At 44.2% G+C, this 71,632-nt stretch overlaps 4 protein-coding genes and 2 pseudogenes across 10 annotated transcripts in view; 4 read left to right on the top strand and 2 right to left on the bottom strand.

The window, feature by feature from the left end:
- Positions 1-7,319: 7,319 nt before the first annotated feature.
- Positions 7,320-7,458, bottom strand: LOC123163394 (uncharacterized; annotated as a pseudogene).
- A 12,270-nt stretch (positions 7,459-19,728) lies between these two features.
- LOC123155911 (putative disease resistance RPP13-like protein 1) lies at positions 19,729-23,853 on the top strand. Of its 7 annotated transcripts, none has more exons than XM_044574062.1 (5): positions 19,729-19,948; positions 20,124-21,191; positions 22,081-22,856; positions 22,984-23,147; positions 23,246-23,853. In XM_044574062.1, exons 2-4 carry the CDS (start codon positions 20,142-20,144, stop codon positions 22,994-22,996), a joined length of 1,839 nt encoding a protein of 612 aa, XP_044429997.1. In that variant the 5' UTR covers positions 19,729-19,948; positions 20,124-20,141; the 3' UTR covers positions 22,997-23,147; positions 23,246-23,853. The 7 variants fall into 7 exon arrangements, with proteins under 7 accessions (XP_044429997.1, XP_044429998.1, XP_044429995.1 ...); XM_044574063.1 differs by lacking the exon at positions 23,246-23,853 and having other exon boundaries at positions 22,081-22,615; positions 22,702-22,856; XM_044574060.1 differs by having other exon boundaries at positions 22,081-23,147.
- LOC123158848 (receptor-like protein EIX2) lies at positions 23,085-25,772 on the top strand. The gene is made up of 4 exons (XM_044576673.1): positions 23,085-23,371; positions 24,365-25,095; positions 25,171-25,463; positions 25,566-25,772. Exons 1-4 carry the CDS (start codon positions 23,085-23,087, stop codon positions 25,770-25,772), a joined length of 1,518 nt encoding a protein of 505 aa, XP_044432608.1.
- A 24,560-nt stretch (positions 25,773-50,332) lies between these two features.
- LOC123155910 (putative disease resistance protein RGA3) lies at positions 50,333-54,477 on the top strand. Its single transcript, XM_044574059.1, has 2 exons — positions 50,333-51,382; positions 52,797-54,477. The coding sequence occupies exons 1-2, from the start codon at positions 50,333-50,335 to the stop codon at positions 54,276-54,278; spliced, it is 2,532 nt and encodes an 843-aa protein (XP_044429994.1). The 3' UTR covers positions 54,279-54,477.
- Positions 54,478-57,896: 3,419 nt separating this feature from the next.
- On the bottom strand, positions 57,897-60,544 carry LOC123158847 (receptor-like protein EIX1; annotated as a pseudogene).
- An 8,525-nt stretch (positions 60,545-69,069) lies between these two features.
- Positions 69,070-71,632, top strand: part of LOC123155908 (putative disease resistance RPP13-like protein 1) — a 4,201-nt gene continuing 1,638 nt past the window's right edge. The window contains exons 1-3 of the mRNA XM_044574058.1: positions 69,070-69,283; positions 69,390-70,442; positions 71,259-71,632. The exon at positions 71,259-71,632 is cut by the window's right edge and continues 1,638 nt beyond it. Coding sequence (XP_044429993.1) covers positions 69,399-70,442; positions 71,259-71,632 — 1,418 coding nt within the window. The 5' untranslated portion in view covers positions 69,070-69,283; positions 69,390-69,398. The remainder of the gene's footprint in view (positions 69,284-69,389; positions 70,443-71,258) is intronic.

Raw genomic sequence — 71,632 nt, 5'->3', positions numbered from 1 at the left:
TGCATAATATAGTGATAGAGATGGAGGAGGAGGGTGCAGTCATGCTCAGCAATCAGGAGGAGAATTGCATCGAGCAAGTGAGCCAGTTATTAGACGAGGATGCTGTCAAGGTGAGGGATGTACTATCCAAGCACTTGGTCGATTCTCGAGGTAAAATAACACATTTCTTATCTGTTCATTTTATATTTCTTTCCCTCTCATTGATTCCATCTTTCAGCTACTTGTTTAGTCCACACATTCGCTACAGAGGAGGAACAAGAAGCATCCAGTCGAAGAGATGAAAACAATGAACAAGAAGCACACCAACTACAAACAACGAATCGAGGGAAATTATACACAAATAACAAATTGACAGCCCAAGCAAATGGTACGTGTTATACACAAGAAGTGGCAACTGCAAGTTAGATTCAAATATACGTTTGTTTCATTTTCTCATGCCTTTCATCCATTTATGCTGCTTGATGACTAAATATATTCCATTAAATTTTGTGGTTCACACAATTACGAGTTGTTTCAGATGACATAAAAACAAGGTTGTAATGGGCTTTCAACACAAATTGTATCCACATTGGTCGATGTACGTGTGGGTTGTTTTATGCATAGCTGCTCTCTGATTTGATTGCAACCCCTCGTCCTTCTTGTTACCCTGAGTATGAAAATCTAGAGTAATATAAAAAATCTGAGCATTGTAAATTAGAGCCTATGTATAACCACTATTTGCACTTCTCTTGCCATGCAGAAACTTTATCATCTTGTATGGTGGGCACACAAGGATTTGAGTCTTTGTACAAAATGAGAAGAAGTACCTTTAGTTACATCTGCAGCTTGGTGAAGGTGCCCCTTTCCGAAGATATGATGGTAAGACGTCACACCTTTGTTGACGAGAGAGTGCTGTCTTTCCATGATGGTGTCGCCATTGCTTTGAGAATGTTGAACTCCGATGAGACGCCGGAGATTGTGGGATCATCATTTGGTGTGGATGGGTCAACGGTTTCACTGTTAACTCAGAGGTTGTTAAGGCCATGGAAGGACGAGCAAGGCACCATGTCATGTTGCCTGGCTCCGCTCAAGTGGAGAAGATCAAGCACAAGTTTGACAAGATCCATGGCCTCCCAAACTGCTGCAGTGTTGTACATACAACTCACATGAAATTTGGATCGGAAAACCATGAGAATGAGGAAAATGATGGCGTGCTAATGCAAGCCATGGTAGATCCAGATATGAGGTTCACAGACATTTTACTGGGATCGCAACGAAACATGAACCAGTCAAGCATGTTGCACAACTCCGATCTCTTCAAGTACTGCGAGAGGGGTGCTTGGCTGAATGGTAGCAACCTGACGGTACCATCAGGTGGAGGATCGAAAGTCAAGGAATACATAATTGGTGATGCAGGATACCCTCTTCGTCCTTGGCTCCTCACTCCTTACCGGTTGGAGAATGGCTCTCACTCTCAGGCGCCAAAGTTGAGTTTAATAGGAGACATTCTGCCGCTACAGCCGTCGTGCTGAGGGCACTGGCAAGTTTAAAGGAGACATGGAAATGCCTGGAGGGAAAAGGGTGGCGTCCAAATAATCAACTTGAGGCGTACTGGACAGTCGACACTTGCTGTATATTGCATAACATAGTGATAGACATGGATGAGGATAAAGAGGAGGAGGAAAAGGTGGAGAATTGCATCAAGCAATTGCGGCAGTTAGCAGACGAGGACGCCATCAGGGTGAGGGACGCACTATCCCAGCACTTGATTGAATGTGGAGGTAAAATAACACACACAGACACTTTAATGGCCACATCTCTATATTTTGTTTGTACCTATTCTGCCAGTTTTACTTCAAGTATGAAAAATCTAGAGTAATATGTTACCTCTTGCCTTGTAAATTAGAGATTATGTAGCCAATGTTCTTTCAATGCAGGAACCTTATCATCTTCTATTGTGGATGCACAAGGGTTTGAATCTGTGTACAAAATGAGAAGAAGTACCTTCAGTTATATCTGCAGCTTGGTGAAGACCCCATTTTTGGAAGATATGATGGCAAGGGGTCACACCTTTGTTGACGGGAGAGTGTTTTCTTTGCAGGATGGAGTAGCCATCGCTATGAGAATCCTGAACTCTGGTGAATCACCCGTTGCCATAGGATCCTCTCTTGGTGTTGACGAGTCAACTGCCTCACCAGTAACTCAGAGTTTTGTTAAGGCTATGGCGGAGCGAGCATTGCCCCATTTGTGTTGGTCATACTCCTCCCAAAAAATGGAGAAGATGAAGCGCAAGTTTCACAAGGTCCATGGCATGCCCAACTGCTGTGGTGTAGTACACACACCTCGCATCACATTTGGATCACAAAACCGTGACAATGAAGAGAATGAAGGCATACTCATGCAAGCCGTCCTTGATTCTGATATGAGGTTCAGAGACATTTGCATGTGGCCGTGACAATGCCAATTGTCAACACATGGTGGCTTTGTGCAACTCTGATCTCTTCAATCGCTGCGAGAAGGGTACTTGGCTGAATGGTAGCAAGCTGAAGATATCATCAGGTGGTGGATCAGCAGTAAGGGAATACATAATTGGTAGTACAGCATACGCTCTTCTTCCTTGGCTCCTCACACCTTACCAGTTGGAGAATGGCCTCTCACTCTCAGACGCCAAAGTTGAGTTCAACAGGAGACATTCTGAAGCTGCAGCCATCGCGCTAATGGCGCTAGCAAGGTTAAAGGACACATGGAAGTGCCTACAGGGAGAAGGCTGGCGTCCAAATAATCAGCTTGAGGCGTATTGGACAGTCGACACGTGTTGTATATTGCATAACATAGTGATAGACATGGAGGAGGATGGTGTAGGCATGCCGAGTGATCGGGATCAAGCAAGTGTGGCATGTAGCAGATGAGGAGGAGGGTGTCAGGGCGAGGGATATACTGTCCCAGCACTTGATTGAATCTGGAGGTAAATTAAGACAACTCTCAACTGTGTTTGTTCGTACTCTAGCTTTGCGTATTTGCTTCTTCTTTTTTTTGTAATTACCTGCTGTTGATTCCATGATTCCATCTTAATTCCATCTTAACTGCGTTTGGCTGAAGAGGAGGAACAAGAAGCAGTAGTAGTTGCATCTGGCTTAGGAGACGAAAATAAGGAAGAAGAAGCAGTGGTAGCTATGATGAAGCGTATAACCCTTTGTCTCGGGCCGCAATGTATTTATATGACCGAAGCCTTGATGTACAAGTTGAGAGAGAGAGATCGATCGTGATCCTCTCGAGAGGTTACAGGAGATACGGGAGAGAAGAAGAGATAGATAGGGATACAAGTTTAAACCACTTTCCTATCCCTATACAACTTATATTCTAACACTCCCCCTCAATCTAAACCCTATTTGCCAAGGTTGAGATTGTACTTGAAATCATCTAACCTCCGCATTGTCAGAGGCTTTGTGAATCCATCAGCAAGTTGATCACCTGTTGGAATAAACCTTATATCAAGCAGTTTGCGTGTCACTCTTTCTCTGACAAAGTGAAAATCAACTTCAATATGTTTTGTCCGTGCATGAAAAACAGGATTAGCTGAAAGATAGGTTGCACCAATGTGATCACACCATAATCTTGCAGCCTGTGAAACTTTAATTCCAAGTTCATGTAGCAATGTCTGAATCCACATTACTTCAGCTGTTGCATTAGCTAAAGCTTTATACTCAGCCTCAGTGCTTGACCGTGAGGTTCATGTAGCAATGTATGAATCCACATTACTTCAGCTGTTGCATTAGCTAAAGCTTTATACTCAGCGTCAGTGCTTGACCGTGAGACTGTTGCCTGTTTTCTTGCACTCCATGACACAAGGTTTGTTCCCAGAAACACAACAAAGCCACCTGTTGACCTTCTATCATCAGCACACCCTGCCCAATCTGCATCAGAGTAAGCTGACACAAGCATAGAGGAAGACTTGACAATCTGAAGACCAAGTCCCTCTGTAAACTTGAGATACCTCAAAATCCTTTTTACTGTTGTCCAATGAACAGTAGTTGGAGCATGCAAATATTGACATACTTTGTTAACAGAATATGAAATATCAGGACGTGTAAGAGTCAAGTACTGTAATGCACCCACAACACTTCTGTAATTCGTTGCATCATATGACCCAAGTGCTTCTCCACTTTCAACAGTAAGTTTTTCTGAAGTAGAGATAGGTGTACTGACCGGCTTACACTTTTCCATACCTACCCTTCTGAGAATGTCAGTGGTATATTTCTCTTGTGTAAGAAGTATGCCATCTTTTACCTTCTTGACCTCAATTCCAAGAAAGTAATGTAGATCTCCCAAATCTTTGAGAGCAAACTCCAACTTCAAATCCTTAAGCAGACAAGTTGTAGCATCTAAGCTGGAACTAGCAACAATTATATCATCAACATAAACAAGAACAAATATAGTAACATTGCTCTTATGGTAAAAGAATAATGAGGTATCTGCCTTTGATGGTGCAAACCCAAGCTTTTGCAACTGCGTACTTAGCCTTGAGTACCAGGCTCTTGGGGGCTGTTTTAACCCATACAATGCTTTGTCCAACTTACAGACATAATGTGGTGTGTTCTTGTTTTCATATCCTGGTGGCTGCCGCATGAACACTTCTTCCTCAAGAACACCATGAAGAAACGTGTTCTGAACGTCTAACTGTCGTAGGCTCCAACCTCTGGAAATAGCAATAGACAATACAAGTCGAATAGTAGCTGATTTAATAACAGGACTAAAGGTATCCTCATAATATATACCAAACCTTTGCTTAAAACCTTTTGCAACTAGTCTGGCTTTGTATCTCTCTATATTTCCATCAGCTCTTTTCTTAATTTTGTATACCCATTTGCAGTCAGTCACATTAGCATCCCTCTTTGGTGGAACTAGCCGCCAAGTTTTGTTTTGAATTAGTGCATCATATTCGACATCCATAGCCTTCTTCCAATCCTTGTGTGCAAAAGCATCATGCAAATTTGTTGGTTCACCAGTACTTGCGAGAAACGCACGCTTAAGTTTATCATACCTGATTGTACCATCCGTATACGTCTTCTCCTTGACAATACCTGACTGAGATCGTGTATGACGGAGAGAAACTGAAGTTGCTGCAGTACTGGCCGCAGAAGATCCGTCCGGCCCAGAAACCGCAGAAGATCCGTCCGGCCTAGAGGCACACACGCTCCCCCCGTCGCCAGCAGCATCGGGACTCGTGGCGCAGGGCGAGGCGCTGCTGCGCGATCTAGTGGGCTCCATGCTGGTGGGCTCCACACCTGGCGGGCTGTCGGCCACCGGTCCAGAAGCGCTGGTTGGCTCCGCGCCTGGCGGGCTGTTGGCCATCCGACCGGGCGTCATGGGAGACACGTGGCGATCCACCTGGGATCCCGCACCCGTCAGACTGCGGCGCGGATCAGCCTCGGATCGCGCGGCTGCAGTGCCAGGCGAATCTTCCTGGGATCTGGCGTCTGGTCCTGTTTTGGCTGCATCTACACACATAAAATCATGTCTTGTGGCTGCACAATCAACATTAGATTCAGAATTTTCCATGGAATTTTCCACATGATCAGTTCTAATTAATTCACCCCCGTGATCAGGAGAAGATGGAGGATCGGAAACAAGTGAGATTTCAGCACGCAAAAGAGCTCCCGCATTAGGATGAAGTTTGGCAAATGGAAATAATGTTTCATCAAAAATAACATCACGAGAAATATAGATACGACCTGATGAGATTTCTAGACATTTGTATCCTTTATGAAGATTACTATAGACAAGAGACACGCATTGTGTGGACCGAAACTCAAGTTTATGGCGATTGTAGGGACGCAAATTTGGGTAGCAAGCACACCCAAAAATTTTGAGAGAGCTATAGTCTGGTTTTTGATGAAACAAACGTTCCAAAGGAGTAGTGTTGCCAATGACTCGACTAGGCAGACGATTGATAAGATAAGTAGCCGTGATAAAGGCCTCATCCCAATATTTAAGTGGCATTGATGCATGAGCTAAAAGAGACAACCCAACTTCCACCATATGACGATGTTTGCGTTCGGCTGAACCGTTCTGTTGGTGTGCATGAGGGCAAGAGACATGATGAATAATGCCAATGCTACGGAAGAAAGAATTGAGTTTCTCATATTCTCCTCCCCAGTCACTTTGGACTGCAAGGATCTTTCTATCAAATTGTCTTTCAACAAGTTTTTGGAATTCTTGGAAAACAGAAAAGACTTCAGATTTGAACTTAAGCAAATATATCCATGTGAATTTGCTATAATCATCAATAAAACTGACATAGTATTTCTTGCGACCAAAAGAATCTCTTGCATGACCCCATACATCACTGAAAATAAGCTTTAAAGGAGCATGAGACACACTATTTGACAAAGGATAAGGAAGTTGGTGGCTCTTTGCACATTGACAAGCTTCACAAACTGACTCACTTTCGGAACTACGTGACAATGAAAGATTGCCTTTATTGACTACTTGCTTGACTATATTTGGAGAATGATGACCTAATCTTTGGTGCCATTTGGCTAAGGAGGGCTTGATGGCAGAATAAACTTGACGGTGATGCTTTCGATCAAAGACTCTTGATGTGATGGGATATAGCCCTCCAATGCATCTACCGTGATGGATGAGCTCCTTCGTTGCCCGATCCTTTATGAAAAAATAGGTAGGATGAGTTTCAAAGAAAACATTATTGTCGGAGGTTAAACGAGACATGGAAGCTAGATTTTTATCGGCTTGAGGAACATGAAGGACATCTTTAAGAACAAGATCACGCTTAAGGCTAGGGGAATTAATAGAAGATTGACCAATGTGGGTGATGTCCATACCTCCACCGCTTGCGGTGTGAATTTGATCATTGCCATGATACCTCTCTCGGAGGGCAAGCTTCTCTAGCTCGTTCGTGACATGATCCGTAGCTCCGGAATCAGCATACCAGACCGTGTCACCATCAGCTCCGCCGTGATCCCGCATGGCTGCAGCTGCGTGCTTTGTATCAGGCACGAAGTCCTCATCGTACCGGTGCCAGCAGTCAATGACTTCATGACCCGATTTCTTGCACAGCTGACATCTAGGCCGCCGGTTGTTGTTGTTGTGGCCGCTGTTGTAGCCGCCGTTGTAGCCGCCGTTGTAGTTGTTGTTGCCGCGGTCACCACCATTGTTGTCGCGATCACAAGGGCGAGCCTGGCCCTGGTTACCACTGCGCCCGCCGCCGCTGCTGTTTCCGCGTCCGCGCCACTGCTGTCCACTCCCACGACCACGTCCGCGGGAGGCGACGTTGACAGAAGACTGACGCAGATTGCCTCCTTGAAGCATGCTGAGGCGGGCGTCGAAGCTCAGGAGCTGGCTATACAGCTCCTGAACCGTAACAGCTTCAACCCGCGCCGCCAAGGCCGAGATCACAGGGTTGTAGTCGATGTCGAGGCCGGTGATGACGTGGGAGATGATCTCGGCGTCTCCGAGCGGTGCACCGGCGCAGGCAACTTCATCTAAGGGTTTTAATTTTCCCAAGATATTCTGTCATGGTTAGATTACCTTTCTGCAGATTGGTGAGCGCCATCCTTGTGTTGATCTTCTGGGCTTGTGTTTGCGCAGCGAACATGGCATGGATGGAGTTCCAAACCTCAGCCGGCGTCTGGAGCATCGCTACTTGGGCAAGGACCTCTCGAGACAAAGACCCCATGAGGTACCCTTGTAGCTGTTGCTGCTGCGCGAACCAGATCGATCTGGCATAGTTGAAGACCTGCTCTTCCTTCCCATTGTTGTTGATGGTGATGGTGGCAGGGGGCGCCGCACTTGTGGCGTCGAGGAAGTGCTCCATCTGTGCTCCTTTGATCTGAGGTAGCACGACAGCCTTCCAGAGGAGAAAGTTCGTCCTTGTAAGCTTCTCTGATGGAGGCGGACCGAGAGAGGGCGAGCTGCTGGAGGTGGAAGGTGCGGATAAAGTGGACAAAGCGCTCATGGTGGATGCGGGCATGGTGGCAGCAGCGGTGGATGGCGTGGTTCCTGACATGATTACCTCTCTTCTCGATCTCGGTTCCTCTCTTCTCCGATCAACTAGATGGATTCCTTCTCGAGGGCTAGACGTACGAGAGGAAGGGCTCTGATGACCATATGATGAAGCGTATAACCCTTTGTCTCGGGCCGCAATGTATTTATATGACCGAAGCCTTATGTACAAGTTGAGAGAGAGAGAGAGATCGTGATCCTCTCGAGAGGTTACAGGAGATACGGGAGAGAAGAAGAGATAGATAGGGATACAAGTTTAAACCACTTTCCTATCCCTATACAATTTATATTCTAACAGTAGCTGCATCCAGTTCAGGAGATAAAAACAAGGAACAGGAAGTGCACCGAGCACAACCAGCGGACCGAGGAAAGGAGAAAGTGCATGGTAGCTAGCTAAGGAGATGAGATCGGACCGCCCTCTCCACTGAATCAATTTGGTACTATTATTTTTTCCGTCTGTTATCAATCGTGCTTCAAGTCGCAGTCCTCTTCTTAGTTTCTATATTAATTTAGTGTCAGTTAAATGTATTTTGGAAGCACTACAATATCCCTCGGTTATAGGTGATAGGATAAACGTGCTTGAAAGAAACCAAGCTGATCTCATCTACTTTAAATCTTGGTAGGAGCAGGTGGAAGAGGACACTAGGCAGCCTTGGAGATCTTCATCCTGCTGCTTGGTTACATCTAAGTATCTAACTGTATGCATGGATGCAGTAATGGAGACAAAAGCCGAATTGATGCAGCAACATGAATCTGAAGTTGGATCAACTTATTATTCTGCTTTTCTTTTAGTTAGCATGTCTTTGGCAAAGGCAACGGTTTTGTATCTTATATTATCGACAATACACTTAATTTCACGCGTCGTGAGAAGAACCAGTCGCGTAGCTGCATGGGAACAGACTATTTGTGATATCCATACATCCTTTCAGGTTCTGCAACCTGAAGAGTGTTTTGTGACAGCAGATCAACTGATCTTCTCTAAATTGTGGTCGGCGAACAGCGCAGAGTGTTCTGTGACAGTTGAAGTGCTCGGTGTGATGCATTTTACATAAATTTGGGGTTGCCTTGCCTGGAGCGGGAGGTAAAGTACTCCTACAGTTTAATCTGTTCAGTTAGCAGTATTTCTTTTTTTATAAATTTCCTCATGCTCATTCCATCTTCCTGACCAGGGGACGATTCCCTGCATCTATTCAGTTAGTAGTATTAGCTAGCTTTGGTTCAGTTTACACCCATGGAACTGTGGTGGCTTCAGAGGAAAAGGATTCTCGTCCCTCAGGCCTCAACTATGTTATCGTGCCACAGACGACGGCGTCGACATTGGCCTTGTCATTGCCGCTGATCATCTATGGAATTCACATCGAAACAATTCATTCCTTTATTCAGAAAAAGAGCTGGCATGTCATGATCTGACAAGAAAGAAGAGAACAGAGTTGAAGTTGCCTCTTTACCTGCAGCCACACCAACCGCCCATGTAGACGGAAGACAAGTGTTGATTAATCTAACGATTCACCGATCCTGCAACGATAACTGTTAATTAATTCAGCAAGGTGAGATTAGCAAGCTCATGACCGACTCGGCTCTGCTCTACAATCTGTACAACACTATTATTTTCAGGCTCTAAAATGTTGACCATGTATTAAAAAATGTTAATATTGCATTTTAAAAGCATGTTAATCAAGTCTTTCAAAAATGTTAAATGTGTGTAGAAAAAAATGTTGACCATGTATTAAAAATATGTTATTATTATAGTTGAAAAATGATAATCAAGCATTTAAAAATGTGAAAATGTATATACAAAAAATGTTGACCGTGTATTAAGTAAATATCAATTTTGTATTTGAAAAATGTTAATCGAGCATTCAAATTTATTTTAAATGCATCCAGAAGAAATGTTGACCATGTACCAAGAAAGCAGTGAAAACCAAGAAAGAAAAAAACAAACATATTTAAAGAGAAAAACATGAGATACTAGTGAGAAAACAAAGAAAAATCGTAAAAAAAGAAACAAAAAAGGAAAAAGACCTAGCTAAACCAGCGAAAGAATCGCAATGAGCAAATTCGATCAAAAAAGCTAGTGAGCGCGGAAAAGAAGACGAAAAGGGGAAACACTTCAGCAAGACCGAAGAAACACTTGCGTGAAGCAAGATATAGTCCTGGCATTCCTGAGCGGGGTTGGTTACGTGGGTTTTTTCCTGCATTTCCAAAGTTGGTAAGTATTTTGGTAGTTTTATAAATTATACTCACACATTTTTAGAAAAATGTCCATGCCATTCAAAATGAAATTTCCATGATACCTAACAGTATTTGACAGGTATAAAGATGTTCATAATATTTAAATATTTTGCACATGCAATTTTTTAAAAGAAAATCATGACATATGAAAAATATACATATCATTAAAAAATCACACATTTAGAAACTTAATCCACATGATTTAAAAAAAATTGTCAAGTAGATAAGGGTTCACTCATTTTTTACGGGAAAAAGATATAAAAAATTTGGAAAAATAAAAGGAAACAACTTTATGAAAAAAAATAGTGGGGTTGAATGAAGAGAAAAAACCTGGCATCCAGGAGGGAAAAAGAAGAAGAAAACCCGCTTCCACCTTGATAGTAGGCTGCAGCTCACATCCATAGGCAAGGGCTAACCACTACTAGCAATAAGCAACATTTGGCATTTGCGGACATCTTGCCAAAAAAATAAATAAAGAGTTCATGACAGACAAATAGGCTCATGGGATGTGGGAAATCACATTAGAAAAAGAAAATCTGAGATATCCAGTTATAGTATGGAGTTTAGGAAAAATGTTTTGTGGAGATTGCGGTTTGTGTGAAAGCAACAATTAAGTTGTCCAGCAATAGAAGATGGACACGTGCATCTAGAGCTATGCATGATCAACATCTAGAGAGACAGGGAGAAAACTATGGGAGAGATCCATGGCAGGGCTCATTAGACACGGTTGTCGGTTCAGCCGTGTTGTGATGTCTATGTGGAGCACTGGAGAGAAGAATCTCGTCTATTATTATCTACCACCTCCTCGGCAGCCCCCGTCGCGGTGGCCGCGGAGGTCCCGGCGAGGCCTCCTGCTGCTGCACTGGCCTCCGGCCAGCCATGACTGCTACCTTCCCGGAAGGAAGTAGCCGCCGCCGACAAGCAAGCAAGCAAGCATTTGGCGTGCGCGCGAGGGAAAAGGCCTTATCTTGCGGTGGCAAAGTCGAGGTCAGATCCAATTCGATCCCCTGCTCTGTTAAATTTTGATTTTGTTTGCTCAAAAGAAAAAGATGCTGCTTGCTTCACCGACGGGAAGGGAATGTGTTGGATGCTTTGCTCCTCTCCTCTCCACTCCACCGGTGGGGATGGAATTTGGGATGCTTTGCTTCTCCCCCACCAGCAGCCACATACTACTTCCAAACGCCTCCGCTGTCCACACGTGTGCTGTCATTTGTCGCCGTCGTCCGCCGACGACTCAAAGCCAAGGTTGGTGGTCTATTTCTGAACTTTAATTTGTCCCTAAAAGTAGTGTTCATGTTTTATTTGCCGCTAATTCAATTAAATTTGCCTGAATTGTCTTGGGTTCTTATCATAGAAAGAAAAGAAAAAAAAGACCAGCAAGTTAAACGATGGCGATGGTGCTGGATGCTTTTGCATCCTACATCGGGGACTACCTCAAGCAGGTCGTACAAGATGAGATCGGAACGATGCTGGGCGTCTCTGGCGAGATCGACAAGTTGGGTGACAGGCTTTAGGACCTCAAGAACTTCCTCGCCGACGCCGATAGGAGAAACATCACCGACGACAAGTTGATCTTTTCTGTCAATTCGATTCGGCAGATGTTTCTTTTGAAAAAGAAAATCCACGGGTACACACTACAGAAGCATCACCGTGACCAAGCCTCTATCACGGCTGTGACGAGGCGCTACCGACAGGAGAGCTCAATGATGCAGGAGTATGGTTTGACTTAAATGGACTTGGTGGGCTGCACCATTGGTTACTAAACGTGAGGTGCCTAAATATTTAGATCAACTTCAACCGGGCGACCCAAACGGACACGCATTTTTTCTGTTTTCCGTCCGTTTGGGTTGGCCATGTGGACGTGCGCGTCCGCTTTTCCATTTGGATCGGTTGGTGCATCCAACAGGAGGCATACCTATTTTCCTCCTCCTCCTCCTCCTCCTCCTCAAGACGCGGCGCCTCCTCATCGCGGCGCAGCTGCTGCTCCCGGCGCTCGCCGCCGGCCTAGCCAGCCAGCCCGAAACCCTAACAAGCAAGCCATGGTCTCCTTCAGCGGTAAGGGGAGGGGGAAGGGGAGGTTGCGTTGGAGCACAGGTCGTTCTCCAATACCTGGCAGGTTCTCCAGGGATCTCACTGGAGCTATGACCCTGTGATGGTTCCTTCTCTGTGGGTGTCCACCGCCCGCGCCGATACCCGTCGTGTGCTAGGTTTTTAGTTGTATTAGTGATGTTATATGTATGACACTATCCGTGATGTATTAATGATAATATTCGATGATGTACGGACGCATGAGATGATTTACTTTTGCTTATTGAATGCATGCTAATTTGAGTCCTATAAGATATTTTGAAATGTATATCTTGTGTTGCTCAATATCCAAGTGGCCGGTCATGTTTGCAGGTTACACCTCCGAGTGGCGTATGTTTTGCCGGAGTGTTGATTCATTTCCGTTCTGGCAAATTTCAGGCGCTCGATATGTCCTATTTTAGCAAAGGTCATGCCGGATTTTTTCGTGAATTTTGGCATGACTTGTGCCAGAATATGTAGGAAATATCGAGTGCCCCGGTTTTGTGTGTTGAGTATCCTGGTAGTTGTCTTCGATCGATTTTCAATTAATGTTTTAACTATGAACATAGGAAATGTCTGACGACGAAAAGGATTTCGGTATTTGCAAATACTGCGAAGACGAGCGCGACCTGTGCGACAGAATCTTCCTAGATGATGATAGGCGCTTCAGCATCAAGCTGGACGAGAACTTCGAAGTGGATACAGTAAATCACAAGGACAAGTCTTTTTTCGTAATTAAGCATAACATCTGCTTCATTTGCTTCAACTTATATTTTTTTTTACTATTCTAATAGCGTATCCCTGCCATGCAAGAGTTTTTGTATTGGATAAAATATGTTTCAGTCATACTACGGAGGAAAAGAAAGTTTACTTGAAGACCGAGATTGGTTATATTTTCCATGCAAAATTATACAATTCAGACGACTACACCTATTTTAGATGCAAAACATGGCGAACACTATGCAAGACTTATGCATTTGAGCTTGATATGGTTATCACCTTTGATATTCGTCCGGAAGATGATATTGAAGGTAATACCAACATCTGGGTCGATGTGTAGACGCCTCCAGTTAGACCATTATGTAAGTTTCTCAACCATATTTATATCTTCGATATTGTTTATTCAAAAATAGTTGATAACTAATTTGTATTGTTAGCTTATTTCGGTGCAAGCAAACATGTCCAGCGCTTGGTAGACAGGACCGTATACTGTCCTGGGGCTGAACTCAACTACGAGGAGCTCAGTCATTATGTTTCATGGCTTGAGGATCTTGATACTGTCAAGACAAATTTTCTGCTTGCATTTAAAAATGTTAGTACTAAAAATGTGCGACCAATAGTGTTCGTAATGAACTACGGTCACATCTATTTAGAAAGGATGGTAAGATTTTTACTATTTATCCTCAGTGCATCTTTTCCATACATTATTTTTGAAGCTAAACTTCATTGCTAAGTATGTTACCATACGATGTTCTTCAACAAGGATTCCCGATGATTGTTGTGCCTTATGGGATCGAGACTAAAGGTACCATGAGTATTATCAGCTTACGGCCAAGAAATCCTACTGATTACTTTAGTGCATGCAAAATTAGCGACGGATGCTTAATAGTGCAAGACTGGACCAAATATGTGATGGGGGAGCGCAGAGAAGTACTAGGGGCAGCAAACAGATGCGCTACCCATGATTAGGAGACAGGTTCATCTGCATGCTCCAACTTGATTAAGGAGGAGAGCTATACATGTTTTATGTTATTTTACCTAAGAGAGAGCAGCAGGAGTGATTAGCTAGCTTGAAATGAGTTTGAGGATGATGATGTGCTACACTATTACTATGATGATAAAATAGCTAGTGTTGGTGGTAATGACTATGATGATTATTATTAGCTAGTGTTAGTGGTGATTAAATAAATATTGTTGGTGGTAATGACTATGATGATGATTAAATAGCTTGTACTGGCGGATTAGATTCAAGTGGAGGCAACATGTGGTGCACATCGAAAATACTACTAGTCCAAACTACATCAAGTTTGGATTAGTAGTATAATTTTGACATGCACCACATATTGCCTCCGCTTGAAAAAGCTGCCACCAACACGCCCATGAACAAACGTCTCCAGAAATTGGTGAGTGCCCTTATATGGCGCTCGCGATTAATGGGCCGGTGGCCCATTTCTGAGTAGCGTGTTGCTTTCTTTCCCGGGCGTTCCTATGGTACAGTTTTAGCGACTGTTTCTATGGTTTTCTCAGTTAGGCTCGGTTTTTAAGTCGGGTTTACATTTTTTTTACGAAAGTGATTTCTTATACATAAAATGTGAAATAATAATAATAATAATAATAGTTATTTAAACATTTTTGGAAAATCACCTAATCATTTTTAAAAAGTACATGAACATTTATGTAAAAATGCATGAACACTTTTGTAAAAATATTTTCAATGTGTATTTAAAAATTATCCATCATGTAGTAAAAAAACACACAGTGTTTATAAAAATAGTCACCATGTATTAGTGAAGCTTGCCAACCTTAAACAAATGTTCACCATGTATTAAAAAATGTTCTTCGTGTATCAGTGAAGCTTGCCAGCCTTAACAAATGTTCACCGTGTATTAAACAAATGTTCAGTCAACTGTGTTTTAGAAAATGCTCATTGTGTACTAAAAATGTCCACCAGGCTTAAAAGAATGTGCGTCATGTCCTAAAACGTTTTTGGGCATGTATTTAATTTTTTTTTCACCATCTAATAATCAAGTCACCATGTTTAGAAAAATATTAATCATGTATCAATAAATGTTCACCGGTCTGTAAAAAATATATACCATGTGTTAACGTAATATTCAGCGTGTATAAAATAAAAGTTCATCGGCTTAAAAGCAGTTTCAGTGTGTATTTAAAATTATTCACTTGGATTTGAAACATGTTCGCTGTGTATTTTTTTCACATATTTTCATGTGAAAACAGAGACAAATGTGTTTCATTAATGAAAAAGGGAATAAAGGGGGAAAACGTATGAAATAAAAGAGGAAAAAATAACAATGGGGAAATGGAAAAAGAAAACAGGTGAAATGAAATGGGATAAAATGAGTCACCAGAAATGGTGCAAATTAGGAGGAAGCTGACAGAGTTTATTTACCAGCAACATCAAGCGTGATTCACTACGTTTTGACAGTACATCTCCAATAGAACATGCTCTAAACCAGAAATCATTTTCTGCTTCATAACCCAATTGTACCAAAATGATTTCTGTACTTTTCTTGTATCTGAAACACATACCTTTTTGTATTCTGGAGGATCCCACTGTATATTTGTACCGCAAACAAAAATGCAAACCCATTTTGGCTTATGTGTGTATCTTTTTATTCAACACATATAAATACGTATATTGATAAAAAAAATCATACACACATACTATACATCTATACTACATGTAAAAAAATATCTGGACCATTCTTCGGTATATGAAACAATGTTTTTCCATGAATAAATAAATAATACTCCCTCCGTCCGAAAAATCTAGTCCCAAGTTTGTCCCTTAAATGGATGTACTCCGTCCGTAAAAGCTTGTCCCTCAAATGGATGTATTTAGCACCAAGTTAGTGGTGCTACATACATTCATTTGATGGACAAGTTTGGGATAAGCTTTTCGGTCGAAGGGAGTAATGCTTCAAAAAAAAAGAATTAGAACGGCTCCATGGAGCCTGCTCTGAATCGGTCTTTAGCACCCACGAAATTTAGCACCCTAATAATTATAAATTCGAGGCACAACGTCACTAGAAGAAAAGTATGCATGCATTGCAAGACCGGAACCATATTCATTACATTAACCAAAAAGCTCAGCAACATCGCAAGAGCGTCTGCGACTTTATTACATACCCTCGGGCAATATGAAATGCGAAAGAATTAAAGTTTAAACGAGCAAAATATTTAATCTCCTTGAATATGATCCCTATTATAGCCAAATCTTGGTTGTCTCCACGAGCTGCGTTGCATCTGTCTACACAAACTTGAAACAGGGAGAGTCAAGTCTCTGGCCCTAATTACTCAGCTAACCTTGAATAGAAATTCCAGCTACAACTTGGACTATCTGAATCACTATAAATTGAAGTATAATAAAAGTATACATGGATCAGTACACATATTTTGGACTGTCTGAATCATATTTTTTTTCATCAAATTTTTGTTTGAATCTTATTCTCGTGCTGCTTCGAACTGTAAATGCCGGATAAACCTTCCTCTTCCCGGAACATTTTGGTTTATCCTGCAACACCACAAGTCCTCATGACCTTGGTCAGTTTGTAGTTCATTCTCTGGTTGCAAAGGAGCCATATACCCCTCTGCAACCATCTCACCATCTTCATCATCTATTACACTACTAGATGACCAGTTGCGCCAATGGCGCAAAGGCCAAGAGTAAGCCATGTATTGAAAGAGTGTACATTAATATTATTCGGGCACATATTGAAACATATGAGAAAAATTTCCACTTACTATAAGTACAAGCGATGCAATATCCATATAATGTACAAGGACAATAATTTGGTATTCTATACATTGATATTTTTGTCTAAATTTTGGTCGAAGTTAGAGATGTTTGACTTTCTGGAAAAATAATATACCTTATATTTAGGAATGGAGGGAGTACATGATATGAGGCAAAACATTACCTCCGTTTTAAAAAAAAATCAATCGGGGATTCCATTCAAAAGGAACCGCTCGTAAATATTAATTAAATTGATTAAGTTCAGCAACTGTTAGCAGTGAAATACATAGTGATGTTTTTGCTCTTTAGAAAATCAAACAGGTATTCAGTTCAGAAAGATTTTATGTTATTTTTTGCGGTAGAAGAGAAGTGTTGATTAATCTAACGATTCGCCAAGTGCGTGGAGGTAAAATCAAATATACATAATTCAATTTGTTTAGTCAGGTTGCTCTGCTATTTTGGTCTTGTTAGGGGTTGCTCTGCTGAATTGGTCTATTGCAGATGAGCAACTGGATTTCTACCGCACACATGTTCAGTTTCTGGTTCACAAGTTGGCAGCTTCTTCTACTACAATATCAAAGTTTGTCCTGCCATTCCCGAAGACAAAACTTTGTTCTATTACCTGCATCTCTCTCTCTCTCTCTCTCTCTCTCTCTCTCTCTCTCTCTCTCTCTCTCTCTCTCTCTCTCTCTCTCTTCCGTCACCATCAGTGGCCCTTCAGGGTTTCCAAGAAAAGATTGGAGTAGGTAGGCGTAGACTACATCCCTGCATGAACATAGGTGAGAGGTTAACTAACTTCCTCAAGGCAAAAATTTCAAACTGTGGTCAAACAATGGTCAAACTAATTATTCTACAATATTAGTGTTACTAAATAATTATTTCAGTTATTTTGAATTTTGGTCAAATCTGGTCAAACTATGGTCAAACAATGGTCAAACTAATTATTCAAGAAATATTAGTGTTACTAAATAATTATTGTTTTTTAAAACAATAGTTTCAAACTCAAATAGTGAAATGTGTCACTTCATGCTCAAGCAAAATTCCTGAAGGTTAATAGGATTGACATCTTACTATTGTCAGGAAAACAACAAGTGCAGACATGGAAACGAGGGAGAATAGAACCTGAAAGTTAAGCGTGCTCAGGCTGGGGGAGTGGGAGGATGGGTGACCGTTCGGTAAGTTAGATGATTTGGAATGATGAGGGGTGATTAGAGATTAGAATTGAGCAGTGATGAATGATGAATGATGAATGATGAATGATGAATGATGAGTGGTGATTAGAGATTAGAGGTTAAAATAATTCAGAAATTTGAAAATAAAAAAAATCAAAAAAAATCAAAAAAAAATCATAAAGGTGGAGCTCCACGTGGCCGTGGCCTTTAGTCCCGGTTCGTTTAAGAACCGGGACTAAAGGGGAGAGGCATTAGTAACGACCCTTTAGTCCCGGTTCAAAAACCGGGACTAAAGGGCCTTACCAACCGGGACAAAAGCCCCTTTATCTACTAGTGTAGGTTAGGTAACATATTTTATCCCCCTCGAAAGAAAGTAACAACAAATTGCTTCGGTTCGTAACTGCCATGAAAACGTTGTCCATGAGCGTGCTGAGCCCCATGTCCACAATCAAGTCGTTAATCTCCCTTGAATGCTCGGCTCATGTAATGTGATGCGCGCCATTTGGTGGCTTAGACTTTTTCTTCTTCTGCAAACTATTTGGGTTTGGTTTGAGTTACCAGATGCAACGTTTTACACAACCCCACTGATGGATATTTTTCCAACAAACATTGATTTTCTTGTTCCATGTGCCGCACTGCATGCACTACAATTCAAAGACACAAAATAAAGAGAAAAAAGAGTTAAGAGTAAAGGAAGGTGGGAGAGTTATTTGCTTGATATAGTGCCCGTGTAGATGGTGACTGCTAACCACCAACTAATTTTTTTTTGAACAGTCACCGGGGGAGAACTGCCAACCTAAATTTGATCTCATTCCAAGAAAATTATGAGCTAGTTTATAAGGAAAATCGAATAAAAAACCTAAACAAGTTGACTCGTTTGTGAGGGAAATCGGGCCAAAACGTACAGGTAACAAGGGCAACAAAGGATGAGAAAAAAATACGCCGAGGAGAAGGCCGACCTAATTAGTAGACAAAAGGACCATCACCATGAGAGACACAGGTACATGTGAGGTGCCGTCAAAGGATCACGATACCATAACATTGCAAATAGGGTAACTCACCGTACCGGCGTGCGTACCAAACCCTACGGCGCAACCAGGACAATATACCAACTATATCAGTATGCTTCGTCAACTATCATTGAAAAACAATTGCACATGGGTCCTTTGGAAAATCAACGACATCTTCCTCCAACACTTGCTGATGCTGCCTCCAGACCTCCAAATCACCGTCATAAAAACATTGTTGAGGCCTCAACCGATAAGCTCAGTCAAAGCCAAAGAGGACGCCGAAGGTAGTGAACCACAAAACAGATTGCCGCCACAAAGATGAAGAGTAAGCTGGAGACGATGCCTTTGAAGACCGCCTGCAAAACACGCCAGAGGACTCGAACGTTTACTTTTATAATTTGCATTCGTTTTTGGTACGAACGTGCCTTCTTCACCCACGTTTCTTTGCATACCTCTATAATACTCTTCTATCTTCAATTATGCTTGTACCCACACCCCAACGTGCTCCTTCACGCTATATATAGTTGTAATTAAAAAGATGAATTATGCAATAAGGAATGGATGAGTGCAGCTATGTCACATCATGCAGCTAGCTAATAAACACGAGTGGATAACTGCAGCTATCTCACATCATGTAGTAGCTAGCGAATAGTCAGGGGTAGATGACTGCAGCTATCTCGCATTATTACGAGATGTGATGGGGTCGATCATTGTGCTTTCCTCTCCCTTCTCATCCCCATTATTAATGTAAGCGGCTCACAAAGGCCAAGCAAGAGCTGCAGAGACCACGTTCGTACGATTTGAAGAGCGCTGCTGCCCGCCAGAGGAGGCGACCGCCGCGGGACAGAGCTTCTTCTCAGGCTCCGGCAGCTTAGTGCAGGCGATTTGTTTCGTTTGAGATCGACAAATTGTTCGAGCTACAAATTCCTCTCCATCTGAGGACGTCGCATCTTCACCAGGATCGAATTGCTCTCCCGAGCTAAGCTGAGGTAGTTCAAGCTTTTTTGTTTGCATCTTTAATTTACAACTAGCCAATCTGTTTTCTATTTTTGATAAACTACACCAAGCTAATTAAGCTTCTTTTATTTCTACTTAAATTTCAACTCCTATTCGATCATTCTTTTTGAGAAAAACTTACATTTCACACTACCTTAATTGTTGCAGAAAAGCTAGCAAAAGACAATGGCGATGGTGCTGGATGCATTTGCATCCTACGTGGGCAACATGCTCGCGCAGCTAGCAGCAGATGGTGTGGGGACGATGCTGGGCGTCTCCTGCGAGATCGACAAGATGGGCGACAAGCTCCGGGATCTCAAAAACTTCTTGGCTGATGCTGATAGGAGGAACATCACCGATGAGACTGTTCAAGAGTGGGTGGGGCAGCTCAAGCGTGCCATGTATGAAGCTACCGACATCCTCGACCTCTGTCAGCTCAAGGCCATGGAGCGTGGATCATCTACTACTCTAGACGCGGGGTGTTTCAACCCCTTGCTCTTCTGCATACAGAATCCATCCCATGCTCATGAGATCGGCACCCGCATCAAAAAGCTCAACATGAGGCTCGACTACATCAAAGAACAGAGTGCTACTTTCAACTTCGTCAATCTCGGGTCTTATGAGGATCATAACAACAACGCCCATGGCTTTCGCCATGGTAATCCAAGTCGGGAGACAGTAGGGGACTTTGACCGGTCGGCTATTGTTGGAGACAAGATTGAAGAAGACACAAGAGCATTGGTGGCCCAAATCATGCAGGCGGGAAAGGATGTCAACAATGGCATCATGGTGGTCGCTATCGTAGGTGTTGGTGGCATCGGCAAAACCACCCTCGCCCAGAAGGTCTTCAATGACGAGGCAATCCAAGGTGAATTCAGCAAAAAGATATGGTTGAGCGTCAACCAAAACTTCAGTGATGTTGGTCTGCTGAGAAGGGCCATCATCGAAGCCGGGGGAGATGCCCAGCCACCTGAAAGTGCAAAGACCAGCCTTCATGAAGCCCTCAAGAACACATTGATTGACCACAAGACCTTTCTGGTAATTGATGATGTGTGGAACCATAGATCATGGAATGACGTACTGAAAATACCCTTAGTCAATGATGCTGCTTCAGGCAGCCGAGTCCTTGTCACTACCAGAGATGAAGGTGTTGCCCAAGGGGTGAAAGCTATCTGGCCGTACCACCATGTCGACATATTAGTTCCTGAAGATGCTTGGTCATTGCTCAAGAATCAGGTATGTACTTAATTAAATACTAATCTTTCAGTAGGTGAATAATCTATCTCCATCTACGTATTAACAGTTCTATGTGGTTTATTAAGAGAAATGTTAGGATGCTCCCAAATTAATGAGCCATTAATTACGTGTAATTTAGTGACTTCTATGTACTATTACCTCTTGGAGGTAAGAGGTTGTCGGTAATTTTGTAAGGCTAAGATTAATTTGCAAGTGCCAACAAAGCATGGCGCTAAACAAGGAAATATGCCACAACACTAATTGAGACACACTCAAAGACACCTAGATTTTGTTTAATCAAGCTTGAGAAATAAATAGAAATTTGGATAATGACATATGTATCATTTCTACCACTGAAGAGACATGGGTCGTATATTCATGTAGTGAGTAACCTTCTGTCAATATCCAGTCTCGGTTTCCAACATATGAGATGAAGATCTAAGTGCTCAGCTACTCAACAGTGTCATAGGACATAATATAAATTAAAAGTTATTTTAAGACAAAAAAATAACAATCTCGGTGAACCCCTGCCAAGACAAAAAAAAAGAATATAACACGAAAATGACTAGACCAGAAGTTCGCAGTAATTTTGCTAGAGAATTTGCACACAAATTTAGTACTTAATGTTTGGCATAGTATTATGCATTATAGACACTCGAGAGATTAGATAATTTCATATTACCATAAAATATGAAAATGAATAAAACAATATACGATTTCTACTAAATTTGGAGTTACTTCCTATAACAGTGATGGGAGAGTAGTGCTAAAGTATATTCTTCTTGCAGTATGTTCCATCTTGTAAAAAGAAAAGGAAGGAAATTTTGTTTTCTTGGCATAAAGTATGCATGTTATACACACACATAGTTAATTAAATATATGTTCGTAGGTATGCTCAAGTGAGATAGATGAAGACCACATCTATACGCTAAAGGATATCGGACTGAAAATTATACAGAAATGTGGTTGTTTACCAATTGCTGTTAAAGTGATGGGAGGAATCTTGCGTGAAAAAGGGGGGCTACGTCGTGACTGGCAGCAGGTTTTGCATGATTCTAAATGGTCAACAACTAAAATGCCCGATGATCTCAACAAGATAGTATACTTAAGCTATGAATATATGCCTTCGTACCTGAAGCAGTGCTTTTTATACTATTCTTTTCTTCCTAAAAGTAGAAGTTTTCATATGGAGCAAGTCGTGGCAATGTGGATAAGCGAAGGATTTATTCATGGAAGCTATAGTGATTTAGAAGAATTGGGAAGAAATTACTACATGGAGTTGGTATCTAGGAACCTTATAGAGCCAGATAAATCGTATGCTAATATATGGTTTTGCAGCATGCATGATGTTGTTCGCTCATTTGCTCAGTATATGACTAAAGATGAAGCCCTCGTAACTCAAGACATAGACAATGATATTCTTGGTAAACTCGGTTCACAAAAGTTTCTTCGATTGTCTATAGAAACTAACCTGTCAGTATCAGGTGAACTTGATTGGAAATCTCTACAGGCGCAGCAATCAATGAGAACATTGATATTAACAATCGAGATTAAGATGATGCCTGGTGATTCATTGGTTACTTTTTCTAGTTTGCGGACTCTACATATAGAATCTGCAGATGTGGCTCTATTGCTTGCATCATTGCATCAACTCAAGCACCTGAGGTATGTAGCACTAGTAAATGCTGATATATCTGTACTTCCATGGAACATTGGCAAGATGAAACTATTGCAATTCCTTGTCCTGGATAAATGTAATAAATTGGTGAATCTTCCTGATAACATTGTGAAGCTTGGCCAACTGAGGTTACTTTCACTTCCCAAAGCAAGTATGGTACCAAGACGGTTTATAATCTGACAAATATGAGGAGACTAACTATGTTTCGAGCCCACATGGATGGTGATTGGTGCAGTTTGGATGAGTTGGGGCCTCTTTCCAAACTCAGAGTTCTTGAAGTAAGTGAATTAGAGAATGTACCCACTACCTCGTATGCTGCTAATGCTATGCTCGACGAGAAGATGCATCTTATCAGGCTAATCTTGAACTGCACCAGTAAACTCGGAGATGATGGGTTGGTCAAAGAGAAGGAAGGTGTCTCTGAGAAAGAGCAACAACGAATTGAGAAGGTTTTTGATAAGCTCAGCCCTCCACCTGGTATAGAAATACTTGGAATCAAGGGGTATTTTGGCCGGCAACTCCCGAGCTGGATGATGTCCACATCAATGGTGCCCCTCGACAACTTGAAGACTATATTTTTTGAAGATCTGGCTTGTTGCACAAAACTTCCCAATGCGTTGTGCCAACTCCCTAGTCTGCAGGCTCTACAGGTCTCTCGTGCTCCATGCATCAAACATGTGGGGACTGGATTCTTGCAGGCGGCATCAGCTTCATTTCCGAGCTTAAATGCAATGATCTTGGACGGAATGGTGGAATGGGAGGAGTGGGAGTGGGAGGAGCAAGTACAAGCCATGCATCGTTTGGAGAAACTCGTGCTCATTAAATGCAGACTGAGGCATATTCCTCAAGGCCTTGCCTCCAATGCAAGGGCTTTGAAAATATTATTTATGTACGTGAAGCAAAAAATACATGTCCACTTTGGTTTATGTATTTATCCTTTTTATACAACACATATAAATACAAATATTGAAGAAAATTCGTGCACATATACTGTACACATAAAAACAATTCCAGAACATTCTGCGGTATGAAACTATGCTTTCTCGTGAATAAATAAATGAATGGTAATTAAGATGCTTAATTAAGATGCTTGTGGAGGGATAGACATAAGCTGCTCGCTCCACTCCACTGTCTTCTCCGTCTGCCATTTCCGACCAACCTGACCAAGCTCGCGCTCCTCCTTCGAGCAACTGCGCTACTCCTTTGCTTCCTCATCTCCCAAGCAGGATCCACTTCCCATGCATGGTCAAGCGACTGTATCAGAGGCTTGCCTTAGCAGTGAGCGAGATGCATGCGCTCCTGTCCTTCAAGGCAAGCCTCCTCGACCCTGCTGGCCATCTCTCGTCATGGCGCCATGGCGACGACTGTTGTCAATGGAAGGGTGTTCGATGCGGCAACCGTACTGGCCTTGTAATCAAGCTCAACCTCCGCAACATTGATGTGGATATCTACGGCAATCGTCTGAACATGAGAGGATCACTGAGCTTGTTGGCAGGAGAGATGAGGTCCACTTGGTGGATCTTGCATGGTTGCCACGCCTCTCTGTGTTGACTCATCTTGACCTGAGCTTTGTGGATCTTAGTCCTACGAGGGATTGGGTTCACATGTTTAACATGCTCCCTTCTCTTAAAGTGCCCCGCTTGGTTTTCTGTGGCCTTAGTAGTACCGTGTGTGCTAGTAATTTACATTCCAAGTCCAACCTCACACATCTCGAGGTCCTTGATATGCCTCGTAACTACTTCTTTGGCACTTCATTCAAGCACAACTGGATTTGCAACCTTACAAGCCTCAAGGAGCTCTACCTCATTGGTTGTGGCTGGAATGGGTCCATTCCCAATGAACTGAGAAACATGAAGTCCCTTCAGGTCTTAAACTTGGGTTGGAACAATCTTGAGGGTTTGCTACCAACCAATTTAGAAGATCTGTGTGATCTGAAAGTACTGAAATTGGATGCTAACAACATTAATGCAAACATGGGTGAGTTCCTAGATCGACTGCCAAGGTGCTCACAGAATACATTGCAAGAGTTGTCATTAGCCGAAACAAATATGACCAGAAATCTACCCGTTTGGATTGGGAACATGACAAATCTCAGTGTTCTTCAAGCATCTTCCAACATGTTGACTGGCCCTCTACCCATAGGAGTTCGAGCACTTGGTAATTTGGAGTTTGTGGACCTCATCTACAATAACTTCAATGGTATGCTCTTGCAAAAACATTTTGCAAGTTTGGGTAATTTGAAGCATTTAGACCTCAACTATAATAAATTAAATAGTGTGCTCATAGAGGAGGATTTGGCAGGACTATTGAATTTAGAGTATCTAGACTTGTCATACAACTCTTTGAAATTAGCTATCAACCAAAAATGGGTTCCTCCATTTAGATTGAAGTTCGCTAGTTTTCGTTCATGCGATCTTGGACCTCATTTTCCAGAGTGGCTCAAATGGCAATCTGGCATAGATGTTCTTGTTCTTGGAAATTCAAACCTGGATGATGTTATTCCTGATTGGTTCTGGGTGACATTTTCCCAAGCTTCATTCTTACATGCAGCAGGAAACAAGTTGCATGGCTCATTACCAGAAAATTTACAACACATTTTTTTCCGAAAAGGGGGTTACCCTAGCCTCTGCATCAGAAAGATGCATACGGCTCATATTATTAAAAAAACGAAACCAGTACCAGAAAATTTACAGCACATGGTAGCTGACCATATATACCTTGGGTCCAACAAGCTTACAGGTCAAGTCCCATTGCTCCCAATAAACATATCCCGTTTGAACCTGTCCTCGAACTCTTTCTCAGGGTCATTGCCATCAAACCTCAAAGCTCCACTTTTGGAAGAGTTGTTGCTTGCAAATAATCAAATTAGAGGCATATGCATGTCGAGAATTGTCTTAGCTTAGGTTCAGTTTTCTTTTTACATTGTTATGATGGTCTTTTATTCATCGAGAATTGTCATGGCATATGCATGTTTTATCACTGTGCATGAATGTTCTTTGATATATTTTTTGAATTTTCACCGGGGAGGGAGAGAACTCCCCCACCTGAATTGTGTTCATTTGCCTATAAGGCTTTGCATCCTCACAAGATGGGCTCAAGTGAACCAGAGGTACAGGGAGATAAAATAAAACAACACAACACACCGATGACACACAAGACGACACACACAGCAAGGGGAGAACAAGAAGGGAAAACACAACACAACACAACACAACAAAGAGCACCGCCGGTGTAATCGAACGGCATCGGCCAGCCGAGACTAAACCAAGGCACTGCACCGTCGACGTAATCGAAAGGCTCCACGCAACCGAGACTGCACAACGCCGCGACACCACATGCATCCCGGGGCACATTCGAAGGGTCACGCGAGGCCGAGACAACGCCACGCCATCTATGTGTCACCGGCGTTGTTGAGGGGCATCGCCAAGCAGACCAAACCACGGCACTGCACCGTAGACGCAATCGAAAGGCACCGCGCATCCGAGACTGCACAACGCCACAACACCACCCGTGTAGGGGGTACATTCGAAAGGACACGCGAGGCCTAGACAACGCCACGGCACCTGTGTGCCACCGGCGAAATCGCAGGGCACCGCCTAGCGGAGACTCGCCAAGAAGCACTCGAGCATGAACATCGCCGAAGAAGAGCACGGACCCACCGTCGACCCCAAAGCCGGCCGCAACACCATTAACATCAACCACACTCTACCAACAACCGCCCCCCATGCAAGCCGTCGGTTACCACCAACAGCCATGGTCCCCAAGACGACGCCTCCAAGAAAGTAGCGACGAACCTGACGCCGTCGTCGTCCGATCTAGCAAAACAAGATCTTGGGCTTACGCCCGAAGACACTATCGAGGGATTTGGGTGAACTGGACCCCTCAGCAACGCCCCCAAGGGGGTGAACTACACAAAAATGGTGCCGCCGTCACCGGCATCAACAACAGTTTTTGCAAGGATTTCTCCAGGAGCCAAACACGACCAAATCGCCTCAAGATCCAAGCATGGCACACCTCCGGCCGCCGTCGCAGGCCACGAGAGAGGAGAAGAGCACCCCCAACTTACCACGAAAATGGGGCAGAGCACCGTCGCCGTGGATCCTGGGACTCCCTCCACCTCCCCTCCCCCCGTACAAGCTGGACTAGCCAGAACAAGATCTTGCCATTAGGACCAGCACCGCACAGACGCGAACGAGGGGAGGGATGCAGGAGAAACACCGACGCCCGCCAGATCTGGGGCAACAGGGGGCAGCAGGGCCGGCACCGGCCGCGCACGGTGCGTCACCCGGCCAGCCGCGCGCGCCCAAGCCTCCACACCAGTGCCGCCAGCCACGGAATGCCGTAGCCGAGCCAGCGAGCATCGCCGGGCCCCACGCGCGCGAGGCCCCGCGCCCCGAGCCTCCACCCAAAGCCACCTACTCACAGCTCCGCGCCCGCACGCGAAGCCCCACGACGTCGCTGCTGAAGCCGGAAGCCCCCGGGACCAGGCCCCGCTCGCAGATCGACGCGCCGGCCAACAAGTGACCCCCCGCCCGTGCCCGAGAGCCGCCCAAAGACGCGAGAAAGGATCCCTGCCGCCGCCGTCAGCCGCGCGGCTTTGCCCCGCGACGTCCTCCGGCAGCGGCAGAGAGGGGTGGGTGGCCGGCGGCGGCCCTAGCCTAGGGTTGGGGGGCCGCCCGAGTCGCCCGCACGGGGAGCGACGCGGGGGGCAAATACTAGTCGATTGCGTGTGTGTAATTGTCTGTTCTTTGATTTTGGATGAACTGGGTGATGTGTGGAAGTTGGCATCCTGCTTGTTTGCATTGCAAGCCTTCGGGTTCTAGTGTACATGATGGTCTTGGATCATATGGATGTGGAGTGAATGTATGTTTAGTTTACACCGACGAAACTGGATTCAGAAGAAAAGAACGCTCGTACCTAAGGCCCGAACTGTGTAATGGTGCCACAGACGACGGCGTCGACCTTGTCCTCGTCGGTCTGACTCTGTCTGAAGCAAACTCGCTGGCATACATGAAGTGTCCCCCCTTCCTTTAACTGACATTGCATTGCCATGATCTCACAAGAAAGAAGAGAGCAGAGTTGAAGTTCCACCCATGTTGTTGTTCTTCGTAAAATCGATCGGGGGTTCAGTTGAGATGGGAGACAAGTGTTGATTAATCTAACGATTCGCCGACTCTGCAACCACAACTGTTAATTAATTCAGCAAGGTGAGATTAGCAAGTTCATGTCTAAGTCGGCTCTGCTCTGTACCATGTACAACGTTACTTGTGACTAACACGTCCACGGCAGTTGTTGTTGTCGCTCTCTTTCTCTCACTCGCACAAATGAAGATATCCGGGCGCGGCAACATACTGCAGCCTATCCAGAGGAGCTCTCTCACAACCGACCGGGCGCATATCACGGTTCTGGCGGAGACTACCTCATCTCTGGCTCCTAGGCTCGGCTCATACTGGCACAATCAACCAATACACAGGGGATGGGTTTTTATACCCAACGCGCACACACACCTAGCTAGCTACCACGCCTAAGGTCACCACGGACGCACGCACGCATGACCGAGACACCATGCACCGGCCACTAACTCAACTAACCCACGCCTGCCTAACCAACTATGCATGCACACGCACATGCAGTAACAAACTACTGCTAGCTACATGCATGGCTCCAGCACTTGAGCAGCTCCTCAACGGCCGCAAGACAGAGCTTCTCCACGCGCCAAAAACTGCTGCACGTCTGGCTGCCCAACTTCATGCGCGGAGTTTCGGCGAGCACAACGACTTGCGCCAACGGATCGTGCTAAATCAAGATTATGGCTGACAATTTCCCTCCTAATCTTGACATAGCTCGTCCTCGACAATCGCCTTGAACTCGTTGCCGGCCGCCCTCGCACGCGATGAAGTCAGCCACGCCGCCCAACCTCCGCACCGTGGCCACCGCGCTGCGTCCCTTGTTGTCGACGTTCCCGGCCACCGCGCCATGGCCGCCGCGGCCTCCATGCCGCCATGCAGAGCCTCAACGCCGCCACGCCGTGCTGCGCCGCCGTGCCACCAGGCAGCGCCTCAGCGGCCTCCGCGGTCGCCGCACGTACGAAGAGCTAAGCCTCGACTGTAGGAAGAGCAGAGCAAACATGGCTTGAACGCGGGCAGTCATGTTGGGACGATGGTTGGAATGTTTTTGGCTAGAACAGTGAATGCCGTTTATATACATCCGGGGAACCCAACCGACAGTCATCCACTTAACATATTAATCAGTTGGTTTGACAAGCCGCTACAGGATAAGTAACCTTCTGTCGCCCCTGAACGTTGAACGTTGAGTAATGCCGCCAGCTCCGCAAGACTTTGGGGTTGATGATGATTGCCTTGTGGTGGAATAAATGAATAAATTGATATGTGAGTGTTGGAAGTAAAAAGGCAATGGAGATGGCAAATCATACATGAGAATTCGGTTTGTTGTCACTCGGTTCAGTGAAATTTACAGCGTTCTTGGTGAAATATTGTAGTGTGAGAGTGAGAACCAGCCAAGAAAAAAGATGACCAGGTTCAGGTTGGGGAGGGGGGCATCCAAATAATAAACTTGTCCTCGGCCTTGCCAGTCAATCTGACCCTGAAACAAACTCGCTGGCCTTTGCCGACGGTCCTGCAATCCAACTCACAATAGAGAAGATAGCAGAGTTGAAGTTGCCTGTTTGATTGCGGCTACGCACATGTTGTTCTTCTTCAGAAAATGAAACAGGTACTCAGTTGAGATGGAAGACAAGGGCTCATTAACATTATATATTTTGTGATAAAAGAGAAGTGTTGATTAATCTAACGATTCACCAAGTGCCTGGAGGTTGGACCTCTTTATAAGTGAGGTTCTTTCCCTACATGTATGAGCATGAGAACAAGAGGGACATCCACGCGTGCTCCTCCTCCTCCGCACGCCACGCCACGATCGCGGGAATGAGCCGAGTCGATGTCTAAATTTTTGCCACGCACCTCTTCGCGTGCTGCGTGTCTAGTTTTGTCTCCCTCCGTTGCTTCACCTCAGGTCGCTCCTCTCCAGAGAGACACACCAGAATCTCTTCCTCCTCTCGCCACAAGTTCCTGAGCACTGCGCTGCTGCTACGTTCTTCCTCATCCCAGCTTGCGGCGTGCACCGTAGGTCAGGACAGTAGGCCTCCGAAACCACACCTTTTGAGTCGTGTATGGGAGAAGGGTGATAATTAAGGTTTTTGGGGAGCGCTCTGCGCGACTACTGACTTCTTCGTCACGGACGCCCCGGACTCCGACGACTACTTTCCGGACGTCGACAACCTCCTCGACGACATGGAGGACACCGACCCCAAGTCCAGTGCCTCTGCTCCGACTGCTGTCCAGTACGTGTTCTTATCTCTCCTGTTAGAAATCATGCAACAGTTCCTTCTTCTAGTGTTTGCCCTAGACATGTTAGGCTCTACTTCATATATGCATCTTGATCTACTGTCTGCTCAAAAGATGATCTGTTCTAGCTCATATATGCAGTTATTATTTACCTTCTCTTTTTCAAATCACATGGCTTGTTTTATCACTGCTATACTAGTCATGCTTTATCTAGTATTTCTGTTAATAAAATCATTCGGTAAATTGCTCATATTTCCAACAATCCAAAAACCTTATGATAGGCAATTTACCTCGAATGGTTTTGCTGCTTCCATGAGACCTCCTATGTTTGAGGGTATCCACTATAAGAGGTGGCGCGTGAGAGCAGTCTTATGGTTTCAAACCATGAGTTGCTATGACGCCACTCTTGGTAGACCTGAAGGAGAACTTGATGCTCAACAGGCACAAGCTTTTCAGAAAATGGATACTTTGTTTAAGGCTGCTCTCTTGAGTGTTCTTGGTGAGAACATAGTTGATGCTTATGCGTCAATTGATAATGGAAAAGATATGTGGGATGCACTCGAGGCCAAGTTTTGGGGTCTCGGATGCTGGCACTGAGCTGTACATCATGGAGCAATTCTATGACTATAGGATGACTGAAGAGCGCTCCGTGGTTGAGCAAGCTCATGAGATACAGTCATTTGCTAGAGAACTTGAGCACTTCAATTGTATCCTACCGGACAAGTTTTTTGCCGGGGGTATCATCACTAAGCTTCCTCCTTCGTGGAGGAACTTTGCTAACTTACTGAAACATAAGAGACAGGAGTTTTCCGTCTCGGATCTCATTGGTACTCTTGATGTGGAAGAAAAGGCGAGAGCAAAGGACACACGTGCTCGAGGTATTGAGGGAGGATCTAGTGCCAATCTGGTACATAAGAAAAACTTCCAGTCCCACAAGTTCAAGAACAAGGGCAAGCTTGATGGTAAAGCAAAGTTTGATGGGAAGAACAAGGCTGTATAACACACGAACTTCAAGAAGAAGAGTGACAAGAAGAAAGGTGCTTGTCATGTGTGTGGAGATCCTGATCATTGGGCTTCTAGTTGTCCTAATCGCTATGACAAGCGTCATCCTAGGAAAGGCGGCAAGACCGCTAATGTTGTCATCGGAGACATTGACATGAAGGATGCTGGGTATGGTATACTTCCCACTATTCTTTCAGTATGTCATTCTCCTGATTAGTTGATTGACACGGGTGCTAATGTGCATGTATGCGGTGATATTTCCATGTTTTTGTCTTATCAGATAGCAGGGACTTCAACCGTGCTAATGGGAAACGGTTCAAGTGCTTCTGTTCGTGGTGTTGGCACGGTCGATCTAAAGTTTACTTCGGGGAAGATTGTGCGGCTAAAGAACGTGCATTATGTCCCCTCCGTCAATAAAAATCTTGTTAACGGATCTCTTCTGTGTAGAGATGGCTACAAGCTTGTCTTTGAGTCAAATAAATTTGTAATATCCAAGTATGGAACCTTTGTTGGTAAAGGCTATGAGTCAGGAGGCCTGTTTTGTTTATCCTTATCAGACGTTTGCAATAAAGTTGTTAATCATATTTGCAACAATAGTGAATCAAATGTGTGGCATTCACATCTTTATCATGTTAACTTTGGTTGCATGTCGCGACTAGCGAAGTTGAACTTAATCCCTAGTTTCACCACTGTCAAGGGATCTAAGTGTCAAGTGTGTGTGAAAGCTAAGCAACCTCGTAAGTCTCACATGACTGCGGAGACGAGAAATCTTGCACCACTAGAACTTATACATTCAAATCTATGTGAAATGAATGGTGTTTTGACAAAAGGTGGAAAGAAATATTTCATGACGTTAATTGATGACTCCACTAGATACTGCCATGTGTATCTTCTGAAATCTAAGGATGAGGCTTTGAACTTTTCAAGATCTATAAAGCTGAAGTGGAAAACCAACTTGATCGAAAAATCAAGGGGCTTAGGTCCGACCGTGGTGGAGAGTATTTTTTCAATGAATTTGATGCTTTTTGTGCGGAACATGGTATAATCCATGAGAGGACGCCTCCCTACTCACCTCAGTCAAATGGGGTGGCCGAAAGAAAGAACCGTAGTCTAACTTATTTGGTTAATGCCATGTTAGACACATCGGGTCTCTCCAAGGCATGTTGGGGGGAGGCGATATTGACTGCTTGTCATGTCCTAAACTGAGTTCCCACAAAGAACAAAGAGATAACTCCATTCGAGGAATGGGAGAAGAAAAGGTTAAAGCTCTCTTATCTACGAACCTGGGGTTGTTTGGCGAAAGTCAATGTGCCAATTCCAAAGAAGCGGAAGCTGGGACCAAAACTGTGGATTGTGTTTTCCTGGGATATGCTTTTTCTAGCATTGGATATAGATTCTTGGTTGTAAAATCTGAGGTACCTGACATGCATGTCAGTACGATCATGGAGTCGAATGATGCGACTTTCTTTGAAGATATCTTTCCCATGAAGGATATGGCACTAGTAGAAAAAGGGTCAAATGTGAGACACATTAGTCCTGGTTTGTAACAGAACCGGCACTAATGTGTCCATTAGTGCCGGTTCCAACAGCTAGGCAGGAGGAGCTCTTTAATACCGGTTCGTGGCGAATCTTTAGGACCGGTTCGTGCCACGAACCGGTACTAAAGAAAGTGGTGGCAGGATGTTGGCAGAGTGGGGCCCTTCCAGCACCTTTAGTACCGGTTCGTGGCATGAACTGGTACTAAAGGTCGTCCTATATAAACCCTTCGTCCACCCGCACTCTGTTCTTCCCCCTTTCCCCTCTCCCTCTCCTCTGTTCTTCCCTCCTTCCTCTCGAGTTCATCACAAAATTTGCCCCAAATTTGTCAAGATTTGCAGGCCCCCATCCATTCAAATGATCACCATGGTTAGCAACTTTGTCCTTTCATCTCTCATTGCTAGCTTAGCTCTTGCATTGGTTTATATAGTGATTAATTGTGGGTTTTAGTAATTTGGGAGGAATTATATGTGGTAGTATTTGATTTATATGCAATTTGAGGTCAAAATAACACTTAGTTTGCATATGTAGGTGTGGTTTACTTAGTGCCTTCTAAATCTCCGTCGTAACCACCGTCGATCGCCCGCACCGTCCCGTCGCCGGCACCACCTTGTGGTGAGCCTCTTGTTCATGAAATTTTATATAAAAATTGATGTTTGTGTGATTTGGATATATAGTAATCCGGCATTGAGTGGGACAAGTTCGGCCAAGTGGAGCATGTCAAGGCATATGCACGTGATGGAGACAACCAAAGAAAATGGTACGTTTGTACTCAAGAGGAGACAACTACAAGTTGGATTCAAATGTTAGCAGCTCTACCATATTTGAAGGTACAGAAGATCAAACATACGTACAAGCTTTGTCTTAATTTATTTGAGCACTCTTTTTGGAAGTTTATAAATTCTTTTGATTTTATCTTCTGTCTTTTGTTCATATATACTGCATGATGACCAGATATATTCTGTACCTTCGTAGTGCATGTTGCCAAGTATTTATCTTCTAACTTGTTCTTCCAGGTTTTCTCGAGTTTAACTTATCTAGAGTATCATTGAACCAGTTTTGTGTTTTTCTTTCCATGCAGAAACCTTATCTTCCTCTATGGTGGACGCACAAGGATTTGAGTCTCTGTACGAAATGAAAAAAGGTACCTTTAGTTACATCTGCCACTTGGTGACGATCCCATTTTTCGAAGATATGATGGCAAGAGATCACACCTTTGTTGATGGGAGATTGCCGTCTTTGCAAGACAGAGTAGTTGTCGCTCTGAGAATGTTGAACTCTAGTAACTGCTGTTACCGTAGGATCCTCTGTTGGTGTGTACGAATCAACTGTCTTGCTGGTAACTCAGGTGTTTTTTGAGGCTATGTGGTAGCGAGGATTTCACCACATATATTGGCCTGACTCCGCTAAAATGAAGAAGATCAAGCGTATGTTTGACAAGATACATGGCCTGCCAAACTGTTGCGGTGTTGTACATACAACTCACATCTCATTTGGATCACATAACCGTGGCCATCAGGAAAATGCCGGCAGGCTAATGCAAGTCGTCGTTGATGCAGATCTGGGGTTCGCAAAGATTTGGTTGGGGCTATTAGGTAGCATGAACCAATTGAGCATTCTGCACGACTCTTTGCTCTTGAAGTCCTGTCAGGAGGGTACTGTGCTGAATGGCACTAAGCTGAATTTATCAGATGACTTGGATGTTGGGGAATACATAATTGGTGATGCAGGATACCCTCTTCTCCCCTGGCTTCTCACATCTTACCCGTCTGCATAAGATTTCCCTCATCAAGCCGAGTTCAACAGGAGACATTGTTCAGCATCAACTATCAAGATGGCTGCATTCACGAGGTTGAAAGACACTTGGAAGATCCTGGACAGAGCGGTTGGTTCATGTCCAGCTGTTGCAACAATCCATGCGTGCTGCATATTGCATAATATAGTGATAGACATGGAGGAGGTGGAGGAAATTGCAGGGATGGAGGAGGAGGAGGAGGTGGTGGGGCAAGCAGCAGGCGAGGACGCCGTCAGGCTAAGGGACGTACTGGCCAAGCACTTGATTGAATCTAGAGGTAAATTAGCACAACTGTTAATGTGTTTGTTCACTCTCTTTCTCCTTTTGCAATTCCCTGCTATTTGATATCAACATGCTAATTTCATTTCACCCGCTTGGCTGCAGAGGAGGGAAAAGAAGCATCAGAGGTAGTAGTTGCATCCAGTTCAGGAGATGAAAACAAGGAACATGATGCACGCCGACCACAGACAGCAGCAGACCGGGGAAAGGAGAAAGTGCCAGGAGGGTAGCCAGCTTGTGCAACAACACGTGAGAATGAAAATAGTACTATACGAATTAAACAATAACATGTGAGAACGAAGTAGTGTCAAAATTGTGTATTCCGAATCTATGAGAATGATATTTTCTTGTGCATATTACCTAAAAATAACAAAATATGCATTACTGCCAAGTCCAAATTGAAAGAGAATCATCTGCAGTTCAAACCAAGACATCACTAAACGGGTGACTTCAAAGGGTAGTCAAGAGCATAAGACTGAAAACATAAAAAATGATACATCCAACACTAGATCGTTCAAAATCAGACCGTTCAACAAAGATTAAGATCGAAGATGAAGATGATTCAAAAAGCCCACAAGGGCACTTGCTGCTACAAATTAGCCATCCACCATGCTGACACTAGCACTGCCAGTCAAGCGTTGCTCTCGCCCACTTGAAGATGATGTGACAGCCTGACGATCACCTCCAACCTAGCAGCCATCTGCATTGCCCCACGGCGGTGAGCGACGACTGTCGCTGCCTTGAGGAAAATGAAGCCGGCGAGGGAGGTGACAAAAGTCCCCATAGTAACGTACCCGAAGATCTCCAAAGCCTTCTCAATCTTCTCCTCGACGTAATTCTTGAGGGCTTTCTTTGGTTGTGGAGGAGGAGAGGTCGAGGAAGAAGGAGGCTCCTAGTATAGTGAAGAGGTCGAGGAAGAAGGAGTCTTTGGGGCGGCTGCAGGTATGTTCCATTGTTGTGGAGGCGAGCCGGACGGCGCCTGAGGCACTACAGCCTACAGGTGTGTCCCATTGCTCGATGGAGGAGGCTCCTGATGCACAAAATAGTATTGCACGAATTAGACAATAACCTATGAGAACGTAGTAGTGTCATAACTATGTATTCCAAATTTGTGAGAATGATATTATGCGGTTGGATAGGGGGGTATTGCCCCCCCCCCCCCCTTCCCGCACTTCACCACGTTATATTTATCAAGTACGTCCTCCGTTCCACAATGTAGTGCGTATAGAATTTTGGGAGAGTCAAATTTTATTAACTTAAGATTATGGTCTTTAAATGAAAACTGTTTGAAGACGCTGCTCTTCCCTGAAATTATATGGGAAGAGGAAATTAATGGTTATAAACCGTAAGAATCCAATATCTGTCCGACGTGTGTCGAGCACTGGCTTACTTACAGCACACGTTAGCGAATTTTGTGATAAAGGCAAGGGTTAACAGTGACCGGGATGGGGGTTGGGTTATTCTGTTCAGTTACGTCTGTCTAAGTGGAATAACTTTTCTATCTTTTTAAATGTGAAAATTGCATTTTATTATAGATGGCTTTGCAGCAAATTGTATGTGTGAGCTGTTCATTTTTTTATCAAGTCCTAATTTTTTTGGTTTTTAAGTTAACAACGGACACGGTGGCCTATTAGTTGCAGCTGCAACAATGAACATCGTATTTTTGTTTCGTGGTAATGCACTACATTCAAATGTTTGTTACAACATGACAATGGCTCAAAAGACATCAAATCTACCTTCTTGGCTTAGGGGGGGGGGGGGGGTCACGGGCGACGCACGCTTCATCCCCCTTGATGGCGTTGGTGGATCGACACGGGCACAGGGGTTGGGATCAGGACGGAGAGCGGGGGCCTTCTTCTAGGCGGTATGTGTGAAAGTACGGTTTGAGAGAAAGAGAACACCATGGTGAAGGTGAGGTGGGCGACATCCGGTTTTAAAGGAGTGTACTACCAGCGAGAAATGTCTCGCTACGACGGGAAACCAAACGGGAATGGGAGGGTTTGACAGGAAAATGAAATGGTTCGTCATGGATGGGTTTTTTTGTGTTGGTACCACGCGTTAAAGATAACATGACAGATAGTCTAGACAACTAGCGAGAAATGTCTCCGTATGGTGGGAAACCAAACGGAAAGGCGAGGGTCCGACAGAAAAATGAAATGGTACGTCGTGTGTGGATATTTTGTGTTGGGACTATGCATTAGAGATAACATGACAGATAGTCTGAACAACCATATTTCTTCTTCACATATGGGCTGGATCTTTGGAGGCTAGATTGTCCACGCGGTTGGACCATGAGAAGCCTGTCGAACGCCCATTTGATGTCCAAACACGCCTGAACGTATATGGAAAAGGTAAATTTTAACCTTAAAAGACGATCTTAACCATTTGTTTGACTCATTTATATGTATTATATCCCGTACCAATGCTGGGTGCATTCTATTACGGCTATAAACCGTGAGAATCCTAGTATTTAGTCCCTGTTCGTCCGGTCAATCGAAGTCACGTTGGCTACCCATTTACTACTCCCGAGTCAGTAGGAGGCACGTTCGCTACTCATTGCTGTTCGGCCCTTTTTAGACATTATTCTCATGTACGTACTATTAAAAATACTTAAATACTATTAGTCTCTGCAGTCAAGCGGAGACTCGATCTGTACACGAAAGTTTAGGCGGTGTGAGACCAGTCAAAGATTAAGAGGGTAGCTACAGCTTATATATCCACATGCTCTTAGCATATGATGCTAACCTTGGAGTTGATGGCAGCAATGCTGCTGCTGCTGCTGCCGGCGCTGGCCGCCGCCGCTTCACCTGATCCGGAGGCGGCGCCCAAGATTGGGATGCCGGACTGCGACACAAGCTGCGGCAACGTAAGTGTGCCGTACCCCTTCGGCCTTGGGCCGGACCGCTGCTACCGGCCAGGCTTCAACCTCACCTGCGATCGACTACGGCACGGCACGGCTGCTGCTTGACAGCCACGGGGCCTTCCAAGTCCTCGACATCTCCCTCCAGGACACCACACTGCGCGTCACCAGCTCCGTTTCTGTCGTCCAACTCCAAGCCACCTCCAGAGATCTTCTCTCCTTCCGTTTTAGTGATTATTTCACCAACCGCGGGGAGGTGCTCTACTCATTGTCAGCCCGCAACGAGCTCATCCTCATAGGGTGTAACGTCCAGGCGACGCTGCTACAAGGCTCGCGAATGGTCACCGGCTGCGCCACCTTCTGCTCCGGTGGTGACGCCGGGAGCCTGCCAAAGATCGCAATTAATGGCAGCCACAACAAGAACTGCTACGGCGTGGGCTGCTGTCAGGCGCCCATCCCCACGTCCATAGACAGCATGCCCAACGAGCTGATGCTGAGCTTCGAGTTCGCCGACCTCGTGCAAAACGTGTCATGGCACCCATTCGGGCTGATCGCGGAGGAAGGCTGGTTCCACAACCACCTCATCTCCGATCTGCGGCTACAGTCGCTTCAACGAAACTCAAGGTTTGCTCCCATGGTTCCTGTCGTTTTACACTGGGCGTTGTTGCCGCTGGCAGGCTTACCCGAGGCCGACGCCAATGCCAAGCCTGTGGAGGTAGCTACCGGCATCTGCTCGAGCAAGCACAGCCATTGTATATCTTGGAACAGAGGCTACTATTGCCAGTGTGATGGTGGCTACATCGGCAACCCATACCTTGTTGACGGTGGGTGCACAAAAGAAGGTATGTGATAATCTGATCAGTGTGATGTTAATTATGCATGCGTATTTCTCTAGCATTTATCTACTGAAATTTATGTCTACAGCTCAAAAGGAATTCATAACCGCGAAAACTTCACTTGTACTTGAAATACTCGCCTGTGTAGCGATAGGCATTTTGGTAGTCCTAGTGCTGGTGCTCGCAAAATGGGGAGATATAAAAGATATCAGGGCAAACAAGTTAAAACGGAAATTCTTCGAGAAAAATCATGGTCAGTTGTTGCAGCAGTTGATTTCTCAGAGTGCCAGTATTGCAGAAAGTATGATCATGACCTTCAAAGAGCTAGAGAAGGCAACACACAATTTTGACAAAGATCTTCAGGTTGGTGGTGGAGGGCATGGTACAGTTTACAAAGGGATTTTACTGAACCAACATGTTGTAGCCGTCAAGAAGCCAAACAGAATGGTACAGAAGGAGATCGACGAGTTTATCAATGAGGTGGTTATTCTATCACAAATCAACCATAGAAATATAGTAAAACTCTATGGTTGTTGTCTTGAAACTGAAGTCCCAATGTTGGTCTATGAGTTCATATCTAATGGGACCCTTTATGAGCATCTTCATCTTGAAGGACCAAAACATTGTCTTGGGATCACAGGTTGAGGATAGCCATGGAGGCAGCAAAATCCCTCGCATATCTTCATACAGCCGCTTCAAGACCTATCATCCATAGAGATGTTAAGTCTGCTAACATACTTCTAGATGATACTCTCACAACAAAAGTAGCAGATTTTGGAGCATCAAAGAATATTCCACTCGATATATCTGGTGTTGCAACAAGGGCTCAAGGCACGAGAGGGTACTGGGATCCTATGTACTTTTACACAGGACGGCTCACGGAGAAGAGTGATGTTTATAGCTTTGGGGTTGTCCTAGTAGAATTGTTAACAAGGAAGAAACCATTTTCATATTCGTGGTCTTCGGACGAAGATGAAGTTGGTCTTGTTGAACATTTTGTTAACTTGTTTGAAGAAGACAATCTGCTCCATATATTAGATCCACAAGTTATCGAGGAAGGTGGCAAAGAAGTCAAAGAAGTGGCCGCTGTTGCAGTTGCATGCGTAAAGTTAAGAAGAGAGGATCGGCCGACGATGAGACAAGTGGAGATGACACTTGAAGGCACACGCACATCCAAGGATCAGGCTTTAGATAATGCATTTCCATCTACAGAAGTTGAAAGCAACACAAACATGTCGATCAGATGGTATAGTATGGAACAAGAGTTCATATTGTCTGCAGAGTATCCTCGGTAGTTTTACTTACACGCATATGAGATGGACACATTTTAGAGGTTCTTACTCACATGGTTGGTTTAGCCAAAATGTGCTTCGTGATTTGTTGTGAATCTGTAGCAGCTTTATTTTTGTGTTGTCAAGCCACTTATACTAGGTGGTGTTCTTATAAACTCGTTGAAGAAGATCCCTCTGCTTTTCATGATAACTAACGATCATGGTTATCATCTTCTCTTATCTGCTTAGAAATATGCATGCTGCCTCAGTTGTTTTAAATATGTAAATTTCTCCTTCTGTTAATCCGTGTTCTTTCTGAGTTTACTCTCATTATACTTGTGTTTTAAATATGCATGCTATCTTGTCGTTCTTGGGGTTTATTTTTGGTAAATGCGCTGAATTTTTAAAATTTTACGGAACATTCTGCTTACTACTGCATAGAAGCTAGTGACATGGATGATTGGTGCCACTAACAACATCTACAGTCGGACTTGGCAAATCTGACCCCTCAAACACCCAAGGATGTGTCCGGGCATGTCCGCTGACACTGACCGATCATCCCTTAACTAATGCATTCCACATTCGGATACCTCAAATTAGAAACCTCAAATCCATATTCTTACATACAACGAAAAGCGATCTTTAAGCGGAGCTCGTCCGGCGGCAGGCTGCGCTCCCCAGATTGTTGGTCCGGTCACCAGCAAGGTAGGGTAGGGCATGGGACATGAGCCGGCTTAAGGCGCCGCCGACTCTCATGCCCTACTCTTCCTCGTCGGATTCCGGAACCCATTGGGTGGCGGCGGATGTCAGATCGATGATGGATCAACCATGGGACGACTCGGCGACATCCATCATGACGCGGATGCGGCGCCTGGACTGGTGCACCATACGGGGCGCCGGAGAATGCCACTCCGCCTCGCCGACGTCCACGGCCGCGAGGGCTGCCACCGCCTCCCACCCACGCTGCCTCGCACGGCGGGGCACAACGCGCCATATTTGCGTCCCTGGTCACAGAGCGCCATCGCAGGGGTTGCACGTCTGCCACCGCGTTCGGACTCCAGAACGACCGTACTTGATCTGGCTAACCACGACTGATCCACTTCAATGGATGCAAGACAAAAGAAGTAGGCCACCACTGCGGCGTGTTGAGGCTAGAGCTCTTGCAGAGATGTAGGCTTGTAGACAAGTGCATAGACATACAGGTTGGCATACCGGTCCCCGTTTTCAGGAGCTGCAAAACCCATTAATATCTGAAGTCCAAAATACTTGAGAGCTTGTAGTAGTTTATAGGTGTGACATAACATGATTAGTTTTAGTGCAAACCATATAAGCTCCTGCTATTAATGCAGCACTAAGGTTATTAACTGGTGATATTTTACTAAATTAAACATAAAAATTAGTAGTAAACCACAGGGACTTGTAAAGCGAAGTTACAAAACCAAAACCTTTTCCTCAAGTAAATCTTGGAGACGCTTTGAATAAGCAACTGCTCATGTCAGCCTGTCATTGATCTGCATCTTAACCTGAATGAACAATCAGCTCCCAGACGAAGAATCAACTCACCCTGATACCACATACTAATCTTATCTAGAGAACCATCCTCGCAGTTAACGCCTGGTTAACACTTGGTGCCAAGAAATCAAAATAAATTGATACCTCCATAGCTCTACGTCCAAGGTCCAGAGGAAGAAAAGGGGGTTTGGAGCACGCGGGCAGCGGGCTTCACTAACTCTCAAGAGATGAGGTCGTATAGTGTGCATACAAAGAAACATATTATATCACCAGTTGAACTTTCAAGAAATTAACTCACCAGCTTTCGGTACGCGTAATCTATGTAGGAGGAAGGGGGCAGGACTGAAGCAAAAGCCAGCATTTTCAAGTGGAGCGCATGCTGCATACTTTACTTGCTTCAAGAACTTTATACAGAATAATATGTTCTGTTAGTTCGTCTGAAGCGGTGGAACTTGCCTGTGCCTACTAACTTAGCATGTACTACAAAATAATATTGTGTACTTACAGTAGTATTTTGTACTTACAGTAAGTTGGTATAAACTCCTACTGCCGACAACAACTAAATCTCACAAGTAAGACACCTTAGTAAGACTGTGAACTGAATGAAGCTTGCAAAGTCTAGAACCACTTTTTCAAGCCTGACCAAAAATTATAATGCTCACAGAAAGAATAAACTCACACTGACAACATTTGACAGCATACAAGTATCAACGGTTAGTTAACACCACACAGATGGATAGGGTGCCAAGAAATAGAAGTGATTCGGAAGAAATTAACAGCTGCAGGGAGAAAAAGGGGGACTTGGAGGGACAAGAGGTTACGGAATACCGACTGGGGGCTAGACGACAAGAGCTATGCAGTGGGAGTCAGTCGTACCCGCCCTTGCACGACGGTGGCCAGCGTTAACAAAAATCAATACAGTAGAACAGTAGAAGATAGAGGGGTTTGGAGGAAGCATCCATGTTACTGCTGTGATATCTCCGCAGCTGCTGCAAAAGCCTCAAGACATAGAGGGAATCTTGTTCAGATGAGAGAAAACCTACGGAGCTACAAGTGTAAAGAATGATGATTCAAATGAATCGAGAAATATATTGTCAACTGAAACATATTATGTTGTCAACTCAACTCGCAAGAGATTAAAACCCGGCTGCATGGTCGTATATCTAAGCTGATGATACTTGAAAACTGTACCAGTAAATAATAAGGTTAATAGAGATGAACCGTGCTGTTTCATATACACGACTTCATAACCCTGATTCCATGACCATTCATGGTCTCTATTGTTGTGCCTTGCTGTGTATGTTTACATGCCTGTACATGGTTGTTTTTTTATGGGTATAGTCCTTCACTGTTATAGTGTAAAACCATTTCATAAGTCCATGATGAGATTGTTGGCCCAGACCCGACGCCGAGTACTTTCCGACGACGGTGATGATCGACGACAGACAAGGACCAAGCAACGCTGGCTTGTGATAGACCACCCTCAGTGTAAAGCTAGCCCCAAGCTAGCAATCTATCCTTCCTTGGACGTGTGGTACTAATACTAGTACTTCTGGCCAGAACAATCACACAACATGTGCGTAGGCAAACTAGCAATCGATCTATGCTTTGATCAATTGGACACAAGCAACGCACGCGAGATTGTATGGCCACAGGCTCGTGTCGAGCCTGTTGTAATTCTGTATTACTTTTCCATGATACAAAGTACAGGGGTTAGGCTACATATATATAGGAGCAAATAGCCCAAAAGCTAACCTAGTCGGCAAGGTATACGTGCACTACTCAGACACATATACCAGAGACGTGATTAACTGCAACAGAGATCAAATTTGTTTTGAGTTCTGACAAGTTCTTTTTTTTCAGGCTGATCTTTGTCTAGAAGCTGCAAGTTTAGCTCTGAAAGAAATGTCAGTCTCGGAATAAGGTTCCTCAGCAGGCAAGTTTGGGACAACTTCTATTGCATGGGTTAACAAGGCATTTGACAAGATTTTGTTGAAAGACATGCTGTTTTGCAGTATTTGCCTGTGATTGACATGTTTAACCAAGAAGCATCAGTACTGCTTCATGGTGGTATCATTATCTCACCAAGTTTGGCAAGGTAGAAATTATATCATCTCTAGTATTGGCATCCTTACACGTTATGTCCGAGCTCCATCTGCCACGGCCGGACTTGGTTGGACCCTCAATCATGCATGCTGATCCTTCACTCATTTTGCTTCGTATTTAGTCTGTATTGGAATCTCTAAAAAGACATATTTAGGAACGGAGGCACCAAAAATTAATGCTATGAAGTGTATAGGTACTACAGGAGCTCAATTAATTGTCTTATGAGTTAAGTGCTCCACCTCTCAAACCTCCGTTCATTCATCTCCATTGGATCATCATACCGACTCGTAGTATTTGCATACCTAGCTAGTTTTTCTTACTTGCTTTGTACAGCCAGATCCAGCTCACTGGTAGCGCACCTTACTATGCCTTGCTTTATTTCTGACAAGTGCATATATTTAGCTCTCGCGCGTTGTCTGTGCGAAACTGCATGTGGATGGATCAACTACCGACGTGCATACAAGCTAAGGTAAATAACCCAACCTGACAGCCCATTTTATGTACTCTAGTTAATTAGCTCCGTCCAACATTGTTGTCTGCTAACGTTCGAGTGTACTAGATTATGTATGACGAGATGTGAGTTTTTTTTTCGGCACACTGTCTCGAGCTGGTCCTTTGCAGCTATGAGGACTAAGAGAAAGATGCTCCTTGAGAAAGATACTTGAAATACGAGCACGCAGAGTAAACTATTTGGCCAGCTAGCATACAACTTTTGGGCACATCTAGAGAAAGTTTGCATGTGCTATCTGAAAATAGGTCCGTAAACATGACCTATGGGTTATAGCGGATGAAAACGTGAGGAAGCTTTTATGATGTGCCATAACATGTTTGTAACCATGACCAGAGATAAATTATTGCGGAGAGATCAGCCCAAATGCCAAAAAAGAAACGGCAAACTGAATTTTTGACATGCATATTGTTGTTCACAAATTGCAGTATCTCGTTCAGTTTATTGCTCCGTAGAATCAGTCTTCTTTATGAAAGGAAGAAAGGAAAGGCTAGGGTCTCCCTAAATTTGCTCTGGCTTGAAACATAAAGCACGTGCACACTGTTCTCTTACATAGTTACTCCCTCCGTTTCAAAATAGATGACCCAACTTTATACTAACTTTAGTACAAAGTTGGTATAAAATTGGGTCATCTATTTTAGAACGGAGGGAGTACATGCTAGCTAGGTACCTTAAAGCTATGTGGCTTTTCTGTAGCTAATAATGTTGCTTTTCCGTCTCCAGGATGCTGCCAATAATCTATGTGGAATACCCAAGTGTGGGATATATAGAGTACAATATGTGAGAGAGACTTGGAGTAGGGGACAAGTCGTACATGGTTTAAACCAATCCTATCTCTAACTCCTAATCTCTAACTTAAACATAATTATACTTCTAACATTCCCCCTCAGTCGTAGCGGGAGTGAAGCGGACGATGACGACTGAATTTGAACTCTTGTGCTTTCGTCGTCTTCTCCGCTGCGCCATCATCAACTGCGTCTCTGATGGGTCGGCAGTTAGGGCGGTGACTGCGTCCCCTTCTGGTGCCTTCCTGCCTTCTCGTCTATTCCCTCCCGCAGTCACAGCGGGAGTGTCGTGGACGCAAGTGACGAGACGGACGCTGTTGACTGGAGTTGTTGCCGATGAGTTGCTGCAGACGTAGCCACTAATGTCGAGGTAGCCATTAATGTCGAGGTAGCCGATCATGGTGATGTAGCCCTGGTCGAGGTAGTCGTGGTCGATGGTATGGTCGTCGTGGATGATGAAGCCGCACAAAGCCGGAGGCGCAAAAAAAATGCGCTATGACGGAGCTGCAGACGTGGACGATGCACCTTGCGGATGTCAGAGGGTGCCGTCGGCGATGAGTCCACCAGTTTTGCCAAGACCGGAGAAAACCCATCGAGCACACATCGGTTTTGCCAAAACCGTGTGGCCGTGTAGGGGTCGTCACTATAGTGACGCCATGTCAGTGCAGTCGTGCCGTCGTGGATGACGCGGTCGTTGCCGTCGTCGTGGTCGCGTCTTGCAGAAAATTTTGTCAGAGGACGCTAGGTGTCCATCTTGTGGACAAGGTGGCGGCGGTGTGTTGATGAAGATGTTGGTGAAGACGACGTTTATGAAGACCTTGGTGATGAAGTGTCGGCGATGGCGTCACAGCAGCGTGTCGACGATAATGTGTCGCTTGAAGGCGTCCCTCGCGGCGACCAAGTGTCAACGCCGTGTCGCGCCGGAGAAGTCGATCAAGATTGCATCTCGTTCCACACCCGCCTGGCGTGTGGATGGTGCATGTTGAGATCGCTTCTTGTAGACGTGCTCGACGAAGTATATTGGCTTGTAGCCCGACGTAGTCGTATAGCTTGATGATGCGGCGCAGGGTTGGTGCAGATCGCTCGATGCAGCGGTTCGTGGACGTACGCGGACAACTAGCTGGTTGGCGCTGCAGCGTGGAGTCCCTTGGCGAGGCCGCGGCTTCGGCGATGGCCATCATGTGCACCGGCTGGAATCCATCTGGGATCTGCGCATGTGTCCGAAGTCGACGAAGGCAGCTGATGCTGATGAGGCCCAGCTGCATGCCCTCCCGTGATCGAGCGCCCACGGAGTCGCCGTGCGTCGGGATGATGTAGACACGTGCAACCGGGCCCTCGGAGTTGCATCGTTGAAGGCTTCAAGCTAGCCGAATCCAAACCAAGCCCGAGTCTAGATATAGCACGTACGTGCAGTTTTTGTGCATGCCATACAAGTGCATGCATGGCTGCATGGGTCGATGGAGGTGCTTGCCGATGAAGTGCAAGTGCCGGCTCCAAGGGAACCGATCTGCTCCCTGTCCGACTTGTCTGACGCGATGGGTGTGTGTCGAAGCAGATCAAAAACAGATCGTATGCCTGGGCTGCCTGTCGCCTGTACATATCCCCGGCGTGCCGTCCGGAGCCAGAGGTCGATGAAGATGCGCCGTCAGGCCGCCTGGACAGAAACCGGTGGCTGCTCTTCTAGACCGCGCGACCTGCCACGTGTGCTCCGCTGTTGCACGAGCGTTGTGCCGGATTGATCTCACCGGATTTGAGGGTCGGGGAGAGGAATCTATTTGTGGCTAAAGCAAGAAAAATCAATCTAAGAAAATTTTGAATTGGAATTGTTCTAATCTATGGAATCGATCTGATCTTTGCTCGACCGAGTGCCGCGCCCCCGGGGAGAGGAGATTAATCTCCCCGGGGGCGGCGCGCTGCCGAAGTGTGGTGGAAGGTTCCTAGGATCGGCGTCGTGAGACAAACCGCTCTAATACCATGTAAAATTGTAGGATTGATGAATATTGTGTTGTTGTTGTTTTTTTTGATCTGACCCAAGTGTGGGATATATAAAGTACAATATGTGAGAGAGACTTGGAGTAGGGGACAAGTCGTACATGGTTTAAACCAATCCTATCTCTAACTCCTAATCTCTAACTTAAACATAATTATACTTCTAACAAAGACCTCCCACGGTTCAATATTTGACTTGGAACTCCGTCATGCATTTGATGCCTCATGAATTTGTAATGTAAGTTGTTGATTCTCAACTCTTGCTTATGTGAATTTTGGTTCTCATGGATGAGTCTGCAAAACATGAGTTGGGCTACGTTTATACTGCATCGACGGTTTATATAAAGTTTGTGTTCAAAGTTTCAGTTCAGTCCGTTTGCTCGTTCAGTTACATAATCAATAAATAAAGAACATCACCCTCCACTGTGCTAGCTCTCTTTTTGTCGCCAACTGCATGTGGTGGGCACGTGGATGGATCAATTAGCGATGTGGATGCAAAGTTAAACCAATCGATAAAACAGATTCAACAAGATGGTAGAGCATGTTCGATGAAGGCAGGCTTCCCAGCCACTATAGCATAAATGGAGACAATCAGACGTGCTGTTCTCAAAAGGAAGTGTTTCTTACTGGTACATTAATTAAACCCATGTGATTAATTGATTAAACTTTTGGTCACTGTGGCAATCAGGACTTTGGAACGCAAGCCTTCATCCTCCTGCTTGGTTGGCAATAATTTTGGTGCTAATAAATTTGGTTACCTGTTGGGTGAAAGAAGGAGATTACCTTGTAAAACTGTTGCTAGCTTGTATTGACATGCACAGTTTTGGTGCTAATAAATTTGATTACCTGTTTGGTGTATTGACATACTCATAGTCCCTCCGTTCCAAAATAGATGACCCAACTTTGTACTAAAGTTAGTATAAAGTTGAGCATCTATTTTGGAACGGAGGGAGTAGGAGAGAAGAGAATAGAGTTGAAGTTGCCTGTGTTTTCAGTTCTTAGCTACACCCATGTTCACAAAGGACGAAGTGCTCATAAATCCACTCGAATGATCATCTGGGCCGTGGGCCGTGGGGTACACATGATCTCACACGAATGATCATCTACACCCCAGATTCCAGATGCGCAGAGCCGTCACCTCCCTGACCCTATTGGCTTCCTCAGCGCCGGCCAAATCCAAATGTGGAGCTGCACCACTCCGGCGACAGCCCCCATTCTCCACAGCAGAGGAGCTCGTGTGGCAATGCGCCGGCGGCGGCAAAGCACGCATGGTCAGTCGCCATTTCCCCTTTCCACCGTTGATTATATATTTTTTTACCTTTCTTGCCCTAAATTACATGCAATTATTCTTTTGTCTTGATTTTGTTGACATTCTATCGATTCGGTACAGAATTCTTTTGACTTAATTTTGATGGTATTGACGCAAAGAGTAGGGTAGTGCTCTAAAACTGCAGACGCTAGTGCCTTAGGCCATTGATCAGTTTCATGCTGACAGATGATCTTGGATGAATAATATTAGTTGCTATCTGCCCACAAGGTAATAAAGTAGACCTAGGTGGCAGATCTCAGGGAAGTTTCACCGCATTTGCCCCCAACTAGCTGCCAACCTAATTATGATGTCAATTTTTATGTATTCAAACAAGGTGATGTTACTTCCTGCCTGCCCCCAAGGTAGAGTAATAAACTAACTAGACCTATCTAATCTCAAGGAAAGTACCCGGCATCTCTCATCTACTAGTTGCCTACCTAATTACTCCCTCCGTCCCATAATATAAGAGCGTTTCTGACACTAGTATAGTGTCAAAAATGCTCTTACATTATGGGACGAAGGGAGTATGATGTAAATGCTTATGTGTTCAAACAAGACTTGAAAGCTAGACGAGCAAGTCGTCCTTGTTAACAAGGCAGCCGTTGCACCAACTACCAATCGATTTGTCCTGTAGCCTAATACCTAGCTAGATAACACATCACATATCGATGGGGGACAAATGGAGGACAAATCTTCCTTGTTAGCAAGGCAGCCATTGCACCAACTACAAATCGATGGAGGACAAATCGATATGCACCGCGCAAAGAGCGCAGTGCATGCGGTTAGATGGATAAGAACGCGCACAATTAGTCAGTCACCGGCCGGCTTAAACAACACAAAACATACTGGCCCACCAGTCATAAGTATACTTGAGGGTTGAGTTGCTAGTTGTTGTCCCAGCTCCATCTGAATCCTAAAATTAATCTAGCATGCATCACCCGGCTTTTGAATGGCAGTGGAGCTCTTGCTGTAAAAATAAGAAAAAGGCAGTCTTCTGCTTCAGAAATCAAGATTTATTTCATCAGTTCTGCCTGGAATGGCAAAGATTTATTTCATCAGCCTGAGCACCAGGGGGCAGGGTTGATCTTCTTCAGAGGAAACCCCATACTTTCAATTCTCCGTGACTACTCTTGTATCACGTTGAGTGATGGAGTTCCGAAAAAACTAGAGATCATGGACACATAGCTTCAGTTACAAAGTTTCTTCTACTCTTTTCTGGCAAAACATAAATTACAAATGTATGCAGGAGAAGCTCTACTGCACACAAAAAAGGACAAAAGCAGCCAGATGTTCATCAATAATTGTGGGGCAGGTTGGCATGCCATAAGCAGCACTTAACTAATCCAGAGCCTAATTAAGCTTAGATAAGTGCTGATGTGTGTACAAAACTATACCATACATATTTTCGGAGGGTACCTTGAGCTCGTCCAAAGCTAGAGATAAAACGTACCTAATGTACATTACAACTGGTTTGTCCTGCCTATCGTCACATCTTCCATGTCGGGTATGAACCCCTTTCCCCCCACTAAAGCAGCAACTCGAACAATACTTTTTTTACAAAGCAGTTGAACCATACTTTAAGCATTGTCTTCTGCTGCAGAGGATTTTCTCAATCATTGAGGTTTCTGAACATCTTTTTTCAGCAAACAACCATAAACGTCAACATCAGTAACAGTAAAATACCCAAAACTGTTGAATGTGTGAATGCGATCGAACACCAAATTTCATTGTTATCAACAGTTGAATGTAAATTTGTAATACATACATGGATAGCTCAGTCTTCCTGAGAAATTATGAGAAACGTAACTGTTACAATGTAGACATCACAAACCTAATCATCATCAATTAATACGTAGCTATGACATCGATCAGGGTCCTACTAATTCAGAAACTCATTTAGCTTTTATTAGCTGATTGACGGAGCCTCTGTTCAAAAGATTAAGCAAGATCAGCCACCTGATAGCCCACATTGTGTAATTAATTAGCTCCATGCGGGGGAGACGTGCCGGAGCAGAAGCATAGCTGGTGCGCAAGGAGACGACGTGCCCAGTGGCCGCGTTCTGGTGGAGGAGCTGAGCTGCTGCTCCTGGATGCGACGGGCCAGACGACGATCTGAGCTGCCGCTCCCGGAGGTGACCTGCCGGAACATCAACACATCTTCTCCCCACCATCTCCGCCATCGGTGTTGTCCATCCATCTCAGAGGTTGTTGAGGAAGTTCAAGTGTAATTTGTCTCTCTCTTTACAGCCAGCTAAAGCTAAGCTGCTTAAATTTGACGCTACCTTTGTCATTACAGCAAAATTAGCCAACAACAATGGCGATTGTGCTGGATGCGTTTGCTTCCTACCTCGTGGACATGCTCGCGCAGGTAGCAGCTGATGAAGTGGGGACTATGCTGGGCGTCTCCGGTGAGATTGACAAGATGGGCGACAGGCTCCGAGACCTCAAGAACATCCTCGCTCACGCCGATAGGAGGAACATCACTGACGAGACTGTCCGAGAGTGGGTGGGGCATCTCAAGCGTGCCATGTACGAAGCTACTGACATCCTCGACCTGTGCCAGCTTAAGGCCATGGAGCATGGATCATCCAGTACCATAGATGCGGGATGTCTTAATCCCTTGCTCTTTTGCATGCGGAACCCCTTCCATGCTCATGAGATCGGCACCCGCATCAAGAAGCTCAACCAGAGGCTTGACGACATCAACACACGGAGTTTTGCTTTCAACTTCATCAATATTTTGTCTTATGAGGATCATAGCAGCAATGCCCACGCCTCTCGCCATGGTAATCCAAGTCGGGAGACGGCAGGGGACTTTGACCGGTCGGCTGTAGTTGGGAACAAGATCGAAGAAGACACAAGATCATTGGTGGCCCAGATCATGCAGAATGGAAAGGAGGTCAATGATGACATCATGGTGATTGCCATCGTAGGTGTTGGTGGCATTGGCAAGACCACCCTTGCCCAGAAGGTCTTCAATGACGAGGCCATCCAAGGTGGGTTCAGTAAAAAGATATGGTTGAGCGTCAATCAAAATTTCAGTGAGGTTGAGCTGCTGAGAAGAGCCATCATCGGTGCCGATGGAAATGCCCAGCTGGCTGGAAATGCAAAGGACGCTCTTCACCGTGCCCTAATGCATGCCTTGAAGGACCACAAGACATTGCTGGTAATGGATGATGTGTGGAACAATGGAGCCTGGGAGTGTGTGCTCAAAATACCCTTAGTCAATGTCGTCGCTTCAGGTAGCTGGGTCCTCATCACCACTAGAGATGAATGCGTTGCCCGAGGGATGACAGCAACATGGCCCTACCACTACGTCGACACGTTAGCGCCTGAGGACGCCTGGTCATTGCTCAAGAAGCAGGTCCGTATGCAATTAAATAGTGATGTCTTAATAAAGTGGATAACCTATATTCATGTACTACCTTCGTCTAGAATTACTTGTCGCTCAAACAAATGTATCTAACACTAAAATAGTGCTTAGTGCTAGATACTTCCGTTTGAGCGACAAGTAATTTCGGACGGAGGGGGTACTTATTAACAGTACAGTGTAGTTAATTAGGAGAATTTTTTTGATGCTTCCATACTAGTGTGCAATTAATTACGTATAAGCCAATCGCTTGTACTCCCTCCGTAAAGAAATATAAGAGCGTTTAGATCACTAAACGCTCTTATATTTGTTTACAAAGGGAGTAAGTACTATTACCTCTTGGATGGTAAGTTGTTGTCAATAATATTGTATGGCTAATATTAACTTTGTTTTCTTTTTGAGGGCGCTAATATTAACTTTGTTGTTTTGCAAATAAGGTAATTGCACCGGCGGTCTTGAACTTGGCATGAATGTGTACTTTACTCACCAAACTTTGAAAGAAGTGGTGCGCTAGCTATTTACTCCATTCGTTCCAAAATAAGTGTACTAGAGAGTACTTGGCAAAATATAGCACCAGGGGTTAAGTTAAACCGAGACCAAGTCAGCTTAGATGGCTAGTTGGCTTGCTGCCGGCGTGCATTTTTGGCGCAGAGTCCACACGTGTAGCGTGAGGCCTCGGGGATGCTTTTTAGTAAAGAATCCCTAGAATTGTGGCTAATATTATTCACACATATTGTGGTACCATAGAAAATAATAGAAATGAAAAATTATTTTAAGATCGAAAACAACAATTTTGGTGAACCCCTACCAATAGAAGCAAATTAATATAAAACAAAATCTAACTAGACTAACTGCTGTAGTATAGTTTTGTAAAAAAAAATTACACAAAATATTTACAATGCAATATTTGTTGTAGTATTATGCATTTTAGGTGACTAAGAGATAGGATAATTTCAGGTGACTCTAAAATAATGAACTATGTAATATATGTTAATCCTAAATTAAGAATATAATTTCCTGTTAAAGCAATGAGTGAATAGTGCAAAAGTAATTTTTTGGAAAGAATAGTCCATGTTGAAAAAACAGAAGGGAAGAAAAATTGCTTTCTAGGTATAAGTTATGTAAGTTATACATGAGAGTCATTGCATTAACCTTTGTTATATAGGTGGGTGATAAGTAAATACATTTATAACATTTTCTTTTTGACTAGTACTTTCTGTACTTTGAGTATTTTTACCTAGACAAACTTACCCTTGATAAAGGGATAGCTATATCAAATACTCCTATTCCTCCAAAAATATCAAATAGTCCTCTTATCTATTGAGAGGCAAATTAATTTGAGAGTCTTCAAAGAGCTTGGTTCGTAGTTAATTAACCCTTATTGGTCCCTTGAACTGCATGTTTGCAGGTAATCTCAAGCGAGATAAATGAAGGCCACATCAACAAGCTAAAAGATATTGGATTGAAAATTATACAAAAATGTGGTGGTTTACCACTTGCGGTCAAAGTAATGGGAGGACTCTTGCGTAAAAGGGAGGTGCTACGTCGTGACTGGGAGCAGGTTTTTAATGATTCTAAATGGTCAAGAACTAAAATGCCCCAAGAGCTCAACCATGCAGTATACTTGAGCTATGAAGATATGCCTACTTATCTGAAGCAGTGCTTTCTATACTACTCTATTCTTCCTAAAAATAAAAAGTTTAATGTGCATCAAGTTGTTGCCATGTGGATTAGCGAAGGATTTGTTCATGGAAACTCTAATGATTTAGAAGAATTGGGAGGAAATTACTACAAGGAGTTGATATCTAGGAACCTTACAAAGCCAGATAAATTTGATGTTAATCAATCATGTTGCAATATGCATGATATTGTTCGCTCATTTGCTCAATATATGACTAAAGATGAAGCACTCGTAGCTCAAGACGGAGACAATGTTAATCTTATTAAACTTCATTCAGAAAAGTTTCTTCGGTTGTCTATAGCAACCGATCAACTACAATCAGGTGAACTTGACTGGACATCTTTACAGAAGTACCAATCAGTGAGAACACTAATCTCAACTATTCAGATCAAGATAAAGCCCGGTGATTCATTGCTTGCTTTTTCTGGTTTGCGGACTCTACATATAGAATTTGCAGATGTGGCTGCATTGGTTGAATCACTGCATCAACTCAAGCACCTGAGATATTTGGCACTACTTGATACTGATATATCTGTACTTCCAGGGAACATTGGCAAGATGAAATTATTGCAATTCCTTAACCTTGGTGGATGTGAAAATTTGATCAATCTTCCTCATAGCATTGTGAAGCTTGGCCTGAGGTTACTCAATCTTCCGCACGTGAGTATGATACCTAGAGGGTTCTGTGAGCTCACAAGTATGAGGAGATTAGATGGGTTTCGAGCCCACATGGATGGTGATTGGTGCAGTTTGAATGAGTTGGGGCCTCTTTCCCAACTGAGATTTCTTGGATTAATTCAATTGGAAAATGTATCCACTGCCTCGTTTGCTGCCAATGCTAGGCTTAGTGAGAAGATGCATCTTATTGACCTTGTTTTGGTCTGCACCAGTAGACTAGGAGATGATGGATTGGTCAAAGGGAAAGAAGGTGTTTCTGAGGAAGAGAAGCGACGAATCAAGAATGTGTTTGATGAGCTCCGCCCTCCACCAAGTGTAGAAAATCTTGTTGTCGATGGGTATTTTGGCCTGCAACTCCTGAGTTGGATGATGTCCACATCGATGGTGCCCCTCACCAACTTGAAGAATCTAATGTTTGATGGCCTGGCTTGTTGCACCCAACTTCCCAATGGGTTGTGTCAGCTCCCCTATCTGCAGTCTACCGTGCTCCATGCATCAAGATTGTTGGAAATGCATTCCTGCTGGCGGTAATTGATCCATTTCTGAGGTTAAACAGGATGGTGTTACAAGGAATGGTGGAATGGGAGGAGTGGGAGTGGGAGGAGCAAGTGCAAGCCATGCCGTGTTTGGTGGAGCTTTCCCTCAATAATTGCAAATTGACCTGTGTTCCTCCCGGCCTTGCCTCCAATGCGAGAGCTTTGAAAAAATTAGTCATAGACCACGTGCAGAATCTCAGCTACCTTGAGAATTTTCCTTTTGTTGTTGAACTTAGAGTGCATGGAATCCCTGACCTGGAGAGGATCACCAATTTCCCCAATATGCAGAAGCTTACTATCACCAAGTGCCAAAAGCTGAAGGTTCTAGAGTGTATCCCTGCACTTGTGAGGTTGGTCCTGGAGGATTACGCCATGGAAAAGCTTCCTGAATACATGCGGTACATAAAGCCAATGCATTTGCAGTTATTCTGCAGACCATGGCTGCTCGCTTCAGTAGCTGCGGGACAATCTGGTCTCGAGTGGGATAAGTTTAGGCATGTCGAGCATGTTAAGGTATATGCACGTGCTAGAGGAAGGAAATGGTACGTGATATACACAAGTGGAGACACTGGCAAGTTCGATTCAAATATTAGCAGCTCTACGGTGTTTGAAGGTAAGTTTAAACATACGATTTTTATCTTAATTTGTTTGGGCACTCGGACTCTGCTAGTTTATAAGTCCGTTTCACCTTATCCCCTGCCTTTCATCCATATATGCCGCTGCATGATGACTGGATATATGTCGTACCTTTTTTGTTCACATGATTACGTCGTTTCAGATGACGTATAAACATGACTGTACTGGGCATGCAGCTTAATTCTTAGCCACACAGCATCAGCAACAGCAGCTCAGCCTAGTGATCAAAGTAACCCAACATCATAATGGGGTAGATACAATATCATTGGCTTTGTGGACAGACACCCTTCTTCCCGGGCTTGTTGTAACATTTGCTCTGAGGTCAGCTTGCCAAAGTGTTTTGGTCATTCTCTCGTGTGGTTTGCAACAAGGATTGGTTTAGTATACAGTATAGTGTGCATTGCGTTTGCGTATGCATCTAACTAGTAGTTTTCCATGTAATTTTGCTTGCTGCAGATATAAATTGTGATTGGGCTGCCTAGAAGAGCTTGCGATCCTCTTGCTGTATGTGGTCAGCGTTGGCTTTGTATGGTACTAACAGTACTGGCGCGTTCCCCTCGGCTGGCGTCTCCGCGGGCACCACGTGTCGTGGTGGGTCCGGCGCGGGCGCGTTGCCTAGCGCTGCCGCGTCTCCACGCAATGATGGCCCTGACGGCTGGGCCCACAGGCGTGTGTCTCCCGCCCGGTCGCCCGTGCGGTCACACGATCCAACGCCCGACCGCGCCGTAGTCGAGGCGGATTCGCCCGTTTTGTCGCCTGGGCAGGCACGTGATCCCACGCCCGACCGCACATCAGTCGAGGAGGATCTTCCTGGTCATTTGGACGCCGCCAGTACTGCTGGATCCGCTGTGGCTCCCGGATCTTCTGCGGATCCTGCTCATGTACGCCCTCGTACACGAGCTCAGAAAGGTATTTTTAAGCCTTTGGTTCCTAAAGATGGGACGGTCAGGTATGATAAAAATTTTAAATTTGCAAATCTTGCTGTCACTCAAGAACCTAGAAATGTGGCAGAAGCTCTAGGAGATAAGAATTGGCAACGTGCTATGGAAACGGAGTACAATGCTCTTATGAAAAATCAAACTTGGCACTTGGTTTCTCCCAAGTCAGGGAGGAATATTATTGACTGTAAGTGGGTGTACAAAATTAAACGACACTCTGATGGCACTTTAGATAGATATAAAGCTAGGCTAGTTGCTAAAGGTTTCAAGCAACGCTATGGCATTGATTATGAGGACACGTTTAGTCCAGTTGTTAAAGCTGCCACCATTATACTTGTTTTGTCTATTGCTGTCACCAGGGGAAACGCGCTACTGCTACAAAATAGCTGTAGCGCCGTAGCAGTAGAGCTGGTGCCCGCGCTACTGGTAGCAAAAAAACCAGCGCACCTTGTTCTCTCCATGAGCTGATCCCCACCAGAAGTTAGAGGAGATAGAGGTCAGGTTCCGACACATTTTCTTGAATAGTTGAAAACAACTCATGGTGAACGTCGGTGTCGCTTGCAGCCCTGATTTCGCTAGTACTTCCTTCGCCGCCTTTGACAGACCTTGCCCTTTCCATCCCAACACTTTACCCTTAGAACTCTCTCTGACATACTTAAAAGTGCCATGCTTAGATCTACCCACCGCCGTCGGTAGGCCAAGATATTTCTCGCTAAGCGCCTCAGAGTTGATGCCAATGACACCTTTTAAAATGTTCTTATTATCCTTCGAGCAGCCCTTACCAAAGAAAATGGATGACTTCTGGAGGTTTACCCTCTCACTAGATGCATGCTCATACACTTGTAACATATTCCTCAGCTCCTCCAGGTTTCCTTGGGACCCCTCCAGAAAGACGATGCTGTCATCGGCGAATAAGAGGTGAGTCACATGGGGGCCAGTGCCGCCAAATGAAACCCCGCTGATCCACTTTTCCTGCTGAGCTCTCTTAAGAAGGGCAGAAAATCCTTCAACACAAAGCAAAAACAAGTATGGAGATAACGGATCCCCCTGCCTGAGGCCCCGGGAGGGTAGGAATCTCAGAAAGCCCACCATTAAGCTTAACGGAGAATCTGGCTGTTCGGACAAAACGCATAACCATGTCCACCCAAAGTTGAGCAAAGCCAAGGCGATGCATGACTTGCTCCAAGAAGGTCCATTCAACACGGTCATACGCCTTCATCATGTCAAGTTTAACAGCACAAAGAGGCTTCTTCCTTTTGCGTTTACGGATAGCATGCACACACTCGTAAGCCACCAAGATGTTATCAGTAATGAGCCTCCCCGGTAGAAAAGCACTTTGTTCCTCGGAGATCATCACCGGGAGAAAGCACTTGAGTCTATTAGCAAGTACCTTGGCTGCCACCTTATATAGAACGTTGCAAAGGTTGATAGGACGAAACTGAGTTAGCAGCTCCGGGGAGTTTACCTTAGGTATCATGACCAAGACAGTGTCATTGAAGGAATCCAGGGTCGCCCCACCAGCAAGAAAATCATGAACAGCCGCACACACATCAATCTTCAAGAGAAACCAGTGTCTCTGGTAGAATAGCGCGGGCAGGCCGTCCGGCCCTGGGGCTTTCGTCGCCCCCATTTGAAACAAAGCCTGTTCAATCTCCTCATCAGAGATGGCTGCAGTTAGGTTCCCATTCATGTCACTGGTAACCACCTCGTCCATGAGCTCAAGCACTCTGTCAGCCCCAGCCGAGCCCTCCGAAGTGAAGAGAGTGGCATAAAATGACGCCGCCATGGACCGCATCTCCTCATCGGTGGTGCATTTGCTTCCTTCTGCTCGCCGAAGGGCATGGAGCGTGTTTTTCCTTCTCCGATGACTGGCCCTATTCTGAAAGTATCTTGTGTTCTGATCCCCCTCTCTCAACCATCCAATTCTTGATCTTTGCTTGTACATAATCTCCTCCCTCTTGTACAACTCGCCCAGCTGACCCTCTAGGTCTCGGGCCTCCAGTGAGACGCCAGACACTAGCGCACGTTGCCGCGCATGTTCAAGCTCCAGCTTGAGCTTCTTGATCTGACTCCAGGGACTCCAAATGCTTTAAATTACCGATCTGATTTGGGATTTTTCCTGTCAACTGAATGCTTGATATATTCAAATTGGTGAGGGCAATCAGTGAACTTATCTCCTCTGGGATTTGTCCTGTTAAATTGTTACTGGACAAATCAAGATTGACCAATAGCTTGTAGATTTGGAAGCTATAGTCACGCTTTTGGTCTTTCGTGATTACTTGAATGCTCTCTTCAAAGTGTAATCCTATGTAGTGTCCTTGGATATTATGGTCATCATTCCCTTCAAGTTTGAGAGTGACCATGGTATGCTTCATGTTATTATTTTTGCCTAATATGTCCAACTAATGAAGACGGGCAAGGGAAGTGAGATTGTCCAGAATATGGCCACTGAACATATTTGATCTCAACCTCAAGATTTGCAGTAGGGGCATTTTCTCGGGTAAGCACATTGGTAATCCTCCAGAGAAACTATTGTATGAAAGATTCAGGAATTTTAATTGTGATGCACTTTGAAGAATTTTGGGGAATTTACGGAGAGATCATTGTTGTTCCAGGCTAGACTGAGCATTTGGGAGCCAAACTGATTTGCAGAGTTTGCACCAAACTCCTTGAAGCATTGCATAACATCTCCTGTGAACTTGTTTCCTGATAGGTCCAACCGTCTCAGACTAGCCAATCGGCATAAAGATGATGGTATCATGCCTCCAATCTGATTATTTGCAAGCAACAACTCTTCTAGAAATGGAGCTTTCAGGTGTGAAGACAATGCCCCTAAGAAAGAGTTTGATGATAGGTTCAAGCGGACTATACTTATTGGGAGCAATGGGACTTGACCTGTAAGGTTGTTCGACCCGAGATATATATGGTCAGCTGCCATGTGTTGTAAATTTTCTGGTAATGAGCCATGCAACTTGTTTCCCGATGCATGCAAGAATGAAGCTCGGGAAAATGTCACCTAGAACCAATCAGGCATAACATCATCCAGATTTGCATTTCCGAGGACAAGAACATCAATGCCAGTTTTCCATTTGAGCCACTCTGGAAAATGAGGTCCAAGATGGCATGCCGGGAAACCTGCGACCTTCAATCTGAATGGAGGAACCCACTTTTGGTTCATAGTTAATTTCAAAGAGTTGTATGACAAGTCTAGATACTCTAAATTCAATAGTCCTGCAAAATCTTCCTCTGTGAGCACATTGTTTAATTTATTATAGCTGAGGTCCAAATACTTTAAATTGTCCAAACTTGTAGAATGCCTTTTCAAGAGCACGTCGTTGAAGTTGTTGTGCCCGAGGTCCAAAAACCTCAAATTACCTAAACTTGCAAAATGTCCCTTGAAGAGCACACAGCTGAAGTTATTGTAGCTGAGGCGCAAACTCTCTAAATTACCTAAACTTGTGAAATGATCCTTCAAGAGCACACCATTGAAGTTATTGTATCCTAGGTCCAGTTCATTCAAACTACCAAGTGCTCCAACTCGGGTAGAGGGCTAGTCATCATGTTTCCAAATGCGCGGAGAACACTCAGATTGGTCATGTTCCCAATCCAAGCGGGCAAATTTCCGGTCATATTTGTTTCCACTACCGACAACTCTTGCAATGTATTCCTTGAGCACCTTGGCAATCGATCCATGAACTCATTGATGTTTCAATACTTTCAAGTTGCACAGGTCTTCTATGTTTCTTGGTAGCAAACCCTCAATATTGTTCCACCTCAAGTATATGACCTGGAGGGACTTCATGTTTCTCAATTCACTGGGAATGGACCCATTCCAGCCACAGTCTGAGTGGTAGAGCTTCTTGAGACTTGTAAGGTTCCAGAACCAGTTCTCATTGAGTGATGTATAGAGGTTGTTACTAGACATATCAAGGACCTCGAGATGTGTGAGGTCGGACTTGGAATGTAAATTACTAGCAGTCACAGTACTATTAAGGCCACATTCGTGCAAGCAAATCACTTTAAGAGAAGGGAGCATGTTAACCGTGTGAACCCAATCCCTCACAAAACTAAGATCCACAAAGCTCATGTCAAGATGACTCAACAAAGAGAGGCGTGGCAACCATGCAAGATCCACTGCTCGAAGACCATCATAATTACCACTAACATCGAGATATTGCAACTTGGAGAGATTCCCAAGTTGGGAAGGTATCGTCCCAGTGAAATATGCCAATGAAAAGTTGAGATACCTTAATTTGCCGAGGGAACCCATGAAAACAGGTATGCTTGTGCCGGTGAAGTCATTATGGCTCAGATCAAGATACCTTAGGTGTTGCAAAGTAGCCAAAGAGGAGCTCATCTCTCCTGCCGACAAGCTCAATGATCTGCTCATGTTCGGATAGCCACCAGTATCCATGTCGATGTTGCGGAGGTTGAGTTTGATTATATGGCCAGTTCGATTGCTGCATCGAACACCCTTCCATTGACAACAGTTGTTGCCACGGCGCCATGACGAGAGATGGCCAGCAGGGTCGAAGAGGCTCGCCTTGAAGGACAGGAGCGCATCTCGCTCACTGCTAAGGCAAGCCTCTGATTCACTCGCTTGACCATGGGAAGTGGATGCTGTTTGGGAGATGAGTAGGCAAAGGAGTAGTGCTTTTGCTCGAAGGAGGTGCATAAGCTTAGTCATATTGGCCGGAAATGGCAGACGGGGAAGACAGTGGAGCGAGCGTCTTATCTCCGTTCCACAACAAGCTACTTTAAGCTAGTCTTTCCATGTGTACTTTTCGTATGCTCAAGTTAAGTTATGGCAAGAATTCTACCCTGCAGAGGACGGCAGACCAGGTTGTGGCTGGAATTTCTATTCATGTTTCGCTCAGTATTTGTGGCCGGAGACTTGACGCCTCAGTCCACGTCATGGTCTTGCAACGTATACATACTTTTCTTCTATGGGTGCTAAAAACCCATTCAGAGGAGACTCCATGGAGCCCTTTAAAAAAAATCAAAAGCAAAAAAATTCAAAGATAGGAGTAACATTTTATCAGACTCCATCAACTCAAACCAAACCCATACAGTTGGCAGAAGAAGATAAATCTAACCCTCCTTCTTTTTAGTGGGAAAAAAAATCTAACCCCCATTTTTTTTTTGAGAAATAAAAATCTAAGCCTCCTGATCCGAACGACTGAGCGCAAGCATTCAAGCATTCAAGGGAGTAGGCCCCTGCCAAAGGGCACAGGCGAGCTCATCCATAGGAGTGCAAGCATTCAAGGGAGTTGGCCCCAGACACACAGGGAATTCATTTTGGCACATGGGAGTATATACTCCTGCCATCGGTATTTTTTTTTCCAAATCAGCCACTCTGTTGTATACTACTTCCTCCGTCACGTAATATAAGAGCATTTTCAGACAAGGGAAGACAAGAGAAGATTTAGGACTACATTATATAAGAGATTCAGAGGTATGTTTCGAACGATACATGTTAGGAATATATAGGATCAATATGCATATTTGATCGTTGAAGCTCGCTTTCGGACTAGGAGTTGCCTTGCCGCTAGCACATGTGCCCAGTTGTTTGGAATTGACTGGTAGTGTTCTTGTGTGCTTGTTGTGGAGAGGGCTGAGCCATAGGCTGGGCACTCTGAATTCGAAGTCGCTTTGATCGCGAGGTGATAATGACAGCCGTTGTTCGGTGTCTTGTGTGAGTGTTCTGGGTAGCCAGGCGGGGCCATGTGTCGGCTTGTTATGGCGACTTTGTCCTGTTTTCTTAATTAGCTGGGCAATTCTTTTTTTAATTATTATGATATGAGGCAAAACATTACCTCCGTTAAAAAAAATCAATCGGGGATTCCATTCAAAGGGAACCGCTCGTAAATATTAATTAAATTGATTAAGAGTAATGCTAGACTCACGGGCAGTCTACGGAGGATTTACAGGGTGGTTAAAGCTAATTAGCTGGATATAGATAAGTTAGGCGGGCCCACCTCTGAAAATCAAGGAGGTCGTACAGATCTCTCGCTGAAGCATTGGAGTAATTGGGCCAGCGCACTAGTGATATTTTTAAAAAATTGAGTAAAAAGGAAGCGCCTCGGCGATCGAACCTGGGAACTCATGGTTGCTTTGCTTCGTTACCCTGATAGCTATTTTACACTGGTTTTGCATGTTTTTTTCATCGGGTTTTCTTCATTTCTTTTTCCCTCCTTTTACAGTTCTTTCTCTCTTCTTCATTTTTATTCGATCTTCTCTGGTTTTTTGCTTTTTCCTTTCCTTTTTTTGTTTGGTTTTGTTATATCTTCTTCGTTTCTTTGTTTTTTCTTTTCGCTTTTCAATGTTCCTTTCATTGTTTTTATCAGTCTTTCCACTTTTTTGCATTTGTTTGTTTGTTTGTATTTATTTTTCATTTTCCTTTTTCTTTGGTTTATTTTGTTTCTCTTTCGAGTGTTGGATGCTCGGTTTGGGAGAAGCCCAGTTGAGCAGCTAACGAACCCGTCTATTCTCTTGCGACCCCTTTGTCCTTCATATAATAAACGGTCTATTTTATTACATGCTTATGTGAAAACTAAATTTGGTTGGGGAGGGGGGGGCATTGGACCCCTTTGTCCTTCAAATAATAAACCTGAGCCTGGATGCCTTGCTCTCTGCTGCCACCAGCATGCCTTGGCACGATCGAGGCACGCTTCCGCGGATTCACCTGGGGCAAAATAAAGCACCGCTACTCCATCTTTGGCACTGGTAGTAACATCCCCTAGGTAGTGGAACGAGAAACACTTCGACGGTTAAGAGCGGATCTAGGGAGACGGAGTTGTTTTCAAGGTGGATTTCGAGAAAGCATACGACAAAGTCAAATGGCCTTTCCTTCAGCAGGCCTTACGCATGAAGGGTTTTGATGAAGCTTGGCGACGCCAGGTTCAATCCTTCACGCAAAAAGGGAGTGTTGGAATTAAAGTGAATGATGACATTGGTCATTATTTCCAGAAACACAAGGGTCTGAGACAAGGTGATCCAATGTCTCCTATTTTGTTCAACATTGTGGTTGACATGTTGGCAATTCTGATAGGAAGGGCCAAGGAGGCTGGTCAGGTGGGTGATTGGTGCCTCATCTGGTTGATGGAGGTGTGTCAATCCTGCAGTACGCTGATGATACAATCATCTTTATGGAGCACGACTTGGCGAAAGCGAGAAATATGAAGCTGGTGTTATGCTTATTTGAACAATTGACCGGACTGAAAATCAATTTTCATAAAAGCGACTTGTTCTGCTTTGGTAGAGCCAATGCGGAACAAGAGGCTTATAGGCAATTGTTTGGATGCGAATTGGGGGCGTTACCTTTCACTTACTTAGGTATACCCATTCACCATCGTAAGCTGACGAGCAGAGAATGGAAGAGCATTGAAGACCGGTTTGAGAAGAAACTAAGTTGCTGGAAGGGCAAACTCATGTCGTATGGAGGCCGACTAATACTTATTAATTCGGTGCTCACGAGTATGCCCATGTTTCTCTTATCTTTTTTTGAAGTCCCAGTTGGTGTTAGGAAAAGACTGGACTTCTATCGATCCCGGTTCTTCTGGCAAAGTGATGAAACAAAGAGAAAATACCGATTAGCCAAATGGGATATCATCTGTCGACCAAAGGACCAGGGGGGCCTTGGTATTGAGAATCTTGAAGTAAAGAACAGATGTCTTCTCAGCAAGTGGCTGTATAAACTTTCAGTTCAAACCGAGGCCACATGGGCGCAGATTCTTCGAAGTAAGTATCTGCAGTCCAAGACGTTGTCCCAGGTGACAGTGAGACCCACAGACTCACCGTTTTGGAAGGGGCTTATGAGAGTTAAAGCTGCCTTCTTTAATAGAACTAAGTTTATAGTTGGTAATGGCAACACCGAAAGGATACTTGGCTTGGTGAAACGTTGTTGGCGCTTCAGTATCCGTCCCTGTATCGTATTACTCAACGACGTGATGCTCTAGTTGCCACGATTTTGCAGTCCATTCCCCTTTATATTTAGTTCAGGGGGGCGCTTGTGGGCGACCGGTGGGAAGCATGGCTTCACTTGATGAGTAGACTGATGGAGGTTCAGCTATCTCACCAACCCGATAAGTTGTGTTGGAAGCTTACTAGGTCTGGTGAGTTCTCTGTCCAGTCGATGTCATTAACTCAAGTGTTATACCTAGTTCCAAAGAGGTTTGGAAAGTCAAAGTTCCTTTAAAAATTAAAGTGTTTATGTGGTTCGTGCATAAACAAGTCATTCTAATAAATAATAATTTGATTAAACGCAACTGGACAAGATCTACTAGGTGTAGTTTTTGTGATCGGGACGAAAACATCAAGCACCTCTTCTTTGACTGCCATTTGGCAAAGGTTTTGTGGCACACGGTGCATATTGCCTTTAACATTACTCCTCTGAATTCGGTCAGTGCATTATTTGGAATGTGGCTTCTTGGGATAGAGTCCAAAACAGCCAGACACATTCGTGTAGGAGTATGTGCTTTGTTGTGGGCAATTTGGAATTGCAGAAATGATTTGACCTTCAACAGAAAAACAAATATTCATTTTTCTGCAGGTTTTATTCCGAGCTACTGCGCTGATCCTTATGTGGTCCTTACTCACTCCGATGGAGGCCAGGAAGCGTTTGGTTACTGGATCTGTCCGGTGGGAGATGGTAGCACGGGATATCTTCAACCGGTTTGGATGACGGTCATGTAATAGGATAGGCAATTAGTTTACCAATCTTTGTTTTGCCGGCCGATTGTGGCTTTTGGGCCTTGTGTTTCTGGCCCTTGTGGCTCTTTGTGAGCTCGCCGTTATTTTGCTTTCAGACGTGACGACCTTGTTGAACAACTTTTATTTATATATTTATGTGGCCGTATGCATTGTTCTGATGCAGAGGCCGGGGAGACCCCCTTTTCGAAAAAAAAAAGCTAGCTAGGGAGATCATATACTAGATCATTTTGGTAATTATTTTTCCTCTGCTACTAGTTGTGCTTCAAGTCGTAGTTCTCTTGTTATGTCGCTGGATACCATTATATCCTTGGGTGATACATTAAACTAGCTAGAAATAAACTAAGCTGGCCGATGCTTGCACCTGTTAGCAGCACGCTAAGGAAACGATTCATTCATTCGGATTCGGTCGTAGCAGCTGTTAGGAGTGAAATTCAGAGAAGAGCAGAGCAGAAGTGGGGAGTATCATTTACTAGTCAAGGGTCAACATATACACCTGGATTGAAGAGAAGGCACAAACTGCAGAGTGATTTCAGAGGCAGCTGGTGAACTGGTGCCTCTCAGGAACTGAAACTCTGAAGACTGAAATATCTGAAGAAATCGGGACACACTTTTGATCACTTTTATAATCTCGGCCCTTCTCCTCCTGCTAGCTGGAGGGGATCTGCTCTGCTCTGAACGACGACGACCAAAGAGGTTATCAGGAGAAGAAGAGCATGGCAGTCAGCACTCTTGCTAGTTTGCTTGGATTCAGTTTTCTTCACCTTGTTTCGATGGCCTTGTTCTCTGTGGAGAATGGTCAAGGCATATATATATATATATATATATATATATATATATATATATATATATGCCTGTTCCATCACTATGCATGGATAATCTCTGGTATTAGTGCGAGCTTCTTTTTTTTCCGGTAAGGGGGTTTGCCCTGTTGTGATGGTTGGATCATGTGGATGTGGACTGAATCTATGTTCAGTTTACACCAAATGGAACTGGATTCAGAATGGGGGAAAAAGAAAAACGCCGCCTCTGAGGTCTGAACCGTGCAATTTTATTATTGTGGTGCCACAACAGCGGCGTCGACCTTGTCCTCGTCGATCTGACGACCCCCCTCATCACGTCCTTCCGTTGCCGATGGTCCTGCGACTGAATTCACTATTAAAAAAGAGAGAGAGAGAGAGAGCAGAGTTGAAGTTGCAGTGGCAAAATCAATCAGCTGGGATTCAGTTGATTAATCTAACGATCCTACAAGCACAACTACAAGTAGTGGGTCCAAATTGGGACAAGCGCTCTGTCATCCCACTAAAACATGTCTAAATACATCCGCAAAGATGTCTGTACACTCTAAAACATGTCTACATACATCCGGATGTTGTAGCTTATTTAAAATGTCTGAAAAGACTTATATTTAGGAACGGAGGGAGTACATGGGAAGTACAAAAAAAAAAATCTTAATAAGGTAAGCCCAGGTGCAAGATAAGCTTTTTCTTTACAGGCATGATTAAGCTTTTTTTGGTTATGACTCCTGCATGGATGACAATGCTTTCTGAGCTAATAAATCTGGTTTATGTGCAGGCACGTTGATAGAACTTTGGCTGACAACGTGACTTTATTGGTATGCCCAGGTTACATCCATGGAACTGGAATCAGAAAAAAAAAAGACAACATCATTTTTTTAGGCTAAAAAAAGAGAGAGAAAAGAGAACAGCTTTTTTTTAAGCTCCGAGGCGACCACACCAGCGACGGCGACCGAGGCCCCCATTCCCCACAGCAAAGGAGCTCGCGGAGCATTGCAACAACGGCGGCGAAGCACGCATGGCAATTAATCTTTTGTCTTGATTTTGGTTGCATTCTATCGATTCGATACATAATTCTTTTGTTATCTTATTTATGATGGTATCAACGCAAAGGGTAGGATTTTTTTTCTTTTTTTTTCTTTTTCGAAAAGGGGGACTCCCCGGCCTCTGCATCAGAACGATGCATATGGCCACATTTATTAATAAATAAAGAGGTTCAACAACTGCAGACGCTAGTCCCCACCTTGCACCCGCCATTTGATCAGTTCATGCCGACAGATGGTTTTGAATGAATTAATAACTAACACTAGTTCCTGCCTGCCCCTAGGTAATAAACTAGACCTATGTGGAAGATCTGAGGGAAATTTCACTGCATCTCTCACCAGCTATGTGCGTTACCTAATTAGTCCCTGATCCGTCACATAATGTAAGACATTTTTTGATACTACAACAGGTGCCAACCTAACTATGATGTAAATTGTTATATATTCAAACAAGGTAATGTTATTTCCTGCCTGCCCCAAAGGTAGAGTAATAAACTAGACTTATCTAATCTCAAGGAAAGTACCCAGCATATCTCATCAGCTAGTTTGCCTACCTAATTATGATGTAAATGTTTATGTATTCAAACAAGACTTGCAAGCTAGACGAGCGCAAGTCATTCTAGTTAACAAGGCAGTAGTTGCATCAAATATTAATTGATTTGTCATGTAGCCTAAGAGCTAGCTAGACAACATGCCACATATCGATGGAGGACTTAATCAATCCTTGCCAGTTTTCACTGAATCTGCATCACGGTTCATTGAATCTGCACAACTAGTCGCGGGCAGGCTGGCCGGCATAAACAACTCAAAACGCACTGGCCCAATACTCATATGAGTTGTTTCGAGTTGAGTTGCTCCTATTATCCAGCTCGATCCGACTGTGACTGCGAATACCAAAATTTAGCCAACATCCACCATCAAATAAAGTAGACCTTGTTGATTTAAGACACTTGGGGGTTGAGTTGCTAGCTATCATCCAGCTCGGTCTGACTGTGATGGCGAATACTAAAATTAAGCCATCATGCATCATCAAAGTAGACTTTGTTTTGCGGGCATACCTCTCCAAACAGTCTCCATTATTGGGAATGATAATAATGAATCGGTCGCCTTCAGACAACAGCTACCTATTGACAGATGTGTCTGACAATTACATTGTGCCTACAACGAGCCTAAGCAACTAGTGCCAGTTGACCTGAACGAGTCATGCCAACCAGGGCAACAACTAATAGTTCAAAAGATTAAGCAAGATCAGCAAGCTGATAACCCATGTTGTGTAGTAATTAATTAATTAGCTCTGTCAAACGCAGCTGTCTGCTAGTGTTATTATCTTCAAGTTGTTGACAGTGACGAGATGTGATGGCAATATGTTTGATCATATCTTCCGCTGATCCTCATCTCAGTTTCATTGTGCTGACATATAGCCATCACATAGATGTTGAGATAATAACAATATGTTTGATCATAGTATTTACAGTATGATCTCTAGACATATTTTTACACGTGAAATGCCCATGGATAGTCGAAGGCATCATGAACAATCTCCTGCTCGAGGAGGTTCCGCGGCATCCAACGTTACTTGAGATCCTCATCAGGGTTTGAAGAATGCTTGACGCCTAGGGTGCTGTTTCTTAACACAGATATATGGTGCCATCACCGTTCCTTTTTTGTTTCTCATTGCGTCCCTGCTGAAATTTCTGAGGTATGATCATTTCTTCATCAATGATTAGTTAAACTTAGTAGCAAATTTATAGCGTGCACGGCACGCGAGATGCCTGATCCGGTGACGCGCTGGGCGGAGGCAGCTGGGTGCTCTGTGTGATGGATCAGCGGAAAATTGATTACAATCTCCGAAATATAGAGTGTGTCGGTGCATCTTCATCCATCTCGATTAACTTCTAGAAACTGCCAGACCCAATTGGATCCTTATAACCACATTTATTCTGCCATAGTTCTACCGCCATCCCTGCATCCCGGTTATTAACATCAGTTTAAGTAAATTTATTTGATTAGTTTGTTGTGATGCCCGATAACATCCAGTGCATGTCAGCTCAAGACCCTGGGTGTAGTCGCGCATGCAATCTGTTGAATCTTTGCTTGACCTGATATTGCTCCTGCAATGCCGATTTCGAACTCTGTTTATGTAAACAAGAGTATGCGCTTGATGGCTCATGAATTTGTAATTTAAAAGTTGTTGATTCTGAACAATTATTTATGTGGATTTTTGGTTCACATGAGTTGGGTTACATTTATAGTACATCAGTTGGGTTACATTTATAGTACATCAGTTTATATGAAGTATGTGCTCAAAGTTTCAGTTTATTTTGCTTGTTGAGTTGTACATGGTTCATCTTGCCAGCCCTCCTTTTGTTCCAAGCTGCATGTAGATATGGAAAGTTAAACTAATGGCTAAAAAGATTAAACAAGATCAGCAACATGACATCAGGCCATGTTTTTTTATGGTAATATGTGTCTCATTCATATCATAAAGATTAAAGTACAAGTCACGGGAGGACCGACATGACAAAATTGAAAAGATAGCAGATGTTATTTCATCATAATACGTGTCTCATTCAATGCAGCTGTCTGCTACTGTTATTACTCCATTCAATGCCCCTCGTAATCTCACGCCTTAATCATTCTTGTCCATTTCCACCCAGCTGCGCCGTCGCCTTTGGCCTTTCCACACAGAGGCGGCAACACAGCGAAGGTGGAGCTAAACTGCTGCTCTCGGTGCCGTCACCCTGGAGGGGTTGCTAAGCTGCTGCTCCCGGAGGCGACGCGTCGGACGAGGAGCTGAGCTTCCACTCCTGGAGGCGGCACGTAGGATCGAACACATAGTCTCCGCTGATCGTCGGAAATCGTCCATCCGTCTTGGAGGTTGGTTACGCAATTCAAGTGTTATTTGTCTCTCTTTACAGCTATCTAGCTAAGTTTCCTGCTCACATTTAACATTACCTTCATTATTATTATACAATAAAAATAGCCAGCAACAATGGCGATGGTGCTGGATGCATTCGCGTCCTACCTGGTGGACATGCTCACGCAGGTGGCAGCAGATGAGGTAGGGGCGATGCTCGGTGTCTCGGGTGAGATCAACAAGATGGGCGACAAGCTCCTAGACCTCAAAAACTTCCTGGCCGACGCCGACAGGAGGAAAATCACCGACAAGACCGTCCAAGAGTGGGTGGGGCAGCTCAAGCATGCCATGTACGAAGCTACTGATATCCTCGACCTCTGCCAGCTCAAGGCCATGGAGAGTGGATCATCCTCGATAGATGCAGGGTGTTGCAATCCCTTGCTCTTCTGTATGCGGAACCCCTTCCATGCTCATGAGATCAGCATCCGCGTCAAGGCACTCAACCAGAGGCTCGACGCCATCAAGCAACGAAGCGCCACTTTTGGCTTCATCAATCTCATGTCCTATGAGGATCGTAGTGGCAATGCCCTTGCCACGCACTATGGTAATCCAAGTCGGGAGACGGTAGGGGACTTTGACCGGTCGGCTTTGGTTGGGGACAAAATCGAAGATGACACAAGAGCGTTGGTGACCCATATCATGCAGACAGGAAAGGAGGTCAACGATGGCATCATGGTGGTCGCCATTGTAGGTGTCGGCGGGATTGGCAAGACCACACTCGCTCAGAAGATCTTCAATGATGAGGCAATCGAAGGTGAGTTTAGCAAAAAGATATGGTTGAGCGTCAACCAAAACTTCAATGAGGTTGAGCTGCTGAGAAGAGCCATCATCGAAGCCGGAGGAGACGCCCAACTAGCTGGAAATGCAAAGGCCACACTTCACCGAAGCCTCAAGGATGCCTTGATTGGCCACAAGACCTTGTTGGTAATGGATGATGTGTGGGACCATGTAGCATGGGAGGGTGTGCTCAAAGTTCCATTCAATGTTGCTGCTTCAGGCAGCCGAGTCATTGTCACCACTAGGGATGAAGGTGTTGCTCGAGGGATGATAGCTAGACGGCCCTACCACCAAGTCGACACATTATTGCCTGGAGATGCTTGGTCATTGCTCAAGAAGCAGGTGTGTACTTGATTAAGCTACTAATCTCTGCCTTGAGTCAATAATCATTGAAGTTAATTAAATACAATGTAGTTACTTAAGAGAAGACTTGTATGTACTATTAGCTCTTGGAAGGTAAGAGGTTGTCGGTAATTTTGTAGGGCTAATATTACTTTGCTAGTGTCAGTAAGGCATGCATGGTGCTAAACAAGGAAATGTACCAAAGCACCAATTGGGCTTTCCGCATTTGATTTATGCCAACTTGACACTTGTTCAGACACATTAGGTTTTGTTTAGCCGAGCTTGAGTAATAATTAGACATTCGGATAATTATATCTATATCGTTTTTACCAGTGAAGACATGGGTCCTATATTTAGGTAGCAACTAAGTTTTTGCCAATATCTTGTCTCATTTTCGAATTTACTGATGAAAGATCTAAGTGCTTAGCTACTCAACAGTGTCATAGAATATAAAATAAATGAAAATTTATTTTAAGATGGTAAAAATAACAATTTCGGTGAACCTCTGCTAATATGACAAAATTATATATAAACAAAAAGTAACTATACTAGATGTTGGTTGTAGTTCTGCTAGAAAATGTGCACACAAATTTATTCATTAATGTATTATGTATTTCAGGCGATTGAGGGATAAGATAATTTCACAAGACCGTAAAATACGAAAACCAATAAAATAATATATAATTCGGCTAAATCTAGAGTACAACTTTGTATAACAGCGATGACAGAGTAGTGCAAAAGTATTTTCTAGCAATACGCTCGAGTTTGTATGTTAAGTATTTACCGTCAATTCTACCTTGTACTGTACGTTCGCAGGTACTCTCAGGTGAGATAGATGAAGAGCACATCAATACACTAACGGATATTGGATTGGAAATTATACAAATATGTGGTTGTTTACCACTTGCTGTTAAAGTAATGGGAGGTCTCTTGCGTGAAAGAGGGGGGCTCCGTCGTGAATGGGAGCAGGTTTTGGATGATTCCAAATGGTCAGTAACTAAAATGCCCCAAGAGCTCAACCACACAGTATACTTAAGTTATGAATATATGCCGCCTTATTTGAAGCAGTGCTTTCTATACTACTCACTTCTTCCTAAAAGTAAAGTTTTTCATATGGATGAAGTCATTGCGATGTGGATGAGTGAAGGATTTATTCATGGAAACTCTAGTGATTTAGAAGAATTGGGAAA

The sequence above is a fragment of the Triticum aestivum genome, chromosome 7B (genome assembly GCF_018294505.1).
Source record: "Triticum aestivum cultivar Chinese Spring chromosome 7B, IWGSC CS RefSeq v2.1, whole genome shotgun sequence".
NCBI classification, from domain to species: Eukaryota; Viridiplantae; Streptophyta; class Magnoliopsida; order Poales; family Poaceae; genus Triticum; species Triticum aestivum.
Note: the sequence above shows the minus strand (reverse complement) of the source record. Positions and strands in the feature narration are given on the sequence as shown.

What these genes read in the sequence shown, in the direction of transcription:
- LOC123155911 (XM_044574060.1), top strand. Translation starts at nt 20,142, where the DNA reads ATGGCGATGGTGCTGGATGCATTTGCATCCTACGTGGGCAACATGCTC. An exon ending in GGTCATTGCTCAAGAATCAG is followed by an intron (nt 21,192 to 22,080) that starts GTATGTACTTAA and finishes ATATGTTCGTAG; the next exon opens with GTATGCTCAAGTGAGATAGA.
- LOC123158848 (XM_044576673.1), top strand. Translation starts at nt 23,085, where the DNA reads ATGGATGGTGATTGGTGCAGTTTGGATGAGTTGGGGCCTCTTTCCAAA. An exon ending in CTTGCAAAAACATTTTGCAA is followed by an intron (nt 25,096 to 25,170) that starts GTTTGGGTAATT and finishes AGGATTTGGCAG; the next exon opens with GACTATTGAATTTAGAGTAT. An exon ending in TACCAGAAAATTTACAACAC is followed by an intron (nt 25,464 to 25,565) that starts ATTTTTTTCCGA and finishes AATTTACAGCAC; the next exon opens with ATGGTAGCTGACCATATATA.
- LOC123155910 (XM_044574059.1), top strand. Translation starts at nt 50,333, where the DNA reads ATGGCGATTGTGCTGGATGCGTTTGCTTCCTACCTCGTGGACATGCTC. An exon ending in GGTCATTGCTCAAGAAGCAG is followed by an intron (nt 51,383 to 52,796) that starts GTCCGTATGCAA and finishes GCATGTTTGCAG; the next exon opens with GTAATCTCAAGCGAGATAAA.